Below are 72,089 nucleotides of genomic sequence, written 5' to 3' on the forward strand. Positions count from 1 at the left end.
TCTACTGTTTCTTGTTGCTGTTGCTATACTGCCCTGCTGCTACTGTTAGTGCTGTTACTGCTGCTGCATTTGTTCATTGTTACTCTACTGATTGCCCTCTTCTTCAATTGCAAATATTCCCAGGTACACAACCTTTGAACCATGTATTGTTGAAAGTTTGAAGTTGAAGCAGAAATAAAGAAATGAACATCAGTTTATGTTATAGCATTGGTGTAAAAAGATAGTTCGAATGTTAGTTGGGCCTGTATTTTTACTGCAAACTGCAAATATTCTGTATAAACTAGCATACATTCTGTTTAAGATGAACTGTTAGATAGCATGGCTCAACAGTAATGACAGTATGACATAGACAGCATGTTTGATTTAGTATACATTCAGTTCAGTATAACACTTGTTTGGTTTAGTTATGACTCTATAACATAGAGTCATGGTAAGCACTTGTATGTATTTTGCCTAGACCACTGAATTGACAAATCTGTGGTACTAGGTCCGGGATAAATGTATCCCAAACAAACTCTCATGCGGTCGCATTAAGAGTTTGGCTATGAAGGCCAGCTTTCCTGTCAGATTATGTGCTCCAATATAAGTTCGTGTCGGGTCTCGGTATAGATTCCTTGTTTCAAAATAATGTGATGAATGTTGAGGGAAGCTAGTAGTCGTTTTGAGGTCAATTAGTCGTAATTTTCCTAATAAAACAGCCAATTTCGTTTATCAATTTCAAATAGGTTAGAGTTAAAAACAGAACTTGGAGGTCGTTAAATATAACTCAGTATATGTTGTTAGTTTGCTTGCAATCTCACTTAGCAAATTAATAAGCGCGTTCACTCGATGAAGACAAAGCATGAGGTGACTCTCACCTCATAAATATTCAATCAGGTAATCAAACAAACTTAGGTTCGGCAAACATAATAAAGATTCAGTCTGTATTTGTTCAAATAAGTAAGTTCGGTATCATCTTTCTTTTAGAGACACACATAGTAGAAATGTCGTCACTGTAGGATACCTTTCTAAAATAAAGAGACGAGCCTCGCCAAATAAAAAATGCAAATTGCGGGGCCCTCGATAAATAACCATAATAAATATTTTAGAATTCAGGCTAGGCCGTTTAGCGAATCTCACGGTCCTCCACTAAATAATAACGCGCTAGACTCTTCAGGCACGGTTTAAGTAAATTATATTCTTAAATTCGGGTGCACATTGATGTGACCCAAATTCAAATCTCAACGAAGTCGAAATGTGTTAACAACTACGGGTGCATTGATTGTGACGTGGTTCGAGATGCATTTTCACGACATTGCAATTCTATAAAAATAAATGATAATGATAAAAGCGGTTTTAAACTTAATAAAAGCACATATAGTCATAACATGTACTTGAATCAGATATTTAGCCATTATAACAATTTAAGCGACCGTGCTAGAACCACGGGATTCGAGGGTGCCTAACACCTTCCCTCGGGTCAACAGAATTCCTTACTTAGAATTTCTGGTTCGCAGACTTCATTTGGAAAAGTCTAAAAATTCCTCGATTTGGGATTCAAGATAAACCGGTGACTTGGGACACCAAAAGCCAAACCTTTCCCAAGTGGCGACTCTGAATTAAATAAATAATCCCATTTCGAATATTGTCACTTAAATTGGAAAAACTCCACCCGCGCATCTTACCCTTCGGGGCTGGGCGCGCAAAAAGGAGGTGTGACAGCTCTGGCGACTCTGCTGGGGAATAAACCCAGAACCACTGGTTCAGGGTTCAAGAATTCGAGCTTAGAATAATTGTTATATTTGGCTTTATTATCTGATCTTTATTACATGTTTTTGCATAACGTGCTAAATGTTGTCTTTTACCGCTTTGATATTATCTGAACTGTATATAAACTGTGCCGAAACCCTTCTCTTCTTACCTCCGGGGAGAAGCTCGCTGGTCGAGACTCCCTATTCTGTTAGTGTCAATACCTGAAATAAGAAAGAGGTCGGACAAGTTACAAAGCCGGACGATCTCGCGGGTCCCCGGTACGTAGCCCCCTCCTCGACTCGAGTTGTCCGCTCGGGTACACAGTCTAGAACAAATACCAAGGTTTAAACCTAGTATAACGAAACTTCATGCCGGATCCCTAGTAGGAACGCTTATTTGCATCATATTGCATTTGACTTAGGGGACTCAACACAGGGGTTGGGTCCGTCTAGGACAGGCAACCTGAAATGGAAAAGACCATCATGCTGCATTCCTATCTATGTTGTGCATTTACTTGCTTCGGTTCCGCATGTCGACCGGTTCCTAAAAAAAGGGGAAAATAGCAGCGTAGGGGAGATAATTACTTATTTTTGGAAAATAAAACCAATGTCCAAGTAGTGTCAAAACCTCGCCGGAATTTTTCTAAAAAAAACTGTCTTGTTTATTGAGAGTTATTAAAAAAAATATATAAAAATTTTCTTTTATCACTTTCAAAATCAAAAAAAAAAAGAAAAGGTATTTATTTTAAAAGTAAAAAAAAAATCGAAAATTCATAATTCAAAAAAGATGTGTTGTTTCTTTCGTAGTACCTCTTTTATGAATTCAGACTAATAGTCCAAATTTTTCCTAATAAAAAAATAAATAGTTTCTTTAATCTTTATCTCTTTTCAAAAAAAAATGTAAAAAAATACGCATTCCTGATTTCTAGGTTTATTCGATTTTTTTTCCTATTTTACGATATCCCGAACTACGCCGGTTTGATTCTCACCGGATGTGAGATACGTAGGCAACCCTCGTCGGGTTCAACCCCCATTTTTGCTAAAACAACCAAAATCAATAAATAAATAAAAAAAAATGTGTCAAATTTTAAAAGAGTCATAAATAAATCAGGTGACGCTGTTTTGTCATAAATAGCCAAACGTTCCCGAAAGGGACGCCGGAAGGCTGACTTTGCATAAACAGCCACCTTTTGGGTCTTGTTTAGCATTTTTGTCCAGTTGACCCGCACAGCCTTAAACTCTTCATCCCCGAAGTGTTTAAAGGCCGTGTTCAAAACTTAATCCCCTCTGTTTAAAATATTTTGAGTCAAGTCGTTTTGTTAAAATCACCTTAATAAATGTGCAGGATGAGCACGATGCAAAATGAACATTTTTCAATAATGACCAAAATCCCTGTCAAGTTACGGCTATGGTGGAATGATCTAGGTGTTGAAGGACAAAATGAGGTTAAGAAATATCTGAAAGGTCTTGTGGGTCTGTTGGAAATCCAGCCTCGGGGAGATATCATAAGAGCTTTGGTTACCTATTGGGACCCGGCGCACAATGTTTTCCATTTCTCTGATTTTGAGCTCACCCCGACTTTGGAAGAAGTGGCCGGATACATCAGGAATACTGAACTTCCGTTGAGGGAAAAATACTTGGTCGCCCCGAGAGTTGTCACGGTACATCGATTCCTAGACTCATTGAAAATACCTAGAACAGTCCACAACCCGGATCTAGCGGCCGGATTCTGTACTCCATGCTTCATATATGATAGGTACGGTCATGAGGGGGATTCAATAATCCAATCAACAAACTGTGCAGCAAAGGAGTTCGTCAGAAGTGGGACGAGCACAGACGGGTAGCATTCATGATGATGTTCCTGGGCCTTCTGGTATTTCCAAGGAAAGATGGAAACATTGATTTGAAGATATCTGGGGTCGTCAGCACTTTACTCACGCAAAGTGACAGTACTCTCGCGCCTATGGTGGTATCCGACATCTTTCGAGCTCTCACAGCTTGTAAAGCTGGGGGAAATTTCTTCGAAGGTTGTAACTTGCTCCTACAGATATGGATGACCGAGCACCTCTGCCATCATTCCGAGATTTTGAGCCATGGTTCCCCGGAAAAGACCTGCATAGAAGAATCTTACACGAGAACCAAAGAGATCAGTTTGCCCAAAGGAGTCCTGGCATGGACCTCGTTCTTTCAAGCTCTTACTGCCAGCCAAATACAATGGACGTTGGGATGGTTGCCTGTTGATGAGATCCTATATATGTCTGCAGCTAAAACTCATTTCTTACTAATGGGGCTTAAGAGCATTCAACCTTACGCACCCTGCCGAGTTTTGAGACAGTTCGGAAGATGCCAAACAGTACCTCATGAGGAAGATCTTAGCGCTCAAACAGTTGAGATAAGTCCTAACGGACAGTTCCCAGAAGCAAAGATTCGCCAAATCTGGAATGAGGGTCAATATTTGAAATCAGATACTTGCGTGCGGGATCGAGCCAAAGGAGAAACGACGCCAGGTTACCTTGCATGGTATAGAAGGGAACTTGAGCATGAAAGGCCAGCTAAGAGACCCCACATCCGGAATTTCGCCGAGTCATCACAAAAGCATTGGGATTGGTTAGCAAAGGAAAGAGGCTATTGTGCCGAAATCAGCAGGTTAAGGCAGCAAGTAGAAGGCATGAAATACGAGCACAACGTGCAAATTGCTACCGATTTGGGAGAACGGAACAGGCTAATTCAAGAAAATGAAATGCTCAGAGCCCAGATCAAACGGATAAAGTTGGATGCAGATGAACAGCCAAGGCGTCGATCAGACGAGCACCTGATAAAAAGGCTAAAAAGCGAGATCAGAGAATGGCAAGATGGTTTGGAGAAATCTGAAAACGTCATAGCAGAGCTCAAGGCACAGTGGGATACAAGAGCAGATAAGCATCGTCGATACATGAATCAATTGGAAGACGACCACGACAAAACTGTTGCTAAAATAAAGAGAGAGATGGCTGCACTTGAGATCAAAGCAGCTAATCAGGCCAAGGATTTCCAAATTTAGAGCAGATACTGGTATGACTCAATAGCCCAGATGAAGTTGGAAGTACGGCGACTGAAGCATCAGCATGTACAAGATGCTCAAGTCTTCAAGATATGCAGCGATCAGATAAAACGCCTGCTCGTAGAAAAGAAGCAAACCAGAGATAGGATCAAGGCCATTGCCCATGCCATCACCAGACGATGTCTACGATATGAGAACATGTCCAGTGTTACCTTCCTCTCGGCAGTAATGGTTTTGTCAAGCAGACTATGCACGAGCTAGAGCAACTTGAGAGGGATCTCACGCCTAGGACCACGGCGAGGCCGAACGATGCCCCGCGGAAACCAATTTTTAAAACCATAATGCATTCATAGGTCAAATCTGTATCTTAGCATTTTCTGCCTGTTTTCCATCAGGGTGATTTTCAGTCTATTTTGAGTCTAGGTTTATTTTCAAAGTTTTCTCTTTCTTTTGCAAAATGTAGCGTGTAATAGAACGTTTCAACAATGAAGAGGTTGTTTCTTTACGCTCATTCGTGTTTTTCGAACTACGTAATGATCTGATTCACGTAGGCATCGTGATACATAGGCAATCCTCATCGGATCCGGTCGCATTTCTTTTACTGCAAAATAAAAAAAACAACATAAAAGAAAAACAAAAGAAAAAAAGAAAAGAAAGAAAAAAAAACTAATTAAAAAAAAAACGCCGGAATGACGCATGCTCTCATAGCAAACATATAGTAATCCACTTAACTGTATAGGTGCATCATGCCCAACGTGAGATTAACTATCTGTTATTTGCTACAAACCGTGCATTTGTCATTGAGCATTCCCAGGGTTTTTGAAAGGACGGTTGGTTTGGTGAAAGTCTGGCCTCGCACTCATATTTCACGAGGTCAAGGAGAAGTGTTCAACTACCTGTTATTAGGGCCAGAAGCAGTACTCACACTTACTTCACCAGGTCAAAAGGAAGTGTGGAAATGTCTTCAGAAATTCCATTGCAAACGATCCCTGTTTCTGAGGAAAGCTCAATCTCAGCCGTCCTCACACCTGAATCCGCAACTGCGGAGGAAAATAGAATCCTACGGCTCCGCATGTTGGAAATGCTGGACGACTGGAACAATGGGAAAGAGCCGCCAAGTGTCGTCCCCGGATTCCCTGAATTATTCTCCAGGTCAAGTGGGACTTCTAATGTCCCCATAAATTATCCTGCTACCCCATTCGGGTACCCAGCCACCTCAGCCTTCTCTGCTGGATCGCCTTCTGAGCCTCATCCCCGAATGTCATCCACTGATGCAAGCATGAACATCTTTACTGCATCGCCTTGCCCGATTACGGCACAGCCTACCACGTACAAGCCAAGCTTTGACTCATCCTCTTTTACATTCCAAGCACCATCGTTCTCAATGGAACCAACTAGGTTCGCTACCAGCACTAATCCTCTACCGCCTCAGTGCGAGCTTGCACCCGGGCAGGATCAGAACCCCAGAATTGCAGAACAAAATGAGATTGCCAAGAGAATGAGAAGCCTTGAACAAAGTTTGAAGAATATGCAAGGATTGAGCGGACAAAAGAGCGTCTCTTACGCCGACCTGTGCATGTTCCCTCACATGCACCTGCCAACGGGTTTCAAGACCCCCAAGTTTGAGAAATACGATGGGCACGGCGACCCCATTGCGCACCTTAAGAAATACTGCAACCAATTGCGGGGAGCCGGTGGAAAAGAAGAACTGCTAATGGCATATTTTGGGGAAAGTCTAGTAGGGATAGCTTCGGAATGGTATATGGATCAGGAAATGTCCCGATGGCATATATGGGATGATCTCGCCAGAGATTTTGTAAAACAATTCCAGTATAACATCGACATTGCGCCAGACCGAAACTCTCTGTCGAATTTGAAGAAGAAGCCTTCGGAAAGCTTTAGAGAGTATGCTATTAAGTGGCGTGAACAGGCGTCGAGAGTGAAGCCTCCCATGGATGAAGTGGAAATGGTCACTACCTTTCTCCAGGCTCAAGAGTCTGACTATTTCCAAAACATGATGTCAGCCATGGGTAAGCCATTCGCGGAAGCGATCAAGATTGGAGAGATGGTGGAAAATGGTTTGAAAACAGGTAGGATTCTGAGTCAAGCAGCCATAAGGGCGACCTCCCAGGCCGTCCAAAGCGGATCTGGAGGAACGACAAGGGGGAAAAAGAAGGAAGAAACAACTATGGCAGCCTCCGAAGCAAGGGAGTATCGTCATCCCAGGCCCCATTTTCCGGAAAGAGCCCCACGTCACTACTACCCCCACTCAAATTTGGCATATGCTCATCAACCTTATATGGTCATGAATGCCCAACCTTATAACCACCCACCACAACAAGCCAACCGAGGCCCAGCTCCACCTCCCAGAAATCAGCCTCCTTACCGCAACCACTATAACCCACAACCCCCGCAGAATAACTACCGCCCCTAGGAGCCACCTCGACAGCGGACTTTCACGCCCATCGGTGAACAATACTCTACTTTGTTCCCTAAGCTAGTCCAGTTGGGTTTCTTGCAACCAATTCCCCAAACAAGGCAAAACCTAACATCGTCTTCTTACAAAGCCGGAGTCAGATGCGCCTATCATTCAGGGGCCGAGGGACATGATACAAACGACTGCTGGTCATTGAAGAGAGTGGTCGAAAATCTGATAGAGCAAGGGAAGATAGTGCTAAGGGACGAGGAGATCCCAAATGTGACTAACAACCCATTGCCCGCTCACAATAATGGGCCGCTGATCGGAATGATTTGTGAAGACAAAGAGTTTGACCCTGCTCTGAAAGCCATAATTGCCATTGTCGACATAGGGAAGAGGCCTGAAATAGACCAGAAACCAGAAAAGGGGGAAGAGGCCAAAGCTATAAAGAAAGTGCTTGAGAAGAAGGTGGAGAAGAAAGTGGTACCTGTAAAAAATGAAGTTCTTTACATACCACGAGGTCGAGCTGAGAAGACGCAGAACTCCGGGATCAAAAAGACAAAACCTATGTACGTGCCAAAAGGGGCCTATGTGGTCTGGGGGACGATTCAACCACCTCGGCTGAATGAGCCAGTGGTTATCGGACGCGTGCCACAAAAGCCAATGACCAACCCGTCCACAGTGCCGTGGAATTATCAAAAGACTTTGGTAATGTACAAAGGTAAAGAGGTCATGGGAGAACTTCCAGAAAATACTTTCATTGGAAGGTATTCAAATACCCAAGAACTGAACAACGCCACACAAAGGCGCTTCCCGCCAAAGAAGCCCGTAAGTGTTGAAGAAGCGGAAGTGTTCTTCCAACAAATGAAAATGCCGGATTACGAAGTGATAGATCAACTGCGCAAGTACCCCGAGCAAGTGTCCATGCTGTCATTATTAATGAGGTTAACCGAGCATCAAAAGATCCTGTTGAAAACCCTGAATGAAGCATATGTACCAGTTGAAACCTCGGTGGAGCAACTAGAGCGGATGACAGAAAGATTCTTCGCCGTCAACCAAATCTCTTTCAGCAAGAATGATTTACCCCCGGAAGGAGCAGCACACAACAAGGCTTTGCATCTAACAGTTAAATGCGAAGACTATTATGTCAAGCGGGTAATGTTGGATGGAGGCTCAGGCGTTGACATTTGCCCGCTCTCCACGCTACAAAGGATGGAAATTGGGACCGAAAGAATCCGACCCAACAATGTCTGCGTAAGAGCTTTCGACGGCATCAAAAGAGATACCATGGGAGAAATAGACCTGATGTTGGTCATAGGACCAGTCGAATTTTGAGTAACCTTCCAGGTGATCGAAATGGACACATCCTACAATTTTCTCCTTGGCAGACCTTGGATCCATGCGGCAGGAGCCGTTCCTTCCACTCTTCACCAGATGGTGAAGTTCGAGTACGAAGACTGAGAGATCGTGGTCCACGGGGAAGATGAGCATGCCATTTATCGGGATCCATCCAACCCGTACCTTGAACCAAGAGAAGGAAGCGAACATACGGTCTATCAATCTTTCGAGGTTGTACTGGCAGAGCAGCGCGAAGAGGGAATACCCTGCCCCCAGCCTTTCTTGTCTAACGCTTCGTTTATGGTAGCCAAAGAGATGATCCGGTACGGATTTAGGCCAGGGAAGGGGCTTGGACGAACCCTTCAGGGAATAACAGAACCTATTACTTTGCCAATCATCAAGAAACCTTTCGGACTAGGTTTCAAACCTACTCCAGCGGACGAAGAATTGGCAAAGAAAAGGAGAAATGGGGGTTGGAAGTTACCTCAACCACTGCCGGATTTATACGCAACTTTCATCGGGCCGAGGTACATTGAAGAAGAAGATGATGAGGTCTTCACCGTTGAGGAAATCGAGGAGATATGTGGGGCAATGAGAGAGATGCTCTATGAAGTCCACATGGTTCAATCAGGTGAAGGCACAAGCACTGCTGAGATGTTGTACATGGGGCCGAGCGCCCAACTTCAAAACTGGGAGGCCACGCCATTCCCGACTAGACGGAAGTCCGGGTAGACCTGTCCTGCCACCTTTCCTGTGTCACAAGTTATCTCCAGGACATAACTTGAACATTTTTTTCTTTTCAATTGTTGCTTTGAATTCCTAGTTGTAAACATTGTTGTCTTCCAACTTTCCAAAGAAAATAATAAAAAAAATCATCATTGCTTTCCTATTCTTTCTTTTGTTCTGATTTTTATCATTTTTTCCTTTTATCTTCCTTTTCAGTCCTAATAATGCGGCTTTAAATATGACATGCTTGCGGACTTCACGCCCAGATCACAATGAGTTATTTAACTGCGAATTAATGAACCCAGAACCAGAATATGATGCGGAAGAGGCTTTTAGGGAGATAAACCGAGAGTTGGAATATTTCGAGAATAAACCTAAGCCAAATCTGAATGACACTGAACCGGTAAATTTAGGAACCCCGGAAGAAATCCGGGAGACCAAGATAAGCATTCACACGGACAAGAAAACGCGAGAGGCGATAATTCAACTTCTTTTTGAATTCAAAGACGTGTTTGCTTGGTCATATGATGACATGCCGGGACTAGGTGTTGATCTAGTGGTTCATAAATTGCCGATTCATCCTGATTGTCCTCCAGTTCAACAGAAGCAACGAAAGTTCAAAACGGAGGTCAGTGACAAGATTAAAGAGGAGATCACCAAGCAGCTGAAAACGGGAGTGATCCGGGTAGTCCAATATACAACATGGTTGGCGAATGTGGTTCCAGTACCGAAAAAGGACGGGAAAACTCGGGTATGTGTAGATTACCGAGATCTGAACAGAGCAAGTCCTAAAGATAATTTCCCGCTGCCCAACATCCACATCCTCGTTGATAATTGTGCCAAACACGAGATACAGTCTTTTGTAGATTGTTATGCTGGGTATCACCAGGTATTGATGGATGAAGAAGACGCCGAGAAAACTGCCTTCACCACGCCTTGGGGCACCTACTGTTACCGGGTCATGCCATTTGGTCTGAAGAATGCTGGGGCTACTTACATGAGGGCCATGACTGCCATTTTCCATGACATGATGCATCAGGAAATAGAGGTGTACGTGGACGATGTGATAGTCAAGTCCAGGACGCAGGATAATCACATCCAAGACTTGAGGAAATTCTTCGAGAGGCTAAGAAAGTATGACTTGAAGCTGAACCCAGCCAAATGCGCTTTCGGAGTTCTGTCGGGAAAACTTTTAGGCTTCATCGTAAGCAGGAGAGGAATCGAGCTAGATCCAACTAAGATAAAATCCATCAGAGATCTCCCTCCCCCAAGAACAAAGAAGGACGTGATGAGTCTGTTGGGCAGGTTGAATTACATCAGTCAGTTTATTGCCCAGCTGACAAGCACGTGTGAGCCCATATTCAAGCTTTTAAGGAAAGATGCGGCAGTCAAATGGACGGTTGAGTGTCAAGAAGCCTTCGATAAAGTCAAAGAATACCTTTCGAATCCCCCGGTCTTGGTCCCTCCGGAACCAGGAAGGCCACTTTTCTTGTATCTGACAGTCTTGGAGAACTCTTTCGGTTGCGTCCTCGGGCAACATGACGTAACCGGAAAGAAGGAGCAAGCAATTTACTACTTGAGCAAGAAATTCACCGGCTACGAGGCCAAATACACTCTGCTGGAAAGGACATGCTGCGCTCTCACATGGGTTGCTCAAAAGCTGAGACATTATCTCCAAGCCCACACTACATTCCTCATAAGCAGGTTGGATCCTTTGAAGTATATATTTCAGAAACCAATGCCTACTGGGAGACTGGCTAAATGGAAAATCTTGCTTACGGAATTCAACATAGTTTATGTCACTCGCACGGCCATGAAAGCCCAGGCGTTAGCAGATCATTTGGCCGAAAATCCGGTCGATGAGGAATACCAGCCATTGGATACCTACTTTCCAGATGAAGGGGTAAACACCGCAGAAGTGATCTCGGAGGAAGCACATGTTTGGAAGATGTTCTTTGACGGAGCCGTGAACGCCAAGGGTGTAGGGATTGGGGCAATTTTGATCTCGCCTTCCGGTCAGCATTATCCCGCCACAGCTAGACTTCGTTTCTTTTGCACAAACAATACAGCTGAGTATGAAGCCTGCATTATGGGCATGCATATGGCAATCGATCAGGATGTCGAAAACTTACTGATTATGGGAGATTCTGACCTGATCATCCGGCAAGCTCAAGGCGAGTGGGAAACTCGGGATGTCAAACTTATCCCATACCGACAACATGTGGAGGACCTCAGCAAGCGCTTTACCTCAATAGAGTTCAGGTATATTCCGAGGTGTCACAATGAACTGGCAGATGCACTTGCTACTTTGGCTTCAATGTTACCCTACCCGGGCAACGCCCACGTCGATCCTTTGGAAATCCAAATCAAGGAAAGACACGGTTACTGCAGTGTAATCGAGGCGGGATCAAATACGCAGCCTTGGTACCATGACATCAAGAAATTCCTGAAGACACAAGAATACCCCGAGCACGCTACTGGAGATCAAAAAAGGACCATTAGGCGACATGCAAGTGGTTTCTTTCTGAGCGGCGAATTGTTGTATAAGAGGACCCCGGACCTCAATCTCCTAAGATGTGTCGATATCGAGGAAGCGAGAAAGATCATGCACGAAGTACACGCAGGTGTGTGCGGACCTCACATGAACGGGTATGTCTTAGCGAAGAAAATCCTTAGAGCAGGTTATTACTGGATGACCATGGAAAAGGATTGCTTCAGCTTCGTTCGGAAATGTCATCAGTGTCAGGTGCACGGTGATTTGATTCATGCACCTCCCACGGAACTGCATCCCATGTCTGCGCCTTGGCCATTTGTCGCCTGGGGCATGGACGTCATTGGACCAATTGAACCAAAGGCCTCGAATGGACACAGGTTTATACTGGTTGCCATCGATTACTTCACAAAATGGGTAGAGGCTGTCACTCTCAAGTCGGTCACTAAGAAAGCTGTGGTGGATTTTGTACACTCAAATCTTATCTGTCGTTTCGGTATTCCTGCGACTATCATTACAGATAACGCAGCAAACTTGAACAGTCACTTGATGGGAGATGTATGCGAGCAATTCAAGATAACGCATAGGAATTCTACTCCTTATCGGCCGAAAGCCAATGGTGCTGTGGAAGCTGCAAATAAAAACATCAAGAAGATTCTGAGGAAAACGATCCAAAGTTCCCGACAGTGGCATGAGCAGTTACCTTTTGCATTATTGGGGTACCGCACTACGGTACGCACATCGGTGGGAGCGACTCCTTATCTTTTGGTTTATGGGACCGAGGCCGTAATACCGGCAGAGGTAGAGATTCCTTCACTTCGAATCATTGTCGAAGCAGAAATCGAGGACAGCGAGTGGGTTAAGACTCGGTTAGAGCAATTGACGTTGATTGATGAAAAGCGGATGGCTGCAGTTTGTCACGGACAGTTATACCAACGAAGGATGGCCCGTGCTTACAACAAGAAAGTCCGACCCCGGAATTTCGAAGTAGGTCAGCTGGTACTGAGGCGTATTCTGCCGCATCATGAAGAAGCAAAAGGAAAGTTTGCCCCAAATTGGAAAGGCCCATACATCGTAAGGAAAATATTGCCAAGAGGAGCATTGTATTTAGGTGATATCGAAGGAAATGACCCCGACACAGCAGTAAATGCAGATGCAGTCAAGAGGTATTACGTCTAAATCATACTCCAGTGGTCCTGACACGTTGAAAATGGCGAAGGTGTTAATTCCCCCACTACTCCCCAAACACTACCCAATTCTCTCTACCAACTTTTGAGCCACTTACAAAACAAAAACAAAAAAAAACAAACAAACAAACAAAAAAAAATAAAAACAAAAAAAAATAAAAAATAAAATAAAATTTGATTGAGGCCTGAACTACGTTTGACTTGATTCCGAAAGGATACGTAGGCAGCCTCTCCCTGAGGTTCAGTCACACCAACAATAAAATCCCATTCACCCTGAAATTGAAACCGGGGCACGTCGAGCAGTTTAGAAGTTAGTATCATCTACCTCTCTTTACCAAGCACAAGCCTTCAAATCAATTACCGAATACGGTGGGGAACCAATAAGCGTCACAAATAGAGACCAGCACACTCTGAATTGCAAGAGATAAAATGAGAGAGTCTCGGCGGTGAAAACCTTCGGGCACCACGAGGCGACGGGAGTAGAGAAACCAAAATGAGAGAGCTTGTCTAGTAAAAACTCGCAAAGAGTGCTATCAAGCGATGACAGGAAGAGAAATGAGAGAGGTCAGCCGGCGAAAACCCGCAAAGGGCGCTGTTGGCCGAAAAAGAATGACTCCACCCCAAGGAGGTCTCGACAAAGTTCCACCGATTTGGAATCACAGATCCGTTCTGGTTCAGGAAAACGCAAGCTCTTAGAAGGTCAGACGTCCAGTCCAAAAAACATGTCATGTCATTTAAAGCCAGCGTTATCTTCCTCAGATAAGTCTTTCTCGTCCCGAAAAGGGTATTCCTTTTCCGATTTGTTTTCCCCTTTCTTTGTTTCTTTTCGAATCCCTTTTGCATTTTAACCCCGAGTTCAGGATACACCGGAAAGAGCAGGTGGCATGGTTTGTTTGCACGGAATCCCGTCTCATGAAGGAAAGCGCCTCATCTCGTTGGTATGATTGCCCAAGCATGATTAATCATGACGTTTGATGGTGTTGCAGAGTAAAGAGGAAAGAGAGAAATCTTGAAATCTTACCCAACAAGTCCGCCTTCGGACAAATCCCCACGGAGTCTCCCCCTGTACAAAACCCCACAGATTTTCTCTTTTAGTACAATCTCCCACAAAGTCTCCCCAGTTAAAAAAAAAATCCCCGTTGGAATTTCATCAGCACATCCCCAGCGAGTCCTTTTGTAAATATTCCCCAACGAGCTTACCCCAACAAACCCTGGGAAACCCGTTTTGAAACAAAAACCTAGCATACCCCATTGTACAGAATCCGCACAAAGAATTCACTTTGTAAATATCCCCCCCACATAGCTTCCTTTTGTACAAGTTCCCACAGAACACCTCCAATAAAATCCCCGTTGAGAACCTTCAATCAAAACGGGACAAAAAAAAAGAGGCCTTACGAGGCAAATCATCACAGAATCCGGAAATACAAGCCTGAGCAGTCTAAAGGTTTCGCCATTCGAATCAAATCAATGGCGGGACTTCGCAACAGAAAGAGAGACGTAACAAAGCAATTGGGAACGATCAAGGTCACCGAACCAACCGTCGTTTCCGAACTAACAATTGTTCTTTGTCTAAAAAGTTGAAATAGGAATAATCCAAGACAGCCATGCAAGAAGCGGGTGTCGCCCAAAGAAGAAGGTACACGGGTACAAGAAACATTTTGGCAATAAGGAATTCGATCAAAAGGTAAGTTCCCGGAAAACTCCCTTTTATCTTCTATTAAAACAAGAAAACTCAAAAAATAGATCGTGTAGCATTCTCGAGCTTTATCCCCAGCCAATCAGCATTAGGGTCTTAAACCCTAAACTGAATTTTCCTTTTAATCAGCATTAGAGTTTTAAACCCTAAACTGAATTTTCCTTTTAGTCAGCATTAGGGTTTTAAACCCTAAACTGAATTTTTCCTTTCAGCCAGCATTAGAGTTTTAAACTCTAAACAGAGCTTTTTCATGCAATCAGCATTAGGGTTTTAAACCCTAAACTGAATTTTCCTTTAAGTCAGCATTAGGGTTTTAAACCCTAAACTGAATTTTTCCTTTCAGCCAGCATTAGAGTTTTAAACTCTAAACTGAGCTTTTTCCATGCAATCAACATTAGGGTTTTAAACCCTAAACTGAATTTTCCTTTTAGTCAGCATTAGGGTTTTAAACCCTAAACTAAACTTTTTCCTTTCAGCCAGCATTAGAGTTTTAAACTCTAAACTGAGCTTTTTCCATGCAATCAGCATTAGGGTTTTAAACCCTAAACTGAATTTTCCTTTTAGTCAGCATTAGGGTTTTAAACCCTAAACTGAACTTTTCCCTTTCAGCCAGCATTAGAGTTTTAAACTCTAAACTGAGCTTTTTCCATGCAATCAGCATTAGGGTTTTAAACCCTAAACTGAATTTTTCTTTTAGTCAGCATTAGGGTTTTAAACCCTAAACTGAACTTTTCCCTTTCAGCCAGCATTAGAGTTTTAAACTCTAAACTGAGCTTTTTCCATGCAATCAGCACTAGGGTTTTAAACCCTAAACTGAATTTTCCTTTTAGTCAGCATTAGGGTTTTAAACCCTAAACTGAACTTTTCCCTTTCAGCCAGCATTAGAGTTTTAAACTCTAAACTGAGCTTTTTCCATGCAATCAGCATTAGGGTTTTAAACCCTAAACTGAATTTTCCTTTTAGTCAGCATTAGGGTTTTAAACCCTAAACTGAACTTTTCCCTTTCAGCCAGCATTAGAGTTTTAAACTCTAAACTGAGCTTTTTCCATGCAATCAGCATTAGGGTTTTAAACCCTAAACTGAATTTTCCTTTTAGTCAGCATTAGGGTTTTAAACCCTAAACTGAACTTTTCCCTTTCAGCCAGCATTAGAGTTTTATACTCTAAACTGAGCTTTTTCCATGCAATCAGCATTAGGGTTTCAAACCCTAAACTGAATTTTCCTTTTAGTCAGCATTAGGGTTTTAAACCCTAAACTGAACTTTTCCCTTTCAGCCAGCATTAGAGTTTTAAACTCTAAACTGAGCTTTTCCATGCAATCAGCATTAGGGTTTTAAACCCTAAAATGAATTTTCCTTTTAGTCAGCATTAGGGTTTTAAACCCTAAACTGAACTTTTTCCTTTTAGCCAGCATTAGAGTTTTAAACTCTAAACTGAGCTTTTTCATGCAATCAGCATTAGGGTTTTAAACCCTAAACTGAATTCTCCTTTTAGTCAGCATTAGGGTTTTAAACCCTAAACTGAACTTTTTCCTTTTAGCCAGCATTAGAGTTTTAAACTCTAAACTGAGCTTTTTCATGCAATCAGCATTAGGGTTTTAAACCCTAAACTGAATTCTCCTTTTAGTCAGTATTAGGGTTTTAAACCTTAAACTGAACTTTTCCTTTCAGCCAGCATTAGGGTTTTAAACCCTAAACTGAGCTTTTCACGCAATCAGCGTTAGGGTTTTAAACCCTAAACTGAATTTTCCCTTTAGTCAGCATTAGGGTTTTGAACCCTAAACTGAATTCTTCCTTTGTTCGGCGTTAAGGTTTTAAACCCTGAACTGAACCTTTCCCAGCTAGTCGGTATTAGGGCTCCAACCCTGAACTGAGCATGCATATCCTCTTTCATTAATTTTACGAACTTCCTGGTGAATAATTAACGAAATTTTCCTAGTGAAACTGGGGCAGAAAATTTCGTTCGTTTGTTTTCTCCCGCAGGTCTGACCTCGAGCCACATGGATTGAAATGACCCACGAGATGAATCCTAGTTCGGAATCAAAAAAGAAAAAAAAGAAAAAAAAAGAGAAGATGTCACGAGATATCGGAGTAAATGCAAGAAGGATTGACTCCAACGTTTAATTAAGGGCCTGAACCTTGCCAATCGCGTCTCACTCAGTATCCCAGAGGTTAAACAAGTCGCCGCAACTCGCAGGCATCAAGATTCAGATCGGAGTCTACAAGCAGAATCAGCTAAGACCCAAGATCAAGTCGTAAAAGAATCATAGATAGGAATCTTGTAACTAGCAGTTGACGTGCATATAAGTAGTTAGTTCAGTTTCCAATTTTCGTTTGGTTGTAATAAGGCGGTCAGTGACGTAGCAGTGACAACAGCAGCAGCAGTAGCAGCAAGCATTGCAGTCCCATGGTAGTCCCAGCTACCAAAACTTCTCGAACTACATTGACCTGATTCCTGTTTAGCCCAGGATATGTAGGAAATCTTTGAAGCAAGATTCGGTCAGATCTTTCAAAAAAAACATGCTTCATATGGAGTGGTCCATAGGCAAAAATCGCTCATACACGCTCACTTTATCTTTGCACGAAAACTCTTCGTGTTTCCGAACAAAGAGGGGCAGCTGTGAGCACGTGATTTTTGTTTCGCACGACAATCGCTCCAAAAGGAAATAAAAAATAATAATTGGCCCTGCTGTACAAATTTTGGATTTCTGTGCGGCACCTTGTTGATTTATTTGTGACTTCGGCCCATTTTTATTTATTTACTTTATTAAAACAAAATTCAAAAAATATATGTGTCCTGCATAATTCGAACCGTAATCCGGTCGTTAAATAGAAAATCATGAATAGGCATCTTCGTCCGTGATTTTATTTTGTTTGACTTTACCTGTTTTGAAATATTTTAGTGTGTGTGCAAATAATTGTATTGAGTGTGTATTTAATTTTAATTTGATTTTTTGGCTTAGTTTTGTTTTAAAATAAATAAGAAAAAGAGAAATAAAAAAAAATAAAGAAAGGACCCCTTCCCTTCCGGACTTGGGCCAATTTTAACAAAATTGGCCCAAACAAACAGCCCAAGACCCAGGCCTGCCCGGTCCAGGCCACCTGATGCCCAGGACGTCCAAACGACGACGTTTTAGTCCAGTGTGATCTGGGCCGTTGATCTCAGATTGATCAACGGCCAAGATCACTTCCCCACAACCCACTGAGGAACCCGACCCGTTTACACCCGGACCGAACCCAAACCCTCAACACTTGAAACGACACCGTTCCACTTAACCATCAGATCCAAACCGTAGATCTAGAGTGATCTAACAGTTGAGATCAATCCACTCACTAACTATATAAGCCCAGATCCTTACCCTGCCCCCCATCCGACACCCCAGCCTCCGTCTTCAACCTCATCCTCATCAAACCCTAGAGCCGCCCCCGTATCCCCCACCATGAAAACCGGCGGCATGAACGCCGGTGACCTTCCCCTTAACACCCTAGAACCCCCTTGCCATCCTGAACATGGATCTGTTAACCATGTAGTTCGAATCATCCCCTAGGTCCTCGAATCTTCATTTGAAGATTCGAGTCAAAACTCGGTTTACACCAACCAACCCCAGCTTCACACCAGACACTCCCCAGACCCTCCTCGTGACCAAACCATACTTGGTTTGGTCCGAATCTGACCAGGGAAACATGAATCCCGGATCTGAGTTTTGGAACTTTGTAGCTCTTCATCACTGGCCCATGTCCGGCCGAGCCTAAGAGATTAAGGTCTAATGGACCTTAATCGAAGTGTTTCTCATCTGAGAAACACTTCGATTAAAGTCCATTCAGCCTTAAGAGAGGTCTGTCCAAATCCGGGTTCAAACTTTTAACTTTTCAAGTTTAAGGTGAGTCTGCTTTCTTTCCTTTATTTGTTTTAGTCCGTGTGATTTGTTTTAAGAGTCTATTCATATTTGTTTTAAATTTTATCGACTTTTGTTTGTCCACTTTACTTGAACCTCTGTGTTTGTCTGAATCCCCCCTCCTATTCTGATAAGGCCTGTGTATTGGTTGTATTCCAAATTTGTACTGACTAACTGATTCCTCGAAGTATAATTCTGTTTAATCAGTATAAGTCGAGTCATGTGTCCTATACTTTTGAATGTCTGATTTTTGGCTACGATTGTGTATGTTAATGCTAATATAGTCGAGTCGACATGTGTCGTCAATTAGTTTCAACTGTCTGAGCAAAGTAAATCGATTTGCTTCTGTTGAACATTTGTTGAATCAATTAAGAACCAGTTTTGTTTACTTATAGCTGTTGAATTGGATCAGTAGTGCTTAAATTCTGAATCAGAGGGCATGTGCACTTGTGCACAGCATGTGTATTGGTGCACCTCATGTGTTTTGTGCACAGCCTGTTTTCCTGCATAAAAGGGCTTTTAATTTTAAAATGGTTTGACAGCATATGCTGTCAGACATATTCTACTGCCCATACTTGCTTTTAGTTAATAAAATGGAAAAGTTAAATCTGCCAGGGAAGGATGGGGTTTTAATACCTAATTAGCTAAAGTGGAACTGAAAAATGGAAGGCACATGGGAGGGTATGATGATATTCTAAAACAGGCTGTTAAAAGGGGTGGTGTTGGGGCTTATAAGAGGGGTACATTGAGAGATATAGGAGGGAGAATCAGAGGATATAGAGAGGATTAGAGGGGAAAAAGAAAAAAAGAGATAGACTGTGAGGAATTCTTTGAAAGAGAGAGTTGGAATACACACTGATAGAGACACACAGACAGAGCACACAGAGATAGGGAGAGATACTAAGAGGGAATATCTGAGAGTTCAAATTTTTTGGAAACAGAAAACTGGAAAAGAATTTTTGTCTGATAACTCAGACAGACAAAACCAGAAGTTGCTTCCTTTCCTCTTGTTTCTGACTTCACTAAATCTGGACCTGTTCTGTGCAACATTGATTTCTCACAACTGAGTCTGCTTGTTTGTTGTTTGTTCTACTCGAAAGTTTGGTTTAGTTGGGGTTGATCTCACTCCAATTGTTTTGTGAGTTGTGGTTGCTACTCTACTGTTTCTTGTTGCTGTTGCTATACTGCCCTGCTGCTACTGTTAGTGCTGTTACTGCTGCCGCATTTGTTCATTGTTACTCTACTGATTGCCCTCTTCTTCAATTGCAAATATTCCCAGGTACACAACCTTTGAACCATGTATTGTTGAAAGTTTGAAGTTGAAGCAGAAATAAAGAAATGAACATCAGTTTATGTTATAGCATTGGTGTAAAAAGATAGTTCGAATGTTAGTTGGGCCTGTATTTTTACTGCAAACTGCAAATATTCTGTATAAACTAGCATACATTCTGTTTAAGATGAACTGTTAGATAGCATGGCTCAACAGTAATGACAGTATGACATAGACAGCATGTTTGATTTAGTATACATTCAGTTCAGTATAACACTTGTTTGGTTTAGTTATGACTCTATAACATAGAGTCATGGTAAGCACTTGTATGTATTTTGCCTAGACCACTGAATTGACAAATCTGTGGTACTAGGTCCGGGATAAATGTATCCCAAACAAACTCTCATGCGGTCGCATTAAGAGTTTGGCTATGAAGGCCAGCTTTCCTGTCAGATTATGTGCTCCAATATAAGTTCGTGTCGGGTCTCGGTATAGATTCCTTGTTTCAAAATAATGTGATGAATGTTGAGGGAAGCTAGTAGTCGTTTTGAGGTCAATTAGTCGTAATTTTCCTAATAAAACAGCCAATTTCGTTTATCAATTTCAAATAGGTTAGAGTTAAAAACAGAACTTGGAGGTCGTTAAATATAACTCAGTATATGTTGTTAGTTTGCTTGCAATCTCACTTAGCAAATTAATAAGCGCGTTCACTCGATGAAGACAAAGCATGAGGTGACTCTCACCTCATAAATATTCAATCAGGTAATCAAACAAACTTAGGTTCGGCAAACATAATAAAGATTCAGTCTGTATTTGTTCAAATAAGTAAGTTCGGTATCATCTTTCTTTTAGAGACACACATAGTAGAAATGTCGTCACTGTAGGATACCTTTCTAAAATAAAGAGACGAGCCTCGCCAAATAAAAAATGCAAATTGCGGGGCCCTCGATAAATAACCATAATAAATATTTTAGAATTCAGGCTAGGCCGTTTAGCGAATCTCACGGTCCTCCACTAAATAATAACGCGCTAGACTCTTCAGGCACGGTTTAAGTAAATTATATTCTTAAATTCGGGTGCACATTGATGTGACCCAAATTCAAATCTCAACGAAGTCGAAATGTGTTAACAACTACGGGTGCATTGATTGTGACGTGGTTCGAGATGCATTTTCACGACGTTGCAATTCTATAAAAATAAATGATAATGATAAAAGCGGTTTTAAACTTAATAAAAGCACATATAGTCATAACATACTTGAATCAGATATTTAGCCATTATAACAATTTAAGCGACCGTGCTAGAACCACGGGATTCGAGGGTGCCTAACACCTTCCCTCGGGTCAACAGAATTCCTTACTTAGAATTTCTGGTTCGCAGACTTCATTTGGAAAAGTCTAAAAATTCCTCGATTTGGGATTCAAGATAAACCGGTGACTTGGGACACCAAAAGCCAAACCTTTCCCAAGTGGCGACTCTGAATTAAATAAATAATCTCATTTCGAATATTGTCACTTAAATTGGAAAAACTCCACCCGCGCATCTTAACCCTTCGGGGCTGGGCGCGCAAAAAGGAGGTGTGACAGTACTTAGAGTCGGACTTGTGACTTTTCCTTGAGAGAGATAAGTGTATTTCCATTAACCTCATTCTGAGTGCGACTATCCTAAAAGTGAAGTTTGCTTAGGGAGAGTTGAGGATGTGTGAGTTTGGGTTCAACAATGACCAAAATAATAGAAAAGAGTTTCTTTGATGTGTTAAGTCAACTCTTGATGCTCTTGTGTCGCACTAAATCCATGGTGTTCAAAAGAGTGAATGTTGTTAATGATTCATTTGAATTGAAGGAAATTGTTAGTCCTAATTGATGCTAGATGAGGTCATTTTAGGTCGGCTGAATTTTTTTGGATTGACTCTTAAGGGGTGAGTCTTATTTTGTTTGCTTGAGGTCAAGCAAAAGCTTAAGTTCGGGGGAGTTGATAACTAGGGATTATGATGCAATTTACACACCTTCTTGCTTAAGTTTTGATTAGAAATATGTACAAAATAGTCCCAAAGGATCACATGTTGTACTTGATTGCAGGGTTTGGTCAACAAGGTGATAATTTGTCAAAATTCAACTCAAAAAGGAGTAAAACATGCACAAGTACCAAGAACAAGGCCAAGATCAGTCTAACAAGATTAGTGCGGCCGCACACCATTCTATGCAGTCCGCAAAGATGAAGTTCAGAGAGCATGCAATTCAGGCAGCCATGCAATGCGACCGCAGAGTATTTTGTGCGGACCGCATTGAAACTTGACCGCAGTCACCACCTTTGTCAGCATATCAGCAGGATTCTCTGTAGTATGAATTTTCTTCACCGTGACTCCACCTTCTTCTATGATTTCTCGTACGAAATGATACCGAACATCAATGTGCTTCGTCCTTGCATGATAAACTTGGTTCTTCGCTAATTGAATAGCACTTTGACTATCACAAAAAATTGTGATACCTTTTTGTTCAACACCAAGCTCCTTTAGCAATCCTTGAAGCCAAATTGCCTCTTTCACAGCCTCTGTAATAGCCATGTACTCTGCCTCTGTTGTAGACAAAGCAACTGTTGACTGCAAAGTAGACTTCCAACTAACTGGTGCCTTTGCAAAAGTAAACACATAACCAGTAGTTGATCTTCGTTTGTCCAGATCACCCGCAAAATCTGAGTCACAATATCCAACTACAGACTGATTGTCTTCCTGCTCAAAAACTAACCCGACATCTACAGTATTATGAATATACCGTAGAATCCACTTCACAGCTTGCCAATGCTCCTTCCCTGGATTGTGCATATATCTGCTAATAACTCCAACAGCTTGTGAAATGTCAGGCCTTGTGCAAACCATTGCATACATCAAGCTACCAACAACATTTGCGTATGGTACCTTTGACATATACTCTCGTTCAGCTTCATCCATTGGCGACATAGTAGTACTTAGCTTAAAATGGGAAGCAAGTGGAGTACTAACTGGCTTAGTCTTGTCATCTATGCCAAAACGTTGAAGTACTCTCTTCAAATATTCCTTTTGAGATAAACAGAGTTTCTTTGAACGTCTATCTCTAATTATCTCCATGCCAAGAATTTTCTTTGCCTCACCCAAATCCTTCATCTCGAACTCCTTCTTCAGTTGAATCTTCAACTTATCAATTTCTTCCGAATTCTTGGAAGCTATCAACATATCATCAACATATAGGAGAAGATATACAAAGGAACCATCTTTAAGCTTGTGCAAATACACACAATGATCGTATTTGCTTCTCTTGTACCCTTGCCGCAACATAAACTCGTCAAATCGCTTGTACCATTGTCTAGAAGATTGTTTCAATCCGTACAATGATTTTTCAAGTTTGCACACCATATTTTCTTTTCCAGCAACTTTGAATCCTTCTGGCTGAGTCATGTAGATTTCCTCCTCCAAGTTTCCATGTAAAAACGCAGTTTTTACATCCATCTGAACTAGTTCCAAATCCAATTGTGCTACCAAAGCCAACATAATTCTAATGGAGGAATGTTTTACAACTGGAGAAAACACTTCATTGTAATCAATTCCCTCCTTTTGAGCATATCCTTTGGCCACCAATCTTGCTTTGTAGCGAACATCTACTTGGTTAGGAAATCCTTCTTTCTTTGCAAATACCCATTTGCACCCAATTGCTTTCTTTCCCTTCGGGAGATTGGCCAATCTCCATGTATGATTCTGATGAAGGGACTGTATTTCATCATTCATGGCAATCCTCCACTTATCTTCTTCTGAACTTTGGACAGCGTCTTTATAAGTAGTAGGAACATCATCAGCTACAATTGAGGTTGCACAAGCAACCGTCTCTATGAGACGAACAGGTTTCGTTATTGTTCTTTTTGGCCTGCTGGTTGCTATTGATTCAAGTTGTTGTTGAGGTTCCTGAGTTGGAATCTCCTCTACTGGCTCTCCTTCCAGAGGGTAATCTTCATTTGTTTCCTCCTCTGCTTCTTGTGTAGGAAAAATAAATTTTCCCTCAAACTCCACCTGCTTAGAAGCACCTTCATTTTGTTTGGTATCTTCTGTTACCTTATTTACCATAGCAGATTCATCAAAGGTAACATCCCTGCTGAATATTACTTTCTTTGTCATAGGACACCATAAGCGATATCCTTTGACTCCAGAAGTAATTCCCATAAAAATAGCCTTCTTTGCCCTTGGATCCAATTTTGACTCCGTCACATGATAATATGCAGTTGAGCCAAACACGTGCAAAGAGTTATAATCTACAGCAGGTTTTCCATACCATTTTTCAAATGGTGTCTTGCCATCAATAGCAGCAGATGGTAGACGATTAATGAGGTGGCATGCATATGTAATTGCCTCAGCCCAAAATTCTTTGCCCAAGCCAGCATTGGACAACATACACCGTACCTTCTCCAGCAAGGTCCGGTTCATACGTTCTGCCACTCCATTCTGTTGTGGTGTATGTCTAACAGTGAAGTGTCGGACGATGCCATCATTTTCACAGACCTTATTGAAATGATCATTTTTGTATTCACCTCCATTGTCTGTGCGAATACACTTGATTCTCCTGCCTGTCTGATTCTCCACCATCGTCTTCCATTTGAGAAAAATTCCCAACACTTCATCTTTGCTCTTCATTGTATACACCCATACTCTTCGGGAAAAATCATCAACAAAGGTTACAAAATAGTGCTTCCCACCCAATGAAGGTGTTTTGGAAGGACCCCAAACATCAGAGTGTACATAATCCAAAATGCCTTTAGTATTATGGATCGCTGTACCAAATTTAACCCTTGTCTGTTTCCCTTTGACACAATGCTCACAAAACTCCAAGTTGCAAGCCTTTACTCCTTTTAACAATCCTTGATCTGATAGAGTTTTCAAGGATTTTCCTCCAGCATGTCCCAAGCGCATGTGTCATAGCTTGGTTGCTTCTGCCTCTTTGTCGTCACTGGATGTCACTGTCGCTGTCCCAATAACTGTACTACCGCGATAACGGTACATGTTATTGTTCTTCCGATTGGCCTTCATTACCACTAGTGCACCGGAGCATACTCTCATCACTCCATTTTTTGCAATGATTTTGAACCCTTTTGATTCTAGGGCTCCCACAGAGATGAGATTCTTCTTCAAATCCGGTACATATCGAATATCTGTTAATGTTCTGATCATTCCATCATGGTTCCTTAATCATATTGAACCAATGTCATATGCGGTAAGAGGGTTGTTATCCGCTGTGTGGATGACTTCATATTCTCCTTCTTGAAAATTTACGAATCGGTCCCTGTTGGGACACATATAATAGCTACAAGCCGAGTCCATCAACCATATGTCTGATGATATTGATGACTCTGTTGTAACTAATGAGAAGTCTGAATCATCCCAATCAGCTACATTTGAATCCATAATGGCCTTTTCATTATTATGTTTGGCCTTATTCTTCAACTTCGGACAGTCTTTCTTCCAGTGCCCATTTTCTCGACAAAAGGCACATTCATCTTTGATGGGTCTAGATCTTAACTTAGATCTTCCTTTCTTTGTCCTCGTTTGATTTTGAGGACGACCCCTCACAAACAGTGCTTCTCCTTCTCCGCCCTTCTGTTTTTCTCGCTTTCTTTGTTCATAGCTGTACAAAGCTGAACAAACTTCTCTGAGAGAAATTTCGTCATTTCCATGGAGTAGAGTAGTTTCAAGGTGCTCGTACTCATCAGGAAGTGACGCCAACAACATTAAGGCCAAGTCACCATCATCATAAGTTGTATCCATATTTTGCAAATCTGTGACCAACTTATTGAAACTGGTGATATGTTCATTCATCGTGGTACCAGGAACATAGGTGAAGTGAAACAGTCTCTTCTTCATGTACAATTTATTTTGACTGTTTTTCTTCAAAAATTTATCCTCCAGTGCTTTCCATAATTTACTTGCAGAAGTTTCCTTTGTGTATGGATATTTCTGCTCTCTAGCAAGGTAGGATCGAATGGTACCGCAAGCAACACGGTTGATAATTCTCCAATCTTCTTCTCCAATAACATCTGGTTTCTTTTCTTCAATGGCCAGATCTAGCCCTTGTTGAAAAAGGACATCTAGAACCTCGCCTTGCCACATCCCAAAATGTCCGGACCCGTCAAATATTTCGACCGCAAATTTCGCATTTGACACAATTCTTGTCATAAGCGAAGATGCCAATGATGACGTATTGTTGACACTTGATGTAGATTCTTCTTGTTTATTGTCTCCCATCTTTGACACAAATATTATTTAATAGCTGACGACACAAATCAAGATTATTTCCTTTCTGGTATGGAAGATCAGACTAAGCTGCAACCACAGAGCATACTGAGACGGAACCTTGACTCAATTACCAAGATAAATCTTTTCTGATGTTGAAGATCAGACTATGCTGTAACCACAGAGCATACTTAGACAGTACCTTGGCTCTGATACCAATTGTTGTGGAAGCCAAAGGTATATAGTGTGAATGAGTCACAACTACTATACCAAGATTATGGCAGCCACTAAATAATAAATAAGACAATAATACAACGATAAAAGAAACACCAGAATTTACGAGATTCGGCCAATTTTGTATACTTCCTCGGACACAACCAATATTTTATTCCACTCCAAAAATACAAGTGAAATAATACTAAGGAGAGAAAATACAAATGATTTAAGAAGATAAGCAGACAAATGAGAGGTGTGTTTAAATCCTAAACATTAGGCCTTGGAAAAAATCCCAAACAAAAGTGTCAACCACCAATGTGGGATATTTGACAACTTCAACAAAAAGAGCTACAAATTTCAGAATGGACTGCCTCTAATGACTCGTTTTCCAACCTATAGAAAGTACTTGTGCAACCGTGTTGGAAGCTAGAGGAAATCCCTGATAGTTTTGGAAGCAAGTGTACGATGCAACAGATTGAGGTAAGGTCATGTGGCGCCTCTGCTGTAAATGCTGCTTTGAAAATTAAGGAAATGCAAATTGAGGAGATGGGAAATTTTGAATTCAAGGTCAATATTTGGAATTGTGGAAGTCATGAGATTTGATTAGAAGGGTCAGGTTCTTGAATTATAAGTTGTGCTATGCATGAATGAAAGGCCCTTATTGTAATTGGCTTGATCTCAGAGTTAGATATAAAGAGGTAGATCACATGTCTTTTCTCTTTCAAGTAGCTTTTCTTTTTTTTTGAGATATTATTCATTTTAAGGGGAGCCTTGGCGTAATTAGTAAAGTTGTTGTCATATAACCAGGAGGTCACGGGTTTGAGCCGCAAAAACAGCTTCTTGCAGAAATGTAGGATAAGGCTGCGTACAATACACCATTATGATCCGTCCCTTCCCGGCACATAGCAGTCCGAGGATATTGTTCATTTTCTGGTATCATTTTCTTGTTCTACCAGACTAATAGGAGCAACAACTAGAGTAATTTTTCCTGTCCGCCGTACGTGCTGCTTTCAAAATTAAGAAACAACAAACTGAAGAGATGGTGAATTCTGAGATCATTAGCTGGCGGTGCAAGTCATGAGATGGTTATTTAGTTTGTATTTTCCATTTGAATTATGTATTTGATTATGGTACTTAAATTTTTAAACGGCCCCAGTTCCTGCTTTCGGGTCTTTGAGTCAACTCAAATCTCTAAAGATTGATGTCACTAGGATGTTGACATATCCCTCAAGCCTCAAGAAATTAACTTTGGCATATCTTGAGCTCCCTTAGAGTAAAATTTCCTACGTTGGTAGTTTGTCCAACCTTGAAGTTCTTAAACTATAAGGAACTAGTTTCAAAGGGAGAAAATGGAACGTTAAACGGGGAGTTTTCTAATCTTAAAGTTTTTTTTAAATCTTAAAGTTTTGAAATTAAAGAAACTAGGACTCTCGGAATAGACCGCCTCATACTCGATTTTTTAATTTTTAAAAAATATAAATATACATATAGTACTACTAATCATTAATCACAATCTTTGAAATAAAAATATTTAAAAAAAGTTTGAAAATATATTATACTACAAAAGATAACTATTCAAATCCTAAGTGCTCAACAACTTTTCTCTAGTTATATATTAGTGGTCTCTTCTTGAAAAGAGGTTTCTGATTTTTTTTCCCCCGTATCTTCCAAAATCAAAACAAAAAAAAAAACTTTTTTTAAAAGCAAAAGCATAGGTATTCACAAGTCTAGTAATGCGTCTTAAACTAGCTACTTGTACACTATTCCGAAGCATCATTATTAATTGCAAACTGATAATAAGAACGTCTCATGGGTAATTTTTTTGATAATAATTACAACTATAAACAGATGCCCCAACGTGTAATGTCTTAATTTCCTTTAAACTTTAATCTTCTAGTTCTGAGATAGATCTTTACTAACATAAATGTCTGCATGCATGTACATACCATTCAGAGTTGAAAGATTGAAAGTTGTGAGACATAAATAACATCATATATTTAGGGATTTTATTACATGCATTTAAGCCAATAAAGTTAATTCCCAGCCAGAAGGTCTCTTAGGAAGAGGACATAACTGGAATTAGGATCGAGCCCCCAAAAACGCGGAACTTGTCTCATGCCTTATATAGCTATTCACTTTCCTCTCTCATTCCGATGTGCGATTCGCCTAAGTTGACATATACAACCCTTCTTAAAGAGCTTGCCAGTATTTCTTGACCCACCCTCCATGGGCATCACATAAATTATTCCAAGTTGTTGAGTGGTCAACTAATTTTCTTCTCCTCGTCAGTTGTGCAGATGCAAAGTAGAAAAAAAAATTGACGCAACTTGCAACTACTCATATAAACTACAAATTTAATAGTACTAGATTTAAAACATAATATATACAAAAAAATGCCTACTCTGGAAAGTGGGGAAGGGCCAAAAGCCACGGGAATCAATCAAGTGGTACTATATCAATCTTATCATGCTCAATTAATTTAAGAAGAGGTATTAGAAAATTAAAAGATGACAAAACTGTTTTCTGTAGCTAATAGAACTTTTCGTTTTCCTTTGGTAGGTGGTGTTAAACCAAAGGTACGGACTTCATCCTTCATTTTTCCCCCCTCCATATTCGAAAGAACATCAAGTTCATTAAAGCAAAGGAAACGATGGTCGGCTTTGAGAGAGAGACTGAAATGCTTATGGATCAACTTGTGACTGGACCTCGGCAATTAGATGTGATCTCAATTTTCGGAATGCCAGGACTAGGAAAAACAACTTTGGCTAAGAGATTGTATGATCATGAATCTATTTCAAATCGCTTTGATATTCGCTTGTGGTGTTGTTCTTCCCAATCTTATGATAAGAGATCTCTCTTGTTTGAATTACTGAATCATATTTGTAAACTTGATACTAGTACCAAAGAAAAGAGTGATGATGAGCTAGCTGAGATGCTCTACAAACATTTGAAGGGAAAGAGGTACCTTATTGTTGTCGATGATGTGTGGAGTTGTGAGGTATGGGATGATATAAAGAGACCATTTCCAGATGACGATAAAGGAAGTAGGATTATTTTGACGACCAGACTTGAATCAATCGCCACATATGCCATGATCAATTCGAGTCATCATCACCTTCGCCTGTTCACAGAAGAAGAAAGCTGGATGCTAATGAAGGAGAAGGTATTCAAAGAAGACAATTGTTATTGTTCTCAAGAACTCGAGGAGATCGGTAAGCAAATAGCGAGTAAGTGTGGAGGATTACCCCTGGCAGTTGTATTGGTCGCTGGCCTTCTTGCAGAACATGATAAGGAAGTAATTTACTGGGAAGAAGTCGGCGAAAGTTTGAAGTCAAAAATAAAAGGTTGCATGGATATAGTTGAATCGAGCTACCAACACTTACCCATTCATTTGCAAAGATGCTTTCTCTACTTTGCTTCATTTCTAGAGGACCATCAAGTTCCTGTTCAAAAACTGATACGACTGTGGATCGCTGAAAATTTTATTGAAGCAAGAAGTACATCAAAGAGCTTAGAGATGATTGCAATGGATTACATGATGGATTTAATTAGGAGCAACCTAGTGATGGTGGCTAAATTAAATTCCTTAGGGGAGATCAAAGCAGTCCATATTCATGATTTAATACACGAATTTAGCTTGGTGCAAGCTAAGAAGGACAACTTTTCGCAGAGGATAAATGAGTAAGTAAATTTAATGTTTCTTGTTGCTGTGAACTTGTGATAATGGCACTTACCTTTCTTTTCTTTCGTGAACCAGAGTAGGTGAACTTTATTCTTCTCGCGGAAGTTGGCTGAGGAGAATTGGGTAAGTAAAATCAATTATGTGTATCTTGTTGCTGCTTATCATGATAATGCCTCGATCTGATGCTTCTTCTCCTGCCTGAACCAGACTTGGTATATTTCCATCTTCTGAGAATCGTTGTAAACGTGTGAATGTTTTAGCACCTTGTCAAGTGCTTCTTGGAGATAAATTTAGCTTTGGACGAAATATCAACACCTTACGGTTCCTTTCCAGTGTAAATTCTCCTTTTGTTGATTATGATTTGACTAAATCCTGGAAACATCTCAGAGTATTAGATTTGGGTTCCGTAAAGCTGTGTAGGACAAGTGTAGATGCATTACAATATCTAATTCATTTGAAGTATTTGGAGCTGCAGTTGTACTTGTACTTTGATCACATTCCAAATTCAATATGCAACCTGAAGGAGCTAGAGACGTTTATAGTGACAGGAATTCATGGTCAAGCCTGCAATCCAAAAACCATTTGGGGCATGACAAGCTTGAGGCATCTGCATATAAATGATCTTTATATAGATCTGTGGCCAAGTGAGCAATCCGAAAACCAATTAGAGGATCTTGACAATTTACAAACATGTTCTGGTATGGTTATTTATCCTGGGGTAGTGGGGGATCTCCAGTATTTTATGAAAAGATTTCCCAATCTTGAAAAGCTCAGTTGTCAATTGTATGGTTCAGGAACCCCTTCTGGCAATTTCTTTCCTGCTTTTGAAACTCTCAGCCAGCTTAAATCTCTCAAGATTGGTGTCTCTGGGGCGGTGGTAGATCCCTATGGTTTCGAGGACTTCACGTACCCCTCAAACCTCAAAAAATTAACTCTAGTATATCTTAGGCTCCCCTGGAGTAAACTTTCAACCATTGGCAGACTGTCCAACCTTGAAGTTATGAAATTAGAAGAAAATTCTTTCATCGGGAGAAAATGGGACGTTAACGATGGGGAGTTTCCTAACCTTAAGGTTTTGAAATTAAAGAAACTAGGATTCTCAGAATGGACTGCCTCTGATGACTCGTACCCTAACCTTCAGAAAGTACTGGTGCATAGTTGTTGGAGCCTAGAGGAAATCCCTGAATGTTTCGGAAGCAATTGTACGCTGCAACTGATTGAGGTTAGATCATGCGGAGACAATGCTGTAAAGTCTGCTTTGAAAGTTAAGGAAATGCAAATTGAGGAGATGGGAAATTCTGAATTCAAAGTCATTATTTCTAAGTGAAAGTCAATAGTGTTGATCGCTAGGGTTGTTCATTTAGGTATGCAAGGCCTCCTGTAATTGGCTTGATCTCAGAGTTCAATTCCTACTATTAGACTGTCTAAAAGAAGAATTCTTTTTATTGGCTCTTTTTTAAAATATAGTGATTCATTTGCCGATGTTAGTTTCTTTTTCCGCAAGAGCAGTAACATCCATGTTATTCTTTATCATTTGATTGAGCAGATGCTTCTTTAAGGAGCTTAATTCAAGCTACTATGTCTTGTTGTGATCAATGCATGGCCTGAGACTAACTTCTTTTACTTTTGGTTTGACTTCAGTACTATAAAGTAACAGTTCAATCCAAGATAAATACCAAATAATGAAGGTTCTGAAGCATATGGCAACCTGTACAACAACTATGAATTGCGGACTAATATAGGTGCAGTTTCTTTTTCTTCCCCTTCTTAGCAAACATTGTAACAGCTACTAATAATGAGAAATAACCACTGAAAACATTTGCATTAAAGAAAAGAGTTTAAGGTGGCCAGTAGAACTTCTTGGGGGCAGAGGCGGACCCAGTGGCGGATGCAGTATAGAACCCACTGAACCCAGTTCTTTCAACGCAGAGCATAAATTTATGTATAAAAAATTACTAAAATTGCAATAAATAATAGATATGAACCCATAACTTTAAATACTAAACCCGTAGAACTAAACTCCTAGATCCGCCTCTCGGCGGACCTATGCTATACAGAGAGGGATCATCGGTACCCGTAAAGTTAGGAAAAAAATTTCATGTATACATGTATATGTCTTTAGAAAATAATGATATATTAGTAGTGGACATCCTATATACAAAGTAGATTTTAGTTGACTCCAAAAATGTACCCATGACCTTCAAATTCTGTGTCCGCTTCTACTTGGGGGTGTTATCCAGTTGCAGATATATCAGGAATATTGCTTAATAATACATACTATCCTTTTCACCATCTGTTTTGAACTTGGAATTCATGTCGCAGCACAGCTAGACATTAGAGTATCAGTGAACACCATTAGAGTATGGAGTTGCACTCATTCAGGGGCCAATATTCCTTTCCTTTCATCTTTCAATTCAAGTGAAAAATCACACTCAGATGGGTAAAAGCCGGTTGCAGCAACTATAGAGGCGATGTTATTAATCATTGACTTGACCCATGCAAAAGGTGAAGTAGCTTTTGCAGAATTGCAATTTATAAGCTGTAAAAGATCAAGTTCTTATGAACTATAGGGGGTGCACCAAACCCCTTCAAATGAACCTTTTCTAATATTGATCACACCTTAATCAAGATTAAAATCGAATAATAGCACATTAAAAGTACTAGATCAACCAAATAACAGGAGGTCCTTGCATACCATGTGTAGCATCTGCTTTAATTTCCAGAACATAAAACAAGGTTATCTAACTGAACGACTCGTCTGATAGACTATTGACTTTCGTTTACAAATAATGACCTTGAATTGAGAATTCCCCATCTCCTCAATTTGTGTTTCCTTAATTTTGAGGGCAGCATTTACAACAGAGTAGCGACATGATCTTACCTCAATCATTTGCATCGTACACTTGCTTCCAAAGCTTTCAGGGATTTCCTCTAGGTTCCAACACCATTGCACAAGTACTTTCTGTAGGCTGGGATACGAGTCATCAGAGGCAGTCCATTCTGAGATTCGTAGATTCTTTAATTTCAAAACTTTAAGGTTAGGAAACTCCCCATCCTTAACGTCCCATTGTCTCCCTCTGAAGGCATTTCCTTCTAGTTTCAGAACTTCAAGGTTGGATAAGGTGCTGATGGTTAAGATTCTACTCCAGGGGAGTTCAAGACATGCTAAAGTTAATTTCTTGAGGTTTGACGGATATGTAAAGTCTTCAAAACCATAGGGATCTACCAATTCCCCAGAGACACCAATCTTGAGAGAATTCAGTTGACTAAGAGAGTCAAAACTAGGAAAGAAATTGCTAGACGAGTTTCGTGAACTATATAATTGACAACTGAGCTTTTCAAGATAGGGAAATCTTTTCATAAAATTTTGGTAATACACCCCAGGAAAAATAACCAGATCGGAACATGTTTGCAAGTTGTCAAGATTGTGTAACGGCTGATAGGTATATAGAGGAGTTATATGCAGATGTCTCAAGCTTGTCATACTCCAAATGGTAACGGGAATGCAGGGTTGATCATGGTATCCAAACACTATAAATGTCTCGAGCTTCTTCAGGTTGCATATTGAATGTGGAATGTTATGAAAACACAACTGTAACTCCAAATACTTCAAATGAATCAGATGTTGTAAAGCATCTACAAGTGTCTGACGTAGCCTTACGGAACCCAAATCTAATACTCCTAGATGTTTCCAAGTCAAATCATAATCAACAATAGGAGAATATACACTAGGAAGGAATCGTAGGGTGTTGATATTTTTTCCAAGTCTAAATTTTTCTCCAAGAAGCACTTGAGAAGGTAAAATATTCACGCGTTTAAAGCGACTCTCAGACGATGGAAATATACCAAGACTGGTTCAAGAAGAAGAAGAAGGATCAGATCGCGAGGCAATATAATGATAAGCAGCAACAAGATACATATAATTGATTTTACTTACCCGATTCTCCTTAGCCAACTTCTGCGAGATGAACAAAATGCACCTATTCTGGTTCAAGAAAGAAAAGAAAGGTAAGTGTCATTATCTCAGCAAGAAAAAAACACAATTAATTTTACTTACCCATTTATCCGCAGCAAAAAGTTCTCCTTTTTAGCTTTTACCAAACTAAATTCATGTACTAAATCATGAATATGGACGGCTTTAACCTCCCCTAAGGAATTTATTTTGGCCGCCATTACAAGGTTGCTGCTAATTAAATCCATCAAGTAATCCATGGCAATCATTTCTAAGCTCTTCGATGTACTACTAGCTTCAACAAAATTTTCTGCAATCCATAGTCGTATCAGTTTTTGAACAGGAACTTTCTGGTCTTCTAAAAATGAAGAAAAGTAGAGAAAGCATTTCTGCAAATGAATGGGTAAGTGTTGGTAACTCGATTCAACTATATCCATGCAACCTTGGATTTTTGATTTCAAACTTTCACCAACTTCTTGCCAGTAAATTACTTCCTTATCATTTTTTGCAAGAAGACCCGCCACCAATACAATTGCAAGGGGTAATCCTCCACACTTACTCGCTATTTGCTTACCGATCTCCTCGAGTTCTTGTGGACAATAATTGTCTTCTTTGAGTACTTTCTCCTTCAGTAGCATCCAACTTTCTTCTTCTGTGAACAAGCGAAGGAAATGAGGACTCGAATCGATCATGGCATATGTGGCGATTGATTCAAGTCTGGTCGTCAAAATAATTCTACTTCCTTTATCATCATCTGGAAACGGTCTCTTTATATCATCCCATGCCTCTTGACTCCACACATCATCGACAACAATAAGGTACCTCTTTCCCTTCAAATGTTTGTAGAGCTTCTCAGCTAGTTCATCATCACTCTTTTCTTTGGTACTAGTATCAAGCTTACAAATATGATTCAATAATTCAAACAAGAGAGATTTCTTATCATAAGATTGGGAAGAACAACACCACAAGCGAATATCAAAACGATTGGAAATAGATTCATGATCATACAATCTCTTAGCCAAAGTTGTTTTTCCAAGTCCTGGCATTCCGAAAATTGAGATCACATCTAATTGTCGAGGCCCTGTCACAAGTTTCTCCATCAGCATCTCAGTCTCTATCTCAAAGCCAATCATCGCGTCCTTTACTTTAATGACTTGATGTTCTTTCTCAAGATAGAGAAGGGAGGAATGGAAGAAAAGATGAACAGTCAACAATAAGCTCAAATTTGGTTCTTTGATTTGAAACTAGAAGGATAAGCAATGGGAATACTACAAAGAATGTAAAGAGAAGACTTTTAATAAATGCTGTCCTCAAGAAGTGGGAAAAGGTTATTATAGTGTGAAACAACTAGATCAAGCAGTTTGGTCAAACCAAGTTGCTTGTAACTTTCTCTTTTCAGCAAAAGGGACTACTTTTTTTCAACTCCACAAAAAAGACTTTTAAGGATTCGTAAATTATCTACTGGAGTTGCAATTATTAGAGGCCATAATCCTAAAATACCACAAAAATTTTTAATGCTGGAACTGTAAAGCAAATACTAGCAAGAATTTTTCTTTTTTATTATTATTAATAAAGATAGCTACTAGGGAGCCTGCCTAGTAGCATAATTTGCTTTTTAAAAAAATAGTAGCAAGAAGAAAAATACAAACAAAGAGTGAAAAATTGGAGGCGAAAATTAAAAGAATAATGTGAATGTAATCTCTGCATTTTTCTTATATCCTGCAAGCAGAACTAGAACAGCATTTTACCACAGAGCCTGCCAAGACTCACATTAACACAACAACTATAGTAAATCTAATTTGGTAAACTAAAAAATAAATAAGCCTATTATAAAATCAATAATGTGAATGTAACCTTTAAGTATAATTAGCAAATCAATTTATTTTTATAAAGAGTTCAGGTTCCGTGCACTGGCTGTGTATATATTGTAGCACGACGAATCTGCTAAAATTGCGCCAATTGCTCACTAAAATTGCCCGAAAATCTCAAACAATGGTCTTTGTTGGAGTATTAATTTATATCATCATTTTGTTTTCTTTATAATATTATTATATAAACCCGTCAACTGATGACTGTTAGTTTAACAATATGAAAACAGATCAATATGAATACAATTAATAGGTTGAAAATTTGCATATTTTGATAGACATATATCCCTTGGAGAATATTTTGACCGACCAAGAAACCTTGCTGTGGTGCACAATTCCATTTGTATATCATTAAATGTTAAATTAAGTTTTTAGGCATTTGTCGCTTGGATAATTTTGCAAATTTTCATGTTGATAGTTACAAAATTACATCCAACTTCCACATAACTTAGCAACAAAAATCATTAAAACAAAAATCACGTCTAATGTAATTAGAAATAGCGCATTTCACAATCATATTAGCAAAATTAACCACATTAATTCTAAATAACTAATTTTATTATATTATTGATTTATATTATCCTAATATTACTAATTGTCTTGAGCAATGCCAAGTGACTTATTATTAGGCTGCCAGTTGGCTTAATCTAGATACTTGAAAGAAAAAATCACATAAATAATTATTTACATAGGAGAACGAGGATAAGAATTAATTATAGAGGTCGGTTAGAATTATTGTTCCAAGCTACTTTTAGGAAAACATCAGTCGCGGGGTTAAATTTTCGGATAATTATTTTTTCCTTTGTTCTTGTTTCTGTTTAAAAAAAATATTAAGTATATAAATAAATTCAAACTGCAGTACAAAAAAGTGGGAGAAAACAGTAATTTCTTTTTGAATTAGAAGGTTTAATAAATAAATCAAAAAAAAAAAAAAACTGGGAGGAAGTATTAATTATTTAAAATTGGCATGTTTAATTTTTTTTTAAATTTTTTTTTTATCTTCTATTTAAAAATAATTTTGAAACTTTTGCTGGAGTTTTGTCCTAAAAATTTAAACCTGACATGCTATAGCGATGACAATTGACACAAAATTCATCGAAATAGTATCAAATCTTTGTCCACTATTCAAAATTCTTCAATCGTCTAAATTTATCAATAAATTTAGACAATAAATATTTGTGCACTATTTTAAATTTAAAATAAAAAACTGTCAATCCAATAAAAAAATTAATATTGGATAAAATATTAATTTCTTTTTGCATTAAAAGGTTTCATAAATAAATAAAAAAAACTGCCAAATAAACGTAGGAGGAAGTATTATTTTTTGTTAAACCTAGGAGAAAGTATTAATTTTTTAAAATTGGCATGTTTAGTTTTTTATTTTAACTTTCTATCTTCTAATTGAAAATAATTTTGAACCTTTTGCTGGAATTTTGTCCAAATTTAAACTTGACATGCTATAGTGATAACAATTGGCACAAAATTCATCGAAATAGTATCAAATTTATGACAAGTATAACATTCAATATTAGAATTATCATACCTTCTTTAATTTTGCCTCTATCTTCTACCTCTTCTATAACCTCTTCCTTTATTAGAGTCTTGGCTCCTATTTTCTTTATTTGGTGGTTGGCAACCACCTCTTCCTTTTCCACAATGATCCTGTCCATGTCCTCGACCTCTTTATTGCGAGCCACGCCTTTCATCTTTCTCCTTGAAAGAAAGTTTTGTTTGCAACGCTTATTCAACCGATTTTTCTTCGGTTTCTTCAACTGTTCTTCATGTGCTTGCAAAGAACCCGTGAGTTCTTCAATGATCATGGTATTCAAATCTTTGGACTCTTCAATAGCCACAACAATATAATTAAATTTTGAATCAAGGGACCGTAGTATTTTTGCAACGACCCTATCATCAGTCAAGTCTTCACCATATCTCTTTATTTAATTGACAATAGCCAAAACTCTTGAAATATAATCCAAAACGGATTTGCATTCCTTCATATGCAATGATTCAAACTCTCCTTTTAAGGTCTGGAGACGAACTTTTTTCACTTTATCCAAAGCTTTAAAGGAAGTTTGAAGAATCTCCCATGCTTGCTTTGAGGTGGTTGCATTTGCGCCCTTCTCAAACACCTTGTCATCCAAATTTTGATGGATGAGAGTGAGCGCCTTTTGATCTTTCTTTTTAAAGGCGGCATCATCTTACGTTCCATCACCTCCGACTTCCACTGGTTCCCAAACAGCATAGGCACCAAGCAAAGACTTCATACAGATACACCAATTTTCATAGTTCTCTTTTGTGAGCATAAGAACTTGAAATGGAGTTCCATTACTATTTGTCATTTTCTCTCCAAGTTTGGTTATTTCTCAAAAATACCGGCTCTGATACCACAATGTTAGAAAATTTAGGAGAGCAAGACAATACAAATGAATACTCAGAATTCACAACGAAGAAAGTGGAGGAAAGGATGATTTTTTGCAACTTGACTTACTCCAAATGACTAGGAATACATGGCTATTTATAGGAGAAATCTTTCATGTATCTAGCCTACACTACATGTATATATAATAACTAAGTCCACTCCTCACATCTTTCAAGGTACATGGATGACACTACTAGACATTGTATCTCCCAAAGTACATCAATATGTCCATATTCTAATACATGTACTAAATTAATATTCTAGTTCATGAACTAATGTAAACAAATGGAAATAAGTTTATATTGTTCACATTTTAACATACCCCCTTAAACTTGTTTCATCACTCCAAGAGCCATCCTTAGCTTTTGAAAGAGCTTAATCTTTAACGGCTTGGTGAAAATATCTGCAACTTTGTCTTGTGACTTTACATGCTCAAACTCCACAACTTTATTAGATATGCAATCTCTAATAAAGTAATACCTAGTATCAATATGTTTGCTCATTTCATGAAATACCGGGTTCTTGTCCAATTCAATAGCCGATTTATTGTTAACAAAAATCTTTGTTGCATCTTCTTGTAGTTGGTGAAGTTCTTCCAACAAGCTCCTTAGCCAAATTGCATGACAAACATAAGAACAAGTTGCTACATACTCCGCTTCACAAGTTGACAAAATCACAATTGGTTGTTTCTTAGAATTCCATGTAAATGCGGAATTTCTAAGAAAGTAAACAAACCCAGTAGTATTCTTTCGATCATCAATATCACTAGCCCAATCAATGTCACAACATCCAACAAGTTTTGAGTCTTTGGAAGATGGATAAAATATTCCATAATCAAGGGTACATTTGATATACCGGAGTATTCTTTTGGCTACCTTCAAATGGGAGGTAGTAGGCACTTCCATAAAGCGACTCACAAATCCAACACCAAAAAGAATATCTGGTATTGTACATATCAAGTACCTTAAGCTTCCAACAAGACTCTTGAAAAATGTGGATTGATCTTTTCTCCCTCTCGATGCTTGATACTTTAACTCTGCATTCAACGGGAGTGCTCACGGAATTGCAATTCTCCATCTGAAATTTCTTGAGAATTTCCTTTGAATATTCTTCTTGAGAAATAAAAATGTCATCCTTCCTTTGTTGCACTTTGATTCCAAGATAGTAGGACATTAAGCCAATGTCCATAATCTCAAACTCTCTTGCCATAGCTTCCTTAAATTCTTCAAACATCTTTAGATTATTTCCAATAAAGATCAAATCATCTACATACAAGCAAACAAGTAAGGTATCACCATTTTTAGCAATCTTGACATAAAGTGCATGTTCAAGTGGACACTTTGAAAAACTATTTGCTTGGAAGTATTTATGAATTCTACTATTCCAGGCTCGTGGCGCTTGCTTCAAGCCATAAAGAGCTTTCTTCAATTTCAATACTTTATTTTCATGTCGTTCAATCTTGTAGCCAAAGGTTGATTAATGTAAGCCTCTTCCTCAAAAACACCATCCAAGAAAGCCGATTTCACATCCATTTGATGAATTTTTCATTAATTTTGAGCTGCCAAAGAAATAATAAAATGAATTGTTTCTAAACGAGCAACCGATGCAAATACCTCATCATAGTCAATACCATCATTTTTCTTGTATACCTTGGCAACCAATCTTGCTTTGTACCTTTCCACCTTACCCTTAAAATTATTCTTCAACCTGTACACCCATTTGACACCAATGGTGCTTTTGCCTTTTGGAAGTATGGCTAATTCTCAAGTACATTCTTCTTGATTGCCTTAATTTCTTCATCCATAGAATCTCTACATTTGGAATTTTGGGCAGCATCTTCATAAGTTAAAGGCTCACTATCCACCAACAAACAAAAGTGAGTCAAATCATACAAATCTTTTATCACTTCCATATTTTCATACAACTCATGAAGACTTTTAGTTTTCTGAAGCACTTCACTTGAAGAACTTGAACTTGACTCATCTTCTTCTTGAACTTGTGCTGGAGGTGTTGAAGGTGGTGTGATAGGCTGCTGATAATTAAGGATTTTGACTGCTTAATTGCTCTCTTTTACTTGTGTTTTAGCTCAAAAATGCTTAAAGGCATTCCCAGAAACTAAAGAAATGTGCTTGCTTGCAGGAATATTGGGAAACGAGACAAGAAGTCAAAATCAACTCATAAAGAAGTCAAAAATGAACAAGACCCAAAACAAGGCAAAAAGGCCAGCAATGCGGCCGCAGATGGGAGATTCAGAGAGTAGTGTTTGGGCTAGCTAAAGGCATGCGGACCGCACCGAAATTGTGCGGCCGTAGGAGGCCAAGTGCAGCCGCAAACATTATTATATAGTCCGTAGGTTTGAAGAATCAGAGAGCTATTTCAAGTCCAAGCAGAGAGTGTGGACAACATCACTTTTGTAAGGCCGCATAATCAGAAGTGCGGCCACACCCATTTTTATGCGGACCGCAGAAGCCCTGATGTTCCAAGCCCAAATTCCCAAGAATACGGACCGCACGATAATTGTGCGGCCGCAGAAGCCCATTGTGCGGACCGCTCCAGAATTATGCCGCCGCACAACCTTCGCAGGGGCATTTTTGTCAGATATTTTCAACTTAGTATAAATAGAATTTTTTGTTATTTTTAGGTTAAGTTGAGTTTGCAGAAGTGGACCTTAGCCATCTTTTATACTTATTTGAGTAATTTTGTACTAGATTAACTTCTAAACATTAGATTTTCTTTGTCTAATCAATTATTATGCATTCTATCTTAATTTCTTCTTGTATTTCTTCATTTTTCATGAGTAACTAAATCTTTAGCTAGGGTTGTGACTCAACCCTAGTGTGGGTACCTAATGGGTATTTATATGATTGGGTTAGTGATATTTAACCTTGTTTATGATTGAATTCTAGAATTAATGGTTGCAAATATTGATTCATGCCTATTTGACCTAGTCTTTACTTGAGAGAGAGAGAGAGAGACTAAATCTAGAAAAACTTGGCTAATAAGGAATTGGGGTGAACTTAAGAAATTGATAGGCCCAATTAAAGGGTCAAATCTAGAGATAGTAAGACCTCACTTGAGCATATATAACTTGATTTGTGTAATACCCATTTGGACTTGAGAAAGCCAAGTTGGGCAAAATTACTCAAACTACCGAGAGGTATAGAGTGGGTAATTGTGTGTGATTGCTATATTACGACCCCGACTAATCAAACTTGCCCTAGAGTTTACAACCCGTTAGGTAACCACCTAGGTGGAAGTCACGACCCTAGATCCTTTATCATTTGAAAAATAATCAAAAACATTGTCGTCTAGTTGATTAGTTGCAATCAATAGATTAAAGTAGAAATAGAAACAACCAAAAACAATTTGGATGTGCAAATTGAGGCACTTAATACAATTACACTAGGCATATACCTAATCCCATTTCTAACTCCCTGAGGAATCGACCCCGACTTGCGTTGGGTTTTATTATTGCTTCGACTTCCTCACCACCTATAATTGTTGTGTGAGTTTAGGCGAGATCAATTTTTGGCATCGTTGCCGGGAATTAAACGAATTTAGCTATATATCTAAGTTTTTGTGTGCTTTGTCTTCTTTTTCTTCCAAGTCACTAATTTTGTGTTTGAATTGATTTTAGGTACAAATATGGCTCTCAACAACGAGCCCATCATAAATGTGCCATTGGGGGAGGAAGTGGACGATGGTCAAATGGATGAGGTTCCTCTTGAACCTCAAGCTAATAGATGAGGCCGCCCACCTCACGATAACGTGCCCGCCCCTCCCCCATCTCCACCAAGAGCGGCAGCCCACCGACAATTACCAAACGAGGATTATGTAAGTGCTATAGTCCTACCCCGCATTAGGGGGCAACTTCCAAATCACCAACGTGATGCTTACACTACTTGAGCAACGGGGATTCTTCATCAAGGCTCCGAATCAAAATGCCTACAGAAATCTCAAGGGGTTCGTCGATACTTGTTGGGGGAGCAAGAAAATAAATGTCTCTGAGGACGCACTGAGGTTGAGGCTATTTTCCGTTTCTCTATGAGGAAAGGCATTGGACTGGTTAGATAGGTTGCCCAATCATTCTGTCCACATGTGGTATGAGTTGGCAAATAAGTTCATTTCCAAATTCTTCTCTCTAGGACATATGTAGACGCTTCCGGATGAGATTCTTGCTTTCAAGCAAGAACCCAATGAGCCATTGCATGAGATTTGGGAAAGATATCGTACCGTGGTTAAAGAGTACCTGAACAATAATATGACTGAGGCCAGGATCCAACAAACCTTCTATATGGGGATCAACATAACTAATCAATCTGTGGTTAACCAACTCGCCAAGGGGAACTTCATGAACACGCCTTATGTCGAAGCTTGTAAATCTTAATGAGATGGCGGATACCTCTTCGGCATGGCAAAGTAGAGCCAATGTTTCATAAGGTGACCTTAATGTTATTCACTTACACAAGGAGCTACATGATCATGGGCAAGCTATTGCCGAGTTGACAACTACCATGAACCAATTGACCAAAGCTCAACTTTAACAAATTCAAGGTCTGAAACAAGTTCATGCAATGAAAGAGTGTGAATATGATGGTAAACAAAAGACGGCAACAAGGTCAATAAATGCAAAACCATCCTAAACAATTTATGCAAGATGATAGTGGTTATGACCAAGGTGATTCATTCAATGAGCAAGAAGAAGAAGTTCAATATGTCAATAATTATCAAGGTCAAAGAAACAATGCTCAAGGACAAAATCAACAACAATGGAGGTCACAAGGGAACCAAGGTAATTGGAACAACCAAAACCACCAAGGCAATTGGAGCGGTGGCAATCCTAATCAAGGCAATTGGAACAATCAAGGAAATCAAGGCAATTGGAGTAATCAAGGCAATTGGGGTGGCAACAATCAAAGCAATTGGGGAGAAAATAACCAAGGAGGGTGGAACAATAACAACAACAACCGGGGGTCGGATTTTCAAAGGCCTCGATGTTCCAACAACGGAGCAATTCACCTCTATATCCTTCTCAAGGCCCGAGCTCTCCTTCCAATGAGATAGGTAGAATTGAAAACATGTTTAAATAGATGATGGAGAAGAATTCCGACTCTGATGCTCAATTAGCCTCGTACAACACTTCTATTCGGAATTTGGAGGTTCAATTACGCCAAATCTCACAAGCGTTGAACACTCATCCTAAGGGGGAACTACCTAGTGATACAGTGGTGAACCTAAAGTGTGGGAAGTGGAAAAGGTGGAGAAGCAACCACCTCAAACCAAAGAAGGATTGCGGATGAAGAAGTTGTAGTGCAAGAAGATGAAATCCCAAGCAATGTGGTTCAAGCTAATAAAGAAGTGAGAATTGATATAGATGAGAGTGTGGAGGAAACGCAAGAAGAGGTGAACCCATCTAGGGAATACGTGATTGACATGCTGGAACCGGTAGTGCCCAAGGACAAGGCACCAATGCCAAGGCCTCATCCTCCATACCCTCAAAGGCTTGCAAAGAAAAATAGTGAAAACCAATTCAAAAGGTTTATTGATATGATGAAGAATTTGTCAATTAATGTGTTGGTTGAGGCATTGGAACAAATGCTAGGATATGCAAAAAAATTGAAAGATTTGGTAACCAAGAAAAAATCAATGAATTGTGAGACCATCAAGATGACTCATCAAGTGAGTGCTATTGTGCACTCAATGGCTCCAAAGTTGGAAGATCCGAGCGCTTTCACAATCCCTTACACTATTGGGAGCGTCGACATTGCCAAAGCATTGTGTGATCTCGGGGCAAGTATCAACTTGATGCCCTATTCGGTGTTCAAATCTTTGGGAATTAGGCAACCAAGACCCGCATCCATGAGGTTGCAAATGGTGGATCAAACAATGAAGAGGCCTTTGGGTATTATTGATGATGTATTGGTTTGAGTTGACAAGTTCATCCTCCCAATAGACTTTGTGATCCTTGATTGTGAAGTGGACTATGAGGTGCCTATAATTTTGGGTAGACCTTTACTTGCTATAAGGAAGGCTCTTGTTGATATGGAAGCCAGTGAGCTCACTTTCCAGGTGGGTGAAGAAAAGGTGGTCTTCTATGTGTGCAAATCAATGAGGCAACTGAATAGTAATGAAGTTTGTTCGTTCATGGATTTGGCGATGGATGTGATTATTGATGATGCTAGTGCCACAATGAATGTTGAAGACAAATTGGAAGCAGTTTTGGTCAACCTTGATGATGATGTGGAGAGTGATGGCTATGTAGAGTGTGTAAATGCATTGCAAGGCATGGGGTCGTACACTTATAAGCCCTGAAAGTTATCTTTGGATCTTGAAAATCAGAAGACTCCTCCAACAAAGCCCTCAATCGAGGAGCCTTCTACCTTGGAGTTAAAGCCATTTCCCTGCATCTCAGGTATGAATTTCTTGGCCCTTCTTCTACTTTACCAATATCATTTCTTCTTGGAGGTAATACAAAGGAGGAAAAGAGAAATCACATGTACTTTGGCGGATATCCTGGGTATAAGCCCGCCTTTTGCATGTACAAGATTATTTTGGAGGAGGGTGCCAAACCCTTTGTTGAACATCAAAGGAGGCTAAATGAATCAATGTAAGAGGTGGTAAAGAAGGAGATAATCAAGTGGTTAGATGTCGGGGTTGTGTACCCCATTTTTGATAGCTCGTGGACCTCTTCGGTGCAATGTGTCCCAAAGAACGGGGGCATAACTGTGGTAACAAATGACAAGAATGAATTGATCACAACAAGAACGGTCACTGGATGGAGAGTGTGCATGGACTATAGGAAGCTCAACAAAGTTAATCGGAAAGATCATTTCCCAGTTCCATTTCTTGACCAAATGCTTGATAGGTTTCCCGAATGTGCTTTTTATTGCTTTCTTGATGGATACTCTGGCTATAACCAAATCCGTATTGCTTCTGAGAACCAAGAGAAGACCACTTTCACTTGTCCCTATAGTACTTTTGCATTCTCGCGGATGCCTTTTGGGTTGTGTAATGCACCGGCGACTTTTTAATGGTGTATGATGACTATTTTCACCGACATGGTGGAGGACATTCTTGAGGTCTTTATGGATGGTTTTTCTGTGGTTGGGAATTCGTTTGAAGATTGTTTGAACAATTTAGATAGTGTATTGGCTAGATGTGAGGAGACAAATTTGGTGTTGAATTGGGATAAGTGCCACTTCATGGTCAAGAAAGGCATTGTCCTCGGCCACAAAATTGAAAAGCATGGTATTGAGGTCAACAAGGCCAAGATTGAGGTGATCTCCAAACTCCCTCCCCCTACATTCGTGAAGGGAGTGAGGAGCTTCTTGGGTCATGCGGATTCTATCGCTGATTCATTAAGGATTTTTCCAAGGTGGTGAACCCATTGTGCAAACTTTTGGAGAAGGATGCCAAGTTCCATTTCAATGAAGATTGTATGAAGGCGTTTGATTTGCTTAAGTTCAAGTTGACTACTACTCCTATTATCACCGCACCGGATTGGATCTTGTCTTTTGAGCTCATGTGTGATGCTAGTGATGTTGCGGTTAGAGCGGTTTTGGGGCAAAGAATCATAAAAATCTTCTATCCAGTCTACGATGCTAGCAAGACCATGAATGATGCCCAAGTTAACTACAAAATGACCGAAAAAGAGCTACTTGATATTGTTTTTTCCATGGAGAAGTTCCGACCGTATTTGATGGGTACTAAGGTGATTGTTCACACCGACCATGCGGCGCTTCAATATTTAATGAGCAAGAAAGGTTAAGGCAAGGTTGGTGTGGTGGGTGCTTCTTTTGCAAGAGTTTAATCTAGAGATTCAAGACCGAAAGGGTAGTGAAAATCAAGTAGTGGATCACTTGTCCCGATTGGAGGAGGAGGGGAGGCCAAATGACGACCTTGGGATCAATGATTCCTTCCCCAACAGGCAATTGCTAGCCATTTCAATGACCGGGATGCCATGGTTTGCCGATCTAGCCAGTTATCTTGTGGGTGGTATTGTACCGAATGAGTTCTCTTCAAACCAAAGGAAGAAGCTCAAATGGGATTGCTTGGATTATTATTGGAATGAGCCGTACCTTTTCCGGATATGTACCGATGGTGTGATCCGATGATGTGTGCCGGAAGAGGAACAAATGGGTATTCTTGAGGCTTTCCACTCTTCACCATATTGTGGTCATTGTGAGCACGTGATTTTGCCCTACATGAAAATAACTCCTAAAATAAACCAAAAATAATTTTAATTGATTTTTAAGAATTTTTATTTATTTAGTTGCGTTCATGCATTTTTAATATAGTTAAAATTATAGAAAAATCACAAAAATGGCCATGTTTACAGATAGATTTTAGTCTTTAAAATTAGCATTTTTCTTTAGTTTTGAGTTAATTAGTTGTTTTAATGTTAGAAATAAATAAAGAATTTTAATTTCTACAAAAATAGATCAATTAATTACAGAAAAGAAAAAGGAGAAAAGGAAATAGGAAGAATGTATTTTTGGTCTTGTTTCTTCTAAAATTGGGCCAATTCCTAAAGGCCCAAATCAATTCTAAACCCCAACCCAATTCCAATACCAATACCCATTTGACCCACTACCCCTTTTTTATTTTTTATACCCTAATCCCTCACATAAAAGGGGCCTAAGGCACAAAAGAGATCGGGGAAGACCCTGAGAGAAATAGAAAAATAACGCATAACGCCCATCTTCAATTCTCTGAAGAACAGAAGAAAAAAAAAAAAGAAAATCTTCCCTCTTTACAATCAGAAAATCCCTTCTCAAGCAAAAGCCAGACGCATCCCCTCCCTCAAAGCTCCGAAACAAAAAAAAACGTAAAGAAAAGGAACCACGAAGAATGTAAATCTGGTCCGATTACTGCTGCAGTACTTATACATCTCATGGGTGTTCGATTTTGACTTCGATTTCAGAAGTCGAAGTTGTTTGTTGTTGTTTCCCCTTCAATTAGTAGCTGAACACCAATTTGAAGTTATTTTAGGCCTTATTTGGCTATTCTAAAGTCTTACTACTGTTGTCCAGGTATTAATCGCTTTTCTGATTATGTATTCATCATTCGAATCATATGACAACATGTTCATTTTTGGACTGAAAGTATGTGAAGTGTGAATCATGTTCTTACATGCTAAGTTTAATGGTTTTTTTTGTTTGCTGATTTGCATATCCTGATTGTTAAGAATGAGTTTTAATTAAAATGAAATTGTGATCCTTATGTTTGATAAAAAGTTGTGTAGTAATGGGTGATGAGAAGAGTTTTGTTCTTGTCTTGTATAGTTGTGACTTACAGATTTAGCCATTAATTGGTCGGGCTGTTAAATTTGAAGCCAAAAGTCGGATTGAATGAACTATGGGATTGACAGATTTGAATTAAGAGCCGAGCATCTTCTGTTTATGTTTGGATATCATTATAAATGGACTGTAATTACAGTAAAATTACTTATTCCTCCTTGATATCATTAAGGATTGTAATTAAAAGGCTTGATGTGAACTCTGCAATAGTGCGGTTAATTGTTGGAAGAGGTTGTCACCAAAGATTTCTCGGAGAACAATTATAATTACAGTGACATATACTTGCATCACTTAATAATCTTAGTCATGGATCTTTGTTTTAAAATGAGATATTCAAGCATATTTATAATAAGTTGAAGTGAAAATCGGTTTTATGTGAATTAGAATTCCCACGTATGTGCTTCTTGTTCTCCATATGGTAAAGCAATCTTCATTCTGGCTTTAGTACTTCTTGGCAAAGTGAGGACTTGGTAGTTCTTTATTTCCAAAATGTATAATTCCTTAATCTCAATTGTTTAGTGAACTCTTTTCTTCTAGTCGGACCTTAGGATCAATCATTTGGCAGTTGCAACTCCCATTATTTTATTGTGGTTAAATATTTTGTTTTAGTAAAAAGTGTGTCATTCTAAAAGCCATGTCTGATTTCCTTCAAGTTGGGCATGAATTAGAATTCAATAATAGTAATAGTTTACTCCTCACATCTTCCTTGTTTAATAATAGCCTCCCCGATGCTCATCAACATCAGATTTTGTAAATTGTTTCTCAAAAGGGTCACTACATATAGTACCAATTATTCCTCTTAAATTCTGAATTGGTGGCCATATTTTGTTTTACTCACTAATAGTGGTGTATTTTGACCAAGAAAGAAGTAAAGCAGTAGCAATGTCTTCTCACTAATAGCAATGCTTGGATATAATCCAGAACTGCTTCATAATCCATACAACCTTACAATGTATCTCAAAACAGTATTAGAAGTTAACAATTCATGAACACCGTAGTTTGCTTTAGGAGCGTTCCTTAAATTGATTTTCTTTAATTACTAATTTCGGGTGTGCATCTCATGTGACCCAATTGCAATTCTCAACAATGTTAAATAAAATGTGTCATGGACCGCAAGTGCATTTCATGTAGCGTGGCAAGATATGTTTTAGATAACGTTGAAACTTCCTAAAATTAAATAAAAGCGGTTTAAAAGTTAAAATCTGCACATAGGTTCATAATTGTTTCAAATCAGATAATTAAGGCGAACATAACAGTTGAGCGACCGTGCTAGAACCACAGAACTCGGGAATGCCTAACACCTTCTCCCAGGTTAACAAAATTCCTTACTCGGATTTCTGGTTTGCGGACTGTTAAACAGAGTCAAGCTTTTCCTCGATTCGGGATTCAACCGGTGACTTGGGACACCATAAATCTCCCAAGTGGCGACTCTGAATCTTTTAATAAATAATCCTGTTTTGATTGTCCTTTAATTGGAAAAACTCCTGTTATACCCTTCCGGGGTGTAGGAAAAAGGAGGTCTGACAGCTCTGGCGACTCTGCTGGGGATCGAACCCAGAATCTCTGGTTCAAGGTTCAAGAATTCGATCTTAGAATAATTGTTATAGTTGGCTTTATCCATTATCTGATTTTGTTACATGATTTGGGCCTAATGTGCTAATTGATTGCTTTTACCGCTTTGATATTCCGTGAACTGTATCTAACTGTTGCGAAATCCCTCTTCTCTCTGAGTCTTCTAAATCATGAAGAAGGGTGCACTTCGTGTGAATTCTTTTCTATTAGAGTCATATTCCAAATTTAGAACGAGGTTCGGAAAAGTTGCAAAGCCGGTGAAGCTTCTACGTCTGTTGTTTTTTTATTATTCTCGCCCGTATCCAATCTGCCCGAACTACGCATACCTGATTCTCGTCTTTCGTGGCGTGATACGTAGGCAACCCACATTGGGTCTGGTCTTCCTAGTAAATCTTAGGTTCTTGGCTTTGCGGGGTCATAGCCAAATTTTGTACTTCTAGCCACCTTTTGGCCAAATAAGCCAGTTTGCAAAAGCAGTCTCAATCATGTCTTCCATGTGTCCAGTAGGGAGTGTTATTGTCTCACATAGTGTTGATTTAAAGTTTTCTCATACCGATATGAATTTATTTACCGAAGTTTGAGCATGACAGATACCCCGTAACCATCCGGTCAGGATCGCTCAGTCAGGAGTTGCTTAATGAGATTTGTTTTATTTTTATGTTTTGAGTCTGTTCTTCATTTTATGTCATCTTTTACTTTCTAGTTTTGTACAGTAATGTCAAGCCTTTTGTTATTGTATTTTCTGCTTTATATTTGAAAAATATGTTGTAACTCAAAAATCCAAAACAAAAAAGAGAGATGTTGCATTTTATATTTCGTTATAAATTTTCTTTAGAATACTAATTCTAGAAATGAAAAAATTTTGAGGTTGTTTTTCCTTTAGGCAATTAATATATAGGACTTAAAATGAATTATTTTTATGTTTCCTTTAGTATATTAGGACCAAAATTCAAAAAAAAAAGAGAATTTTCTTTTAGTACTTCTTTAAAAGCTTTCTTTAAGGTGTTAATTCCAAAATCCAAAAAGATTTTCTTTTGAGGTGTTTCTTTGGGAAATTAGTGGAAAATGAGGGGAAAAACTCTTTTATTTTCATTAGAACTTTAGGATATTGTACATAGAAAAAATACTTTATCTTTTGTTTATCATTAGAATTTCTTTTTTAGGTAATCAAAATTGAAATCCAAAAGCATTTTGTTTTATCTTTTTGCTCATTTCGAAATATCGCGTCAGGATATCAAATGAAAAGTTCAAAATATATTTCTGTAGTTTATTATTTAGATTCCCTCCTAAAAAAAACAAATCAATTTTTTTTTTCTCTTCTAGGGTTTTCTTTAATAATTTCCCACGGAGTATTTGTCTTGGAAAAAATATATATGAACGTTAAGCTTGAGTTTAGAATAGGTTATAGAACATTAAGTCTAGAAAATTCAAAAAACAAAAAAGAGATTTGTTTCTTTTATTTCTATTTTCTTGTCAGAATAGTCATTAAGGTAAAAAGAAAAAGAATGTTAGTTTGTTTACATTATTCCCGATATTCCAGAACTATGCAAAGGTATGATTCATGCGGCATCATGATACGTAGGCAACCTACATAGGGTTCGATCAAATCATTTTTTTTTTATTATTAAAAGAATAAAAAGGAAAAAAAATGAAAAAAGAGGTGAAATTGTGGGATGTGAGATATGAGAGAAAGAAAGAGTGATGATTAAAAAAAAGAAGAAATGAAGGAAAATGGGCAAGCCAGCAAGTGCTAGAAAAGCAAAGAAAAGAGAGGTTGAAATGAACAAATTAGGATGATGCCAACTGACCTTTGTACCCTAGAAGTCATTTTAGAACCGATAACTGTGGCTAGGTGCATTGCATATAAAGTGAGATTATCTTATGTTAAATGCCCTAACGCTAACGTGATGACTTCATTTTTGTTATATTCATAGTAGAAGGGTGGTTGGTTTGTGGTTTTAAAGGGGTAACTCTTCCCTACAACATAAAGTCAAAAGGCAATGGCAGACAATAACAAAACTGAGTTGGTTGATACCGGTGCCCGAAAGCAGTTGGTTGCACAGGACAATAGGTTGGTTGAAGAGGTAAAGATGTTAAGACAACACGTGGCGGACATGTATCAGGCTTGGATGACTGGGAAGGCACCACCCCCGCCACCACCTAGCTTCTTAGATGTTGCCCTTACCCAAAATCCGAATGTAATGCCAGATGATCCTCCATACTCTCTAGATCTACCCACTTATCACAACTTTCCCAACCACCCTAGTAGGTCCATCACTCGTCCTCCAACTATCTTTTCCCAAAAGTGTCATCCTGTCACATCCACTATCCCCGACAATGAACACCCATTCAAAGCTCATGATGCCCAATATTACCCCTCAGAGGATTCCCATAAGGCTCCCAACGCATACAAGCTGGCCCGCGGGATGCGCCTCATGGTGAAAATGAAAAGTTCATAGGAAGAGAAGGGCGGGATGGGGTACCCAGGAGGCTAAAAGGCATAAAACAATCCTTAAAGAGCAGGCAAGGAATGGGAGACCAGGGTAGCATGGCCTACAAAGAACTGTCTGTGTCCCCTGACGTTCGCCTGCCCGCGAGGTTCAAAGTGCCAAAATTTAACTTGTATGATGGGTGTGGAGATCCGGTAGCCCAACTGAGGGTTTATTTCAGTGAAATGAGAAGTGTTGGAGAGAAATATGACTCGTTGATGGCATATTTCAGTAAGAGCTTGACTGGGGCAACTTTGGAATGGCATAATCGTCAAAATGTTGGTAAATGCCTACTTTGGGCGACATGGCTCAAGATTTTTTTCGACACTTTCAGTACAATATAGACATTGTCCTAGACCACTCCTTCCTATCTCAGATGAAAAAGAAATTCAAGGAAAGATTTAGGGACTTTTGTCTTAGATGAAACGAACAAGTTGCTCGGGATGGTCCTCCCACTGATAGAAAAGATATCACTGAGCCCCGCCGACGTCAGGGTCCAGTGGTTGTTCTTGCCAAACGTCCTCAGCCTCAATTCCAACCCCAAACCTATCCCCGAACCCCACATAATCCACCTCAGCATTATCCTCCGAACAATGACCGGTCATATGTTCAGCCACTAGGTCACTCCCTCTGCCAACGACATAGTTCGGTGGTCATTCTTGCTAAATGCTTTCAACCTCAATACCGACCCCGTGAACATTCCCAAACTCCACATATGCCACCCCAATATTATTCATCAAACAACATCCGACCATCTGTCCAACTACCGGGTCACTCCCTAGGGCGAGCACCAGCATCCCGAAATTCATGTGTGCCTTCACAGCATTTTCAAGCATCCATGAATCCTAAGAAACTGAGGCATGGAGGGAAACAAAGGTAAAAAGACAGTTTCACGCCCATCGGAGATTCCTACACAAGTTTGTTTGAAAGGTTAAAGCATTCTGGCCTGATTGAGCCGCTCCTCGGCTATACTCCAGACCCATATGCGAAAGGCTTTGATCCTACTGTTCGATGCAAGTACCACTCTAATGTCCAAGGGCATAACATTGAAGATTGTCGATCTTTGAAAAGGGAAATAGAAAGAATGATTCAGGAAGGGGTAGTTGTGAGCAATGACAGTGACAGGAAGCATGCGAATCCTCGTGGGAACTTGTTGACTAAAGTTGATAATGTTGAATTCGGTGATGGTCTTAGCAATATTGATGCGGAACTCAGTGGCTAAGATGTTGTGCTTGGTAATCGGAAAGACGCTCCATCTCTTGGCTAGCTGGAGGAGTCTTGGTGGTTTATTTTGTTGTCATTTCTGTTGTCGGGGTTATTTTCAGGGTTGTAATTCGGATATTATCTTGTGACTCAAACCCTTCTATCCTTTTATTTTGCCTTGTTTGTTTAGTCGTAGTAGCTCGTTTAGTATTGTCTAGGTTTGTTCCAGGTTTGTGATCCCAGTTTAGTTTGCTTGTCTTGTTGTTTGAACCGTTTTAGTGCCTGTCTAATGTAATTTCATGTTTTCTGTTATTTCTAGCCATTTTCTTTTGTTTAGTTCTCTTTTCTTTCTACAATTCTTTTCCTGTTGGCTCTAGTGACATGACATGCATGCGTAATTCTCAATCTGAGCTCAAAAGTTAGTTTTGTCATGAAGCATTGAAATAATTTGAAGATGACAGGGGCACTTGATGGGAATAAGAACAGATTTGGACACTTTGAGATCATTTGAAGCCCGAACCATGTGAAACTGGGGCAGATAGAACAAAAAGAAATATTATTGAAACGCATCCTGCCGCATCAGGTTGAAGCTAAAGGCAAGTTTGCCCCAAATTGGCAGGGGCCGTTCATGGTAATAAGAGTGTTGTCCAATGGTGCTTTGTATTTAACAGATGTAGAGGGCAAATGTGTGGATATGATTATCAATTCTAATGTAGTCAAAAGATATTGTGTATGATTTCTTTGGTTTGTTTAATTGTGTTTGTTTGTACTTGGCATGTTTTGAAGATTGGAATGACGAAGGCATTTTGTTCTGCTATCTAAACACTTTATCCTTTGTTACCCTTTTGAGCCTTATTTATTTCTTTTTTATATCCCTCTTTTGAAATCAGTGGTAAAGTTCAGAAATGCAAGTGCAAAATGTAAGTAAAGGACAAAGAAAAAAAAGAGAAAGAAAAGAATGAAAAGAGAAAGAAAAGAGTGAAGAGAGAGAAAAAAAAGAAAAAGAGAGGAAAAAACAACAAAAAGAAAAAAACAAAAAGATGAAAAGAAGAGAAAGAAAAAGAAAAGAAAAATCACAACAAACAAAGTAATTCCTATGACATGAACTACGTCCGACCTGATTCCTTTTAAGGATACGTAGGCAGGCTCACGGTTCGGTCCCATCAAAATAAAAATCCAAAAGTCCCCAAGCAAAGAAACTGGGGCAGAAGTTGTGGTTGTTGTAAGAAATCTGATTCTGAAAGTTGCAATTTTGAACCCATTCGAATTGTTTTGAGCCTTTGATATCCTTTCTTTCTAACCCTATCCAAAAATCCACATTACGGTCCAAAGAAAGACCTTCCGATCAGTCTTCCAGAGATGCCAAGTCAGGCAAATAGAGGTGATTCATATCAAGGGCAACACTCTAGTCCAAGTAAAAAATATTGAAAATGAGAGCGTCTTATTGGTGAAAACTCTCACGGTCACCACAAGGTGACGGAAGTTGAGAGAAATCAAAATGAGAGAGTCTTATTGGTGAAAACCCTCACGGGCACCGTAGGGAGAAGGTGAGTTGAGAGATAAACAAATGAGAGAAGCTTGTTGGTGAAAACCCTTCAGGGCACCGCAGGCCGAACAAGGTCAAGGTTTTGGTGAAGAAATCAGGTTACGGAAATTTCGGGGCAACAAAGTATGGTAATTGAAAGTTGATCGGGTGGACAGATTGGGCCGATTAATCTGAAATGCATGTCATGATCATTGGTGCCAGCCGCTCCACTCAGATAAGTCTCTTTTCTTTTCCTCTTCAGATAGTCTTCCAGTTTTGGATTTTCTTATCCTTAATTCTGAAAATCATTGCATTTCATTTCTTTTGGGTTTATTTCTCTAAGATGTTCCCAATGTCAGTTCTGTTTAAGCAAATAAGAAGGAATTTCAAAGCTCACTACCAGCTTCAAAAATTGTAAAGCACAGTGCGGCCAGAGTATACCGAAAATAGCATGATGTAAAGTGGGATAAAGTTCCAGCAAAAGTTCCATCAGCAGAATGATGTAGTAATTTCATGGGAGATGCAAAGGTTCAGTTAAAGGGGGCAGAGGTGTGAAACAACGGTTTGGGTATAGAACACTCGGGTCATCCAAAGTCATTGGGGTTTGAAAGTCAGTCGGAAAGTCAAGAGGTTCTTAGCCAGTGCAGAGGAAGCCAATCAAAACAAAGCATGGCAGCGGAGAGGTCTTCAGCAAACAATGCCGTCAACTATCCATCACATTGTAAACTGACAAGATTTTTCTTTGATTGAAACAGGGGCAGAAAATTTCGGTTGCTCCGGGGAAATCCGCCGCAGGGGAAAGGCAAGTACCAGACAGGTTTGATGTTTGTTTTTCAGGACCCGCCTGGATAATGGGATTTAAATTGAAATTCTCAGGACCCTCCTGGAAAATGGGACCTAGTTAAAATTCAAAACAATCACGAGTAGCAAAGTCTAGCATAAATGTACCCCAAGGAATATGATCGCAGCAAACTCAACCTCACACAATGGTAGGAAGAGCAGGCGCTAAGACTTTTACCCGAATAGTGGTATCGGGGTCAATTTTCACAGGGAGCTTGGAATGGAGTTGCGTATTTATTCAGACTAGGAATGCGTGTTTGCTCCTAATTGTACTTCTAACATTTTTTGGGGTTTTTGTTTAATAACTACTATTATCAACTACAAGTTTAAGCTAATTTATGCTGAAGGGATATGTTCTAAGTTGTGATTAATATAGAGAAAGGCACTAGGGTCGTGGCATCACCTAGGTGGTTAACTATCGGGTAGAAACTACTAATAATAGATTGACATATTTGGGATTAATGTTATAACCGTTGCACAATTGTACTTACTCTCACACCTCTCGGTAGGGAGAGCGAATTTGCCCAATTGACTCTCTTGAGACAAATTGGGTAGGCCAATTAGACCAAGCAACTTGGGTTCAAGTAGGGTGATTACTCTCTCGAGGTTTAACCCGTTAATTGGGACTACCATTTCTCATGGGTCCACCCCAATTCCTTGTTGGGTCAATTTTGGGGTCATAGACTCTCTTTCTCAAGAAGAGTCAAGACCCACTAAGCTAGAATCAATGTTTGCAACCATCAATCCTTAATTAAACCATAAAATTAACCCAAATAACAAACACCCAATATCAATCTATCATTAAGAAGCAACACCCATTAATTACCCACACTAGGGTTGAGCCACAACCCTAGCTAATGGGTTTAGCTAGACATAATTAAAGAAGAAACTGAAGAAATAGAAGATGAAACAACCATATTAATTAATTACTAATGTTAAACTACAATAATCTATGATGAAACCAAGCTATAAATGCCCAAAATAGGCCAAAACATAAGTCTCACGAGTGTAGTAGCTATCAGATGTACCAAAACTTCACCTAAAAATGGTAAAATGTTCTATTTATAGTAGGCTGGACAAAACTGCCCCTGCGGGGTTAGTGCGGACCGCACAAAGTTGGCACGCAGCCGCACTGGGTTTCTTGACCTCTGAATCTTGCTCTCTGAAGATGGTGATGCGGACTGCACAAAGTTGGAATGCGGCCGCATGAAGACTGGCGCGGACCGCACAAAGTTGTTGTGCGACCGCATGAATAGTTTTTGGCAGCTTCTCTGAACTTCTTGGACGTGGACCGCGTGACCATAGAGTGCGGCCTTATGGAGAGGGACGCAGGACGCATGAAGTGGGACGCGGCCGCGTGATTTGCTTCTTATGACACTCTCTGAACTTCTTGGACGCGACCGCATAGCAAGATTGTGCGGCCGCATAAGTGAGACGCGGGCCGCATGAAGAGGGACGCAGGCCGCATGATGTTTGACTTGTAGTTTCACAGTCTCCGAACTCCTATGGTGCGGTCGCATGACAAGATGGTGCGGTCCGCACCAAGTTCTGAATGTCCTTACTTTAATGATCTTTGACACTTGAGTAGGTTTCACTCTGATTTGAGCCGATCTTTGACGATTTGTCACTTTATAGCTCAAACTTGCAATCAAGCACAATCTGTAAGCATTTTGGGACTATTTTATAGCAAATTACACTCAAGGCGCAAGCAAGTATGGGTATAAAACATGTTAAAATCCTACTTATCAACTCCCCAAAACTTAAACCATTGCTTGTCCTTAAGCACACAAAATAAGACTCACCCCTCAAAGGCAACATCCAAGCAATTTCAGTTTATCCTAAAGTAACCTCAACAAGCATCAATTGGGACTAACAATTGCCCTCAATGCGAATGCATCATTAACACATTTAAACTTTGAAAACTTGTGGATCAAGTGTGACACAAGAGCATCAAGAGTTGACACATTTCATCAAGGAACCTTTCTCAATTTCTTTGGTCATTGTGGAACCCAAACTCACACATCCTCGACTTTCCCTAAGTGAACCTCACCTTTTTAGAGTATTTGCACACAAATCGAGGTGAATGGACTTCTCTCTCATCTCTCACAAAGAAGAGGCCACGAGTCCGGCTCTAAGTACCATATGCTTGCCCCTTATGTAAGTATCCACTAATGTAGGTTCCCTTCAACTCAAAATCATGTAGGTCTTTTGTGGAGTCATTGTGAAGGCTTTTGGGTGAGGGTAGGACATATTTTGTTCAAGTGGGTTCAATCTTCCCTTAAGCACTTCTTTTGATTTATTTTGGCACACTTTCTTGACTCATTTGAGTATTCACTTCTTTTTCAAGGGGTTAGAGAGACACATTGTCACCCTTTCTTATGCAATTCAACACATTTCTCCTTTTTCTACTTTTTCCACACCCTTTTTCACTTTTGTTTTCTTTGAATCCCCTTTCTGACCTTATTCAATTCGGTCTTTCTTTTTGTCTTATCTTTTCTTTCTTTTTCATTACCTTTCTTTTCTTTTGCTTTTATACCTTTTACCACATTGTTTCCTTTTTTGTCTCCCCCCTCCCCAAAACTTAAACATTTTCCATCTACTCAAGGAAAGATTTGGGTGCCAAGAGAGGGTATCATTAAGAACGGGTATAGGCTTGTAGCTTTGGTTCTTGAAAGAAGAAGGTTCAAGGCTCAAAAGGGTTAACTAGGGATCATTTCATTGGTAGGTCATGGAATTGTTCAATCTTAGCATTTTGGATCAAGGAGAGCCTACAATCACTTCTCAAGCCAAATTTCACCTAGGATTTCGCCTCAACAAACATTCGGGGCAAGTTCTAGACCATCGGCTCGGGACTTGGACTCGCAAATCAAATTCTCACCACACACACTCAAGGATTGCTAAATATATCGAGTCGAGGGCCCACAACGACCTTAGTTACGATTCAAGCACACAATGGTCCAATACGACCACATGATGACTGTTTGGTCAACACAAGAGTCTCAAGGCCACGACTTTCACCATCCTGAGCACCACATTATGTCTTTGACCATGGGATCAAAGGCAAATGTGTTAGGCCCAAGTGAAGCTTTGCCTGAGGTACCCTTGACTGCAAAACTTGAAAATCAAAAAAAAAAGAAAAATCAAAAACGGACTCAAACCCTTAAGAAGGTTGTCACGCCATCTATCATTGGGAAGAGCCACCCGGTTCGCACAACACTCTACCCTTGGAAAGAACCGTGACATTAAGAAAACCAAGGGCTTATTGCAAATGCCAAAATAAAACAAAAAGGCTACGAGCCTACTATGAAGCTATAAACGAAATATTTTAATGAAAATAGAAAAAATGAATAAATATGTACAATGAGGGAGTAGAATATATAGCGAGGGGGGAATGGATATGTACATAAAGTAGAAAAGTAACTAGAATGAAAAGTTATATACAAGCCAACTATCAACTAGCAACATAAGCTAAGAGTCAAATAAATATGTACAGTCATCCCAAATGTATCGACCATCAAAATAGTAGGGCGCACCCCCACGAATAAAAGTTGGTATTGTACCCAATGCCAACTACCAAAATAAGCATATAAACAGAGAAAGGATATACAGTGGCTCCTCAACCCTGATCCGTCGTCATGGGCTGATCAGTGGTCCCCTGGTCCTCTGTACTGGCGGGAACCTCAGACTGGTTCCCGGCCTGCTGTTGCTCTGCTGCTGGGACAGGGGCCGGGTCATGGACCGGCTGAACATCTGGTGGAGCACTAGAAGTATTCTCCTGAACCTGTGCTACCTCTATCACAACACCCTCAGTGCTATGAAGCTTCCTCTTCTTCCTTGGGTGCCTAGGCTCCTCCTCTTGCTGTGGCTCCTGTACGACTACTGCTGGTGGAGGTGCTGACTCATCAAAGAACAAGTCTAAAGGTAGTTGGTCTGCCTTTAGCTTGTCAACCTCAGCTCGGAGCACCTTCACCTCTTCCTTAGATTCCCGGGATTTTCTCATCTTCTTGTGGTCTCTGGCCAGCTCCTTTAGAGCTTTGCCCTGTGCATCAATTGCCTTTGTCAAGGCAACATGAGTAGCCAAAATCTTCTCCTGGTTGGCAAGGAGTGTCTTCAATGTATCCTCAATGGACTGAAGAATCTCAACGGTGGCTGGAACAGACTGGGCCGCAACTGTGGTAGCCAAAGTGGACAACTTGGATGTCGAGACTGACATCCAGTTGTTCAAACTGGCTAATGTCTTTGCTAACTGCTGGGCCGTAAAGGGGTTGGATTTGTAGGTGGGAACCACTGGGCCAGTTGAAGAACTGGGACTCGCAGACGAGGATGGGATGTCCGGAACAATAGTGGCAGCAAAAGTAGGTGGCTCAACAGAAGCCTCTACCGCAACTGGCTCCTCAGACTGGCCAGTTGGGGCAGAGGTGGATGCTTTTACCTTCTTATCCCCCTTCGGGTTGTCTGGCCCTTGAATACTAAACTATGAAAACGGGGACACCGGCCGGACTCCAACATCGAAGTGGTATTTCACCTTTGCATCTTCAAAGTACATTGTGAGGGTGTTCGGGTAGGGGTAGTTTTTGTCAGTATCAATGCCAATGGATGTGATCACACTGTACATCACATTCCCCACATTGATGGGGAAACCTGCCACAATGGACGCAATGAGAACCGCTCGGGCGATTGGAATGGTCTGGTCATAGGACGAAGGGTCCAACCTGTTGCATACAAAAGTTAACCATCCTCTCGCCTCAAAATTGAGGTCCTTTCGCAGTATTTTCTTCCCCACCTGAATCCACTCCGGAACAGTACCCGACTGAGCTAAGAACTATGCCACCCAAGGACGAGCTTCCTCTTTCAACTCTAACTTCTCTCTATACAGAGAGTCATCCTCATCATTGAAACCCAAATACTCGTTCAACGCCTCTCCCGAGAACACTATCTTCTTATCCCGCACTTTGGTTACAATTGACCCTTCTTTGGTGTTGGCCACATTGCTGTAGAATTCCTTCACCATATGTTCATTTGCATCGACCAGATCATCTTTGAAGAAATCCCACCCCACTCTAGTAATAAATTGTTCATGGACTCGGGGAAGGTAGGGTAACAAATCCCGGGTGACTACTCTTCTTTCTGGAATCACCTTTTTCTTGGGCCACACTTCCCGAAATTTATGAAAGGTCACTTCGCTGACAAATCTGTCCTGCCATACAACTGGGTTTCTAGTTCTTCCAATTCCCCAAACTCTAAGTACCCCACTATCCTGGACCTCCTCATCACTCTTGTTTTTATCTTCTGCACCCTCCCCGGATTCTGAAGTTGTGGGGGAGGTGGAGTATTTGGCACTGCCTGCTTCTGAGCCCTTAGACGACTCAGGTTGTATAACAGTTGGAGCTTTAGCTGGGCCTACGGGGGATTTCCCTGATTAGTTGAGACATCCTGGGAGGGGAGGTACTCACTCCCCGACTGTTCCTCAGCACTCATCACCTGCTTTCTTGTTTTTAGCTTTGGTTGGGGAGTGAATTTCTTCAATTTTGATTTACCCCACTAGGAGGGGTCACCTCCTCGTCCGGGTTGTTTAGCTCCACACCCTTGTTGTTTAACCATTTTCTGCACACAAATAATTCTAACATTGTTAGTTCAGGCAATTGCAGAGTTTAAGTACAGAACAGAAACACAGACAGAGAATAGATGATAGTAGTGCGGACCGCACAAACAAGGCATGCGGACGGCACTGACCAAGTTGGGAAATGAACACCTCCATGATTAGGAACCATGTGGACCGCATGAACAAGGGGTGCAGCCGAGTGGGGGCCAATGCAGTCCGCACAAACTGGTCATGCGGCCGCATTGGCCATACTATTAAAAATTGGTGTCCTTTGAACCTTACCTACGCGGACCGCGCAAACATGAGATGCGGCCGCGTGGGCATGGAGCGGACCGCACAAACCAGGCATGCGGCCACGCTGGGAAGTGTCAACCTTTAGGCTCAGGGCTTACGCGGACCGCGTAACAGAATGATGCGGCCTCGTAAAAGGCATGCAGACCGCATAATCAGGGAGGGCGGCCGCGCTGGGCTTTCATTACAGGGGCAATTAGGGTTTTACAAAAAAAACTCAAGTCTTTCACGTTTTAGCATCCTACTTTGTCCCTACTCATTTATAACATGCCTGTCATTTCAAAGAACAACAAGAACAATATAAAACTATCCTAATCATGAAACGACACAGAACAAAAAGAAAAACGAAGAAGTTATGACTAGGGAAACATGTATAAAGTTTAAATTAATACTAAGTAAAGACTAATGTGAGAGATATGTTACCAGGAAAGCGAAGAAATGCTCTTGATATTAACACTAGGAAGGGTCTCTGATGTGAACAATAACTTTTAGGGCTCAAGGGTCAATATTTGCGAAAAGTTCTAATGAAGACCCTAATGGCCTATTTATAGGAAACACCGCGGGGCCCAGCACTTACCGTCTAGTGCGGCCCCGTGAACACGACCGCAGGCCGTGCTGGGACTTTACCATTTACCTGGTGCTGAAACGAAGGCACGCGGACCACATGAGACGGGCTGCGGCCGCATGAGAACCACGCTGGCCGCTCAAAGTGGGATGCGGCCACGTGAACGCAGTTCAGAGACTGATCATTCTTGGCCTTTACCGATGCGGACCGCACAAGCAAGGGTGAGGCCGCACTAGCCATCATCAGAAACTTGGAAATATTTTCTTTGGCCTATGCGGACCGCACAAAGTGGGATTGCGGCCGCACGGTCACTGTTCAGAGACTGTGCACTTTTTGCATAGTTGTTTTGCACTGGTTCAATCACAATTCCTACAACATCTCACAAACCATTAGCTCAAAAATCCTAATCTACAACAGAAATCAAAAAGAAAGAAAAAGACATGGGTTGCCTCCCAAGAAGCGCCTGATTTAACGTCGCGGCACGACGCATGTTACCATCAAAGTCACTTCAAATGAATGAGTGCCACCAAGTGGCTGTCATCAAACTTTCCCAAGTAATGCTTGACACGATGCCCATTGACCCGGAAAACTTCACCATTTTTGTTCTTGAGATCAATAACACCAAATGGGGTTACACCAACAACTTCAAATGGACCACTCCACTTAGACTTAAGCTTTCCCGGGAATAACCTCAACCGGGAGTTGAACAGAAGAACCATGTCACCAACTTTGAATTCCTTCCCTCGGGCATACTTATCGTGAAGATGCTTCATCTTGTCATTGTACAAGGACGAGCTGGAGTAGGCATGAAATCTAAACTCATCTAGCTCATTGAGTTGCTCAACCCGGAGATTCGCAGCGACATCCCATTCTAAGTTCAATTTTCTCAAGGCCCACATAGCATTATGCTCCAATTCCACCGGAAGATGACAAGCTTTCCCAAACACCAACCGGTACAGAGACATACCAATCGTGGTCTTGTAAGCTGTCCGATAGGCCCAAAGAGCATTATCTAATTTCTTCGACCAATCGGTCCTATTGGCATTGACAGTTTTGGACAAAATACTCTTGATCTCTCGATTGGAAACCTCAATTTGGCCACTCACTTGAGGATGATAAGGAGTGGTCACCTTGTGATTTACACCATACTTTGCAAGCAATGAATCAAAAGCCCGGTTGCAAAAATGAGAACCACCATCACTAATGATAGCACGTGGAGTGCCAAACCTTGTGAAGATACTCTTTTTCAAGAACGCCACCACACTTCGAGCTTCGCTGTTGGGCAAAGCGACAGTTACCAAAATATAGGTATTCCCACAAGAACTCACGAACGGCCCCATAAAGTCGATACCCCACACATAAAAAATGTCCACCTCTAGAATTGTGTTGAGAGGCATCTCATCCTTTTTTGAAATCCCACCGGCTCGTTGGCATTCATCGCATCTCTTTACAAAATCACCGGCATCTTTAAACAAGGAGAGCCAATAGAAACCGCAACTAAGCATCTTAGAAGCCGTCCTCACCCCGCTATGATGGCCACCATAGGGAGAGGAATGACAAGCCTCCAAAATACTCAATTGTTCTTTTTCCGGGACACATCGGCGAATCACACCATCGGTGCAAATCTCGAACAAATATGGCTCATCCCAATAATAATCCAAACTATCCCGCTTGAGCTTCTTCCTTTGGTTAGAAGGGAGCTCATACGGGATTATACCGGTCACAAGATAATTTTCCACATCGACAAACCACGGCATATCATGCATAGAGACCGCAAGAAGTTGTTCATCCGGGAACGCATCATTGATCTCAAGGCCGTCAGAAGGCCTCCCCTCTTCCTCCAAGTGGGACAAGTGGTCCGTCACTTGATTTTCACTTCCTTTCCGGTCCACAATTTCTAGATCAAACTCTTGAGGAAGTAGCACCCATCTCATCAACCTTGCTTTTGAATCTTTCTTGGTTATCAAATACCTAAGGGCGGCATGATCGGTATGGATAATCACTTTGGCCCCCATAAGGTATGGTCGTAACTTTTCCATGGCAAACACAATAGCTAGCAACTCCTTCTCGGTGACTGTATAGTTTCTTTGAGCTTCATTCATCATCTTGCTTGAGTAGTACACCGGACGGAACATCTTGTTGATCCTTTGGCCCAAGACCGCCCCTACCGCAACATCACTAGCGTCGCACATGAGCTCAAATGGAAAGCTCCAATTGGGTACGGTAATGATAGGGGTAGTTGTCAACTTGTGTTTTAGAAGCTCGAACGCCTCCACGCATTTCTCATCAAAGACAAACTTGGCCTCCTTCTCTAACAACTTGCACAACGGGTTAACTACCTTAGAGAAATCTTTGATGAACCTTCGGTAGAAACCCGCGTGCCCCAAAAAGGTCCTCACCCCTTTGACAGAAGTAGGGGGAGGTAACCTTGAAATGACTTCAATCTTGGCTTTGTCAACTTCAATACCTCTCTTCGAAATCTTATGACCCAATACAATACGCTCTTCTACCATAAAATGACATTTTTCCCAATTAAGAACTAGGTTTGTATCTTCACATCGGGCCAACACACGGTCCAAATTTGTCAAGCGTTCTTCAAAGGAGTCCCCCACCACACTAAAATCATCCATAAAGACCTCTAATATATCGTCCACCATGTCGGTGAAAATTGCCATTATACATCGTTGAAAGGTTGTTGGGGCATTACACAATCCAAACGGCATCCTCAAAAATGCGAATGTGCCGTAGGGACAAGTAAAGGTCGTCTTTTCCTGATCTTCCGGGGCGATGAGAATCTGATTGTACCCCGAATACCTATCTAAAAAGCAATAGAATGACCGACCCGCAAGATGATCAAGCATTTGGTCGAGGAACGGCAACGGGAAATGATCCTTTCGAGTCACCTTGTTAAGCTTTCTATAGTCCATACAAACTCTCCATTCCGTCACCGTCCGAGTAGGAATCAACTCATTGTTAGCATTGGTTACCACAGTCATCTCGCCCTTCTTCGGTACGCATTGCACCAGAGAAGTCCATGAGCTGTCAGAAATAGGATACACCAAACCGGAATCAAGCCACTTGATAACTTCCTTCTTGACCACTTCTTGCATAGCTTTGTTGAGTCTCTTTTGGTGTTCAAGTGAGGGCCTCTCATCCTCTTCCAATATGATCTTATGCATGCAAAAGGCGGGGCTTATACCCCAAATATCTGCCAATGTCCATCTGATCGCCCTCTTGCGCTTTTGTAGAACCGCTAAAGTAGCGTCAACCTGCACGTTAGTCAAGCAAGACGAAATAATAACAGGCAAAGTGAAATTAGGGCCCAAGTATTCATACCTGAGGTGAGGAGGAAGTGGTTTCAACTCCAACACCGGCGGCTCCTCAATAGATGACTTGGTTGGGGGAGTTTTGCGATTCTTAAGATCCAAGGATAACTTCCTAGGCTTATAACAATACGAGCCCATACCATGCAAAGTGTTTACACACTCAACTCTCCCGACATCATCATCAACATCCATGTTCAAGAGCATGGCCTCAAGTGGGTCCTCAACATTCACCATTGCGCTTTTGTCATCCACTATCACCGCCGTGACAATGTCAACAAACGAGCACACCTCGGTGCTATTCGGTTGCCTCATAGATTTGCACACATGGAATACCACCTTTTCATCACCAACACGGAAGGTCAACTCTCCCGCTTCGACATATACCAAAGCCTTTACAGTAGCTAGAAAAGGTCTTCCAAGGATAATTGGCACCTCAAAATCCACCTCACAATCCTAGATAACAAAATCGGCCGGCAATATGAACTTATCAACACGAACAAGGACATCATCAATAATCCCCAAAGGCCGCTTCATTGACCGGTCCGCCATTTGGAGCCTTATAGAAGTTGGACGAGGTTGTCCGATTCCCAAGGTCTTGAAGACCGAATATGGCGTTAAATTGATACTTGCCCCCAAGTCACAAAGGGCTTTTGCAAAGTCGGCACTTCCAATGGTACATGGGATAGTGAATGCACCGGGGTCCTCAAGTTTTGGAGCCATATAATGCACAATTGCTCTCACTTGATGGGTCATCTTTATTGTCTCATACTCCATTAATCTCTTTTTGTAACCAAATCTTTCATGAACTTTGCGTACCCCGGCATTTGCTCGAGTGCCTCCACCAAAGGCACATTAATAGTCAAACTCTTCATCATCTCAATGAATTTCTTAAATTGGTTGTCACATTTTTGATTGGCCAACCGTTGAGGATAGGACGGAGGAGGCCGAGGTAAGGGTGCTTTGGCTTTGGGCACCACCGGCTCGGGCATATCAATCACGTGTTCCCTAGATGGGTTCACGGCCTCTTGTGTCTCCTCTTCAACCTCATGAATATCAATCCGCACATCATCTCTCACACTTGGTTCAACTACATCTTCAACCACCAAAGGCATTTCATTATCTCATAACTCATCTTCATCCACCATAACTTGGTTTACTTTTGAGGCATGCACATAACCGCCTCTTCCACTTAACGTTGTCACCTTCATCACATGATTATTGTGCCCACCCTTGGGGTTTACTACCGTATCACTTGGTAGAGTACCCTTTGGGCGAGTATTTAAAGACTGAGAAATTTGGCCAAGTTGTACTTCCAAGTTACAGATAGAAGTGTTGTGGGAGGCCAATTGAGCTTCGGAGTCTTGATTCTTCTTCATCATTTGCTCAAACATAACTTCAATTCTACCAAATTCATTTCCCGAAGAACTAGACCCTTGAGATTGAAACGACGGCGGGTTGTTTGGTTGTTGAAACATCGGAGGCCTTTGAAAGCCTTGCCCCCAATTTCCTTGACCACTATTGTTATTCCACCCACCTTGCCCATTGTTGTTTTTCCAATTGTTGTTGTTGTTTCCGCTCCAATTCCCTTGATTACCTGAATTGTTGTTCCCCCAATTTCCTCCTTGGTTGTTGGTATTGTTCCAATTACCACCTTGTTGATTGACCCAATTTCCTTGGGGTCTCCATTGTTGGTTCCCTTGATTACCTCTATTCCCTTGATAGTTGTTGACGTATTGGACTTCCTCACTTTGATCACCATAGCATTCATTCGAATAGCCACCACCATTATCATAGTTATCAAAATTTCCTTGTTGTAACTGCGCTTTAGCCAACTGATTCATTGTTGTTGTAAGTTCGGCAATGGCTTGGCCGTGATCATGTAACTCCTTATGCAAATGTGTGATGTTAGGATCACCTTGAGGCACATTAGCCTGGCTTTTCCATGCCGACGATGTGTTGGCCATCTCATCTAACACATCACAAGCTTCATTGTAAGGAAGCTTCATAAAATTTCCTCCCGCCAGTTGGTTCACAATACATTGGTTGGTTGTGTTGATGCCCCTATAGAATATTTGTTGGATCATCACATCAGTCATATCATTGTTAGGGCATTATTTCACCATTGTTCTAAACCTCTCCCATATCTCATGTAACGGTTCAGTCGGCTCTTGCTTGAAGGCTAGAATCTCATCCCTAGAGCCGCCATGTGACCTGTAGAGAAAAGCTTAGCGATGAACTTGTCCGCCAACTCATCCCATGTAGTGATGGAATGATTGGGGAGCCTCTCCAACCAATCTAACGCCTTCCCCCGAAGTGAGAACGGGAAAAGTCGAAGTCTCAATGCATCCTCCAAAACATTTGTCTGCTTGCTACCCCAATAAGTATCCACGAAGCCCTTCAAGTGTTTATAAGCCTTCTGATCAGCGGCCCCCGTGAAATAACCTCGTTGTTCAAGCAAGGTGAGCATCACATTTGTAATCTGGAAGTTCCCCGCCCGGATTCGGGGAGGAACTATTGCACTTGCGTACCCTTGATTGGGTAGAACTCTTGGTGCCACTCTTGGTGGAGGTGGAGGAGGGTCTGGTATATTCTTATTTGAATTGTCATTTGCATTGGCATGTCGACCTCTCCTAGGAGATTGAGGTAATACGTCTTCTTGTTCTAGATCCTCAACCTCCTCCCCCACGACCACATTGCCAAGAGGGTCATTTGCATTTAAAGCCATGTGTACCTTAGTGAATTGACACAAATAAAATTAGTAAAAAGAAGGAAAGAAAAGCAAAACACAAAACTAGCTACACAAACAATCAACACCGTAAGCTCCCCGGCAACGGAGCCAAAAGGTGATCGCAGCAAACTCAACCTCATACAACGGTAGGAAGAGCGGATGCTAAGACTTTTACCCGAATAGTGGTATCGAGGTCAATTTCCACAGGGAGCTTGGAATGGAGTTGCGTATTTGTTCAGACTAGGAATGCGTGTTTGCTCCTAATTGTACTTCTAACATTTTTTGGGGTTTTTGTTTAATAACTACTATTATCAACTACAAGTTTAAGCTAATTTATGCTGAAGGGATATGTTCTAAGTTGTGATTAATATAGAGAAAGGCACTAGGGTCGTGCAATCACCTAAGTGGTTAACTAACGGGTAGAAACTACTAATAATAGATTGACATATTTGGGATCAATGTTATAACCGTTGCACAATTGTACTCACTCTCACACCTCTCGGTAGGGAGAGAGAATTTGCCCAATTGACTCTCGAGAGACCAATTGGGTAGGCCAATTAGACCAAGCAACTTGGGTTCAAGTAGGGTAATTACTCTCTCGAGGTTTAACCCGTTAATTGGGACTACCATTTCTCATGGGTCCACCCCAATTCCTTGTTGGGTCAATTTTGGGGTCATAGACTCTCTTTTTCAAGAAGAGTCAAGACCCACTAAGCTAGAATCAATATTTGCAACCATCAATCCTTAATTAAACCATAAAATCAACCCAAATAACGAGCACCCAATATCAATCTATCATTAAGAAGTAACACTCATTAATTACCCACACTAGGGTTGAGCCACAACCCTAGCTAATGGGTTTAGCTAGATATAATTAAAGAAGAAACTGAAAAAATAGAAGATGAAACAACCATATTAATTAATTACTAATGTTAAACTACAATAATCAATGATGAAACCAAGCCATAAATGCCCAAAATAGGCCAAAACATAAGTCTCGTGAGTGCAGCAGCTATCAGTTGTATCAAAACTTCACCTAAAAATGGTAAAATATTCTATTTATAGTGGGCTGGAAACACTGGACAAAAATGCCCCTGCGGGGTTAGTGCGGACCGCACAAAGTTGGCACGTGGCCGCACTGGGTTGCTTGACCTCTGAAGATGGTGATGTGGATCGCAAAATGTTGGAATGCGGCTGCATGAAGACTGGCGCGGGCCGCACAAAGTTGTTGTGCGGCCGCATGAATAGTTTTGGCAGCTTCTCTGAACTTCTTGGACGCGGACCGCGTGACCATAGAGTGCGACCGCATGGAGAGGGATGCGGGCTGCATGAAGTGGGACGCGGCCGCGTGGTTTGCTTCTGGAATTTGACACTCTCTGAACTTCTTGGACGCAACCGCATAGCAAGATTGTGCGGCCGCATGAGTGAGACGCCGGCCACATGGAGAGGGCCGCGGGTCGCATGATGTTTGACTTGTAGTTTCACAGTCTCTGAACTCCTACGGTGTGGTCGCATGACATGATGGTGCGGTCTGCACCAAGTTCTGAATGTCCTTACTTTAATGATCTTTGACACTTGAGCAGGTTTCACTCCGATTTGAGCCGATCTTTGACGATTTGTCACTTTATAGCTCAAACCTGCAATCAAGCGCAATCTGTAAGCATTTTGGGACTATTTTGTAGCAAATTACACTCAAGGCGCAAGCAAGTATGGGTATAAAACATGTTAAAATCCTACTTATCAGAATATAAGTTTGTTTCAAAGTTTGCATGTTTAAGATAGGATTCAATTAAGAGTTGTCAGGACCCTCCTGAATAATGGAACTTAGCTTTAAGATTTCAATTAGATAATAACATTTAGCGTACGTTCTAGTGTAGGGTAATATAATTTAGCTGCAAGATTGTCACTTTTAAGATAATACTTTATTTTTTATTTTCAGGACCCTCATGGATAATGGGATTTAGTTTTTAAATTCTCAGGATCCTCCTGGATAATGGGATTTAATTTAAAATTCTCAGGACCCTCCTGGATAATGGGATTTAGTTTTTAAGTTTTCAGGACCCTCTTGGATAATGGGATTTAGTTTTTAAATTCTCAGGACCCTTCTGGATAATGGGATTTAATTTTAAGGTCTTCATAGATAACAAGATTTAGCGGAAGTCGTACGTTTAGGAAATATAACTTAGATTTAAAATTGTCATATAACTAGGAGTTTTCAGGACCCTCCTGGATAACGGGATCTAGCTTTTAAAATTCTTTGAGATTTTCTAGTAACATGATTCAATTAACGCTCACAGATGCGCCCAGCACCAAACTAGGGCAGAAGTTTTTTTTTGTCTATTTTGTGGAAATCAGGTGCCCACCTGGAGAACAAGGGAATACATTTCAAGTTCAGCAATCAGGCGCCCACCTAAAGAACAAGGGAATACATTTCAAGTTCAGCAATCAGGCGCCCACCTGAAGAACAAGGGAATACATTTCAAGTTCAACAATCAGGCGCCCACCTGAAGAACAAGGGAATACATTTCAAGTTCAGCAATGAGGCACCCACCTGAAGAACAAAGGAATACGTTTCAAGTTCAGCAATCAGGCGCCCACCTGAAGAACAAGGAAATACGTTTCAAGTTCAGCAATCAGGCGCCCACCTGGAGAACAAGGGAATACATTTCATGTTTTGGTAATCAGGCGTCCACCTGAAGACAAGGGAATACATTCAAGTTTCAGCAATCAGGCGTCCACCTGGATAAAGGGAAAACATCTTAGATTACAATTCAAGGCGGCAACAAGGGGTTCCACGGGAGAATACAAGTCAGCAAGTCAACAAGAACCACAAGAGCAAGTTTGAAGATGTAGATAGGATTTTGTAATGCATAGATTATAGTCTAGTCTAGCTTCTTTTTATTTTATCATGGTGTAATAAAGGGTTCAGTAAGCAGCAGCAGCAGCAGCAATAGTGAAGTCACAGCTTCATGGTAGTCCCAGCTACTAAACATTCATGAACTATACTGACCTGATTCCTTTTTAGCCAAGGATACGTAGGCAACCTCGGAAGCAGAGTGCGGTAAAATCTTTCAAAAATGCTTCCCACGGAGTAATCAAATGGGCAAAAATCGCTCGTATACGCTCACTTTATCTTTGCACGAAAACTCTTCGTATTTCCGAGCAAAAAGGGGCAGCTATGAGCACGTGATTTTTGCCCTATATGAAAATAACTCCTAAAATAGAGCAAAAATAATTTAAATTAATTTTTGGGAATTTTTCTTTATTTAGTTGCGTTCTATACATTTTTAATATACTTAAAATCATAGAAAAATCACAAAAATGGACATGTTTACAGATTTAGATTTTAGTCTTTAAAATTAGCATTTTTCTTTAGTTTTGAGTTAATTAGTTGTTTTAATGTTAGAAATAAATAAAGAATTTTAATTTCTACAAAAATAGATTAATTAATTAAAGAAAAGAAAAAGGAGAAAAAGAAATTAGGAAGAGTGTATTTTTTGTCTTGTTTCTTCTAAAATTGGGTCAATTCCTGAAGGCCCAAATCAATTCTAAACCCCAGCACAATTCCAATACAAATACCCATTTGACCCATTACCCCTTTTTCATTTTTTATACCCTAATCCCTCACATAAAAGGGGGCTAAGGCACAAAAGGGATCGGGGAAGAACGTGAGAGAAATAGAAAATCGGCGCATAACTCCCATCTCCAATTCTCTGAAGAACAGAAGAAAAAAAAAAGAAAACCTTCCCTCTTTACAATCAGAAAATCCATTCTCAAGCAAAAGCGAGACGCATCCCCTCCCTCAAAGCTTTGAAAACAAAAAAAAGTAAAGAAAAGGAACCACGAAGAATGTAAATCTGGTCCGATTACTGCTGCAGTACATATACATCTCATGTGTGTTCTATTTTGACTTCGATTTCAGAAGTCGAAGCTGTTTGTTGCTGTTTCCCCTTCAATTAGCAGTTGAACACCAATTTGAAGTTATTTTAGGCCTTATTTGGCTATTCTAAAGTCTTACTACTGTTGTCCAGGTATTAATCACTTTTCTGATTATGTATTTATCATTCGAATCATATGACAACATGTTCATTTTGGACTGAAAGTATGTGAAGTATGAATCATGTTCTTACATGCTAAGTTTAATGATTTTTTTTGTTTGCTGATTTGCATATCCTGATTGTTAAGCATGAGTTTTAATTAAAATGAAATTGTGATCCTTATGTTTGATAAAAAGTTGTGTAGTAATGGGTGATGAGAAGAGTTTTGTTCTTGTCTTGTATAGTTGTGACTTATAGATTTAGCCATTAATTGGTCGGGCTGTTAAATTTGAAGCCAAAAGTCAGATTGAATGAACTATGGGATTGACAGATTTGAATTAAGAGCCGAGTATCTTCTGTTTATGTTTGGATATCATTATAAATGAACTGTAATTACAGTAGAATTACTTATTCCTCCTTGATTTCATTAAGGA

At 40.3% G+C, this 72,089-nt stretch overlaps 4 protein-coding genes and 1 long non-coding RNA gene across 6 annotated transcripts; 3 read left to right on the forward strand and 2 right to left on the reverse strand.

Annotated features, from left to right (window-relative positions):
• The first annotated feature begins 28,904 nt into the window (after positions 1-28,904).
• On the forward strand, positions 28,905-29,406 carry LOC138882762 (putative late blight resistance protein homolog R1A-3). Its single transcript, XM_070163392.1, has 2 exons — positions 28,905-29,252; positions 29,386-29,406. Exons 1-2 carry the CDS (start codon positions 28,905-28,907, stop codon positions 29,404-29,406), a joined length of 369 nt encoding a protein of 122 aa, XP_070019493.1.
• Positions 29,407-29,415: 9 nt separating this feature from the next.
• LOC104217285 (uncharacterized) lies at positions 29,416-30,231 on the forward strand. The gene is made up of 3 exons (XR_011404344.1): positions 29,416-29,935; positions 30,012-30,059; positions 30,144-30,231. It is a non-coding gene; the product is annotated as an uncharacterized lncRNA (long non-coding RNA).
• Positions 30,232-30,525: 294 nt separating this feature from the next.
• On the forward strand, positions 30,526-31,263 carry LOC138868164 (putative late blight resistance protein homolog R1B-16). Its single transcript, XM_070163393.1, has one exon. It carries the CDS (start codon positions 30,526-30,528, stop codon positions 31,261-31,263), a length of 738 nt encoding a protein of 245 aa, XP_070019494.1.
• Positions 31,264-31,910: 647 nt separating this feature from the next.
• Positions 31,911-35,274, reverse strand: LOC104217283 (putative late blight resistance protein homolog R1B-14). 2 transcript variants are annotated; one of them, XM_070165195.1, is made up of 4 exons: positions 34,463-35,274; positions 33,994-34,198; positions 33,874-33,921; positions 31,911-33,787 (listed from the first exon to the last, which is right to left on the reverse strand). In XM_070165195.1, exons 1-4 carry the CDS (start codon positions 35,019-35,021, stop codon positions 32,674-32,676), a joined length of 1,926 nt encoding a protein of 641 aa, XP_070021296.1. In that variant the 5' UTR covers positions 35,022-35,274; the 3' UTR covers positions 31,911-32,673. The 2 variants fall into 2 exon arrangements, with proteins under 2 accessions (XP_070021296.1, XP_009765786.1); XM_009767484.2 differs by having other exon boundaries at positions 33,994-35,273.
• A 30,069-nt stretch (positions 35,275-65,343) lies between these two features.
• On the reverse strand, positions 65,344-65,664 carry LOC138882763 (uncharacterized). The gene has a single exon (XM_070163394.1). It carries the CDS (start codon positions 65,662-65,664, stop codon positions 65,344-65,346), a length of 321 nt encoding a protein of 106 aa, XP_070019495.1.
• Between the last annotated feature and the right edge of the window lie 6,425 nt (positions 65,665-72,089).

Source organism: Nicotiana sylvestris, chromosome 12, assembly GCF_000393655.2.
Source record: "Nicotiana sylvestris chromosome 12, ASM39365v2, whole genome shotgun sequence".
NCBI classification, from domain to species: Eukaryota; Viridiplantae; Streptophyta; class Magnoliopsida; order Solanales; family Solanaceae; genus Nicotiana; species Nicotiana sylvestris.

What these genes read in the sequence shown, in the direction of transcription:
- LOC138882762 (XM_070163392.1), top strand. Translation starts at nt 28,905, where the DNA reads ATGGTCGGCTTTGAGAGAGAGACTGAAATGCTTATGGATCAACTTGTG. An exon ending in ATGATGTGTGGAGTTGTGAG is followed by an intron (nt 29,253 to 29,385) that starts GTATGGGATGAT and finishes GCCTGTTCACAG; the next exon opens with AAGAAGAAAGCTGGATGCTA.
- LOC104217283 (XM_009767484.2), bottom strand. Translation starts at nt 35,021, where the DNA reads ATGATTGGCTTTGAGATAGAGACTGAGATGCTGATGGAGAAACTTGTG. An exon ending in TTTTTGCTGCGGATAAATGG is followed by an intron (nt 33,922 to 33,993) that starts GTAAGTAAAATT and finishes TTCTTGAACCAG; the next exon opens with AATAGGTGCATTTTGTTCAT. An exon ending in AGTTGGCTAAGGAGAATCGG is followed by an intron (nt 33,788 to 33,873) that starts GTAAGTAAAATC and finishes TTCTTGAACCAG; the next exon opens with TCTTGGTATATTTCCATCGT.
- LOC138868164 (XM_070163393.1), top strand. Translation starts at nt 30,526, where the DNA reads ATGACAAGCTTGAGGCATCTGCATATAAATGATCTTTATATAGATCTG.
- LOC138882763 (XM_070163394.1), bottom strand. Translation starts at nt 65,664, where the DNA reads ATGGAGTATGAGACAATAAAGATGACCCATCAAGTGAGAGCAATTGTG.